At 34.2% G+C, this 72,089-nt stretch overlaps 5 protein-coding genes across 5 annotated transcripts; 1 reads left to right on the top strand and 4 right to left on the bottom strand.

Moving 5' to 3' along the window:
- The first annotated feature begins 22,966 nt into the window (after positions 1–22,966).
- On the top strand, positions 22,967–28,105 carry LOC130820521 (protein trichome berefringence-like 7). The gene is made up of 5 exons (XM_057685926.1): positions 22,967–23,180; positions 23,385–24,478; positions 25,518–25,676; positions 26,362–26,641; positions 27,171–28,105. The coding sequence occupies exons 2-4, from the start codon at positions 23,661–23,663 to the stop codon at positions 26,639–26,641; spliced, it is 1,257 nt and encodes a 418-aa protein (XP_057541909.1). The 5' UTR covers positions 22,967–23,180; positions 23,385–23,660; the 3' UTR covers positions 27,171–28,105.
- On the bottom strand, positions 26,683–30,258 carry LOC130821578 (glycine-rich protein 5-like). Its single transcript, XM_057687367.1, has 3 exons — positions 29,646–30,258; positions 28,455–28,558; positions 26,683–26,835 (listed from the first exon to the last, which is right to left on the bottom strand). Exons 1-3 carry the CDS (start codon positions 30,256–30,258, stop codon positions 26,683–26,685), a joined length of 870 nt encoding a protein of 289 aa, XP_057543350.1.
- Positions 30,259–30,903: 645 nt separating this feature from the next.
- LOC130820519 (chromatin assembly factor 1 subunit FAS2) lies at positions 30,904–46,395 on the bottom strand. The gene is made up of 13 exons (XM_057685925.1): positions 46,084–46,395; positions 45,755–45,879; positions 40,279–40,390; positions 33,972–33,998; positions 33,802–33,874; positions 32,963–33,066; positions 32,673–32,884; positions 32,498–32,594; positions 32,171–32,243; positions 31,922–32,010; positions 31,705–31,843; positions 31,504–31,604; positions 30,904–31,424 (listed from the first exon to the last, which is right to left on the bottom strand). The coding sequence occupies exons 2-13, from the start codon at positions 45,866–45,868 to the stop codon at positions 31,219–31,221; spliced, it is 1,347 nt and encodes a 448-aa protein (XP_057541908.1). The 5' UTR covers positions 45,869–45,879; positions 46,084–46,395; the 3' UTR covers positions 30,904–31,218.
- An 8,344-nt stretch (positions 46,396–54,739) lies between these two features.
- On the bottom strand, positions 54,740–59,390 carry LOC130820518 (uncharacterized). The gene is made up of 2 exons (XM_057685924.1): positions 57,024–59,390; positions 54,740–56,945 (listed from the first exon to the last, which is right to left on the bottom strand). The coding sequence occupies exon 1, from the start codon at positions 59,388–59,390 to the stop codon at positions 58,281–58,283; it is 1,110 nt and encodes a 369-aa protein (XP_057541907.1). The 3' UTR covers positions 54,740–56,945; positions 57,024–58,280.
- Positions 57,265–57,896, bottom strand: LOC130821577 (protein MAIN-LIKE 2-like). Its single transcript, XM_057687366.1, has 2 exons — positions 57,550–57,896; positions 57,265–57,448 (listed from the first exon to the last, which is right to left on the bottom strand). The coding sequence occupies exons 1-2, from the start codon at positions 57,894–57,896 to the stop codon at positions 57,265–57,267; spliced, it is 531 nt and encodes a 176-aa protein (XP_057543349.1).
- Positions 59,391–72,089: the final 12,699 nt, after the last annotated feature.

Below are 72,089 nucleotides of genomic sequence, written 5' to 3'. Positions count from 1 at the left end.
ATTTTCATAAAATCAAAATTTCACTCATAATTCTAAAAAGCAAGTTCATTAAAAACACTTTTATATCTTTTTACATAAACTTTTGTCAAACCGTCGTTAACTAAAGAAATATTTTGTACAAACTTGTTAATATAATATCACAAGAGTTACTTTTATTATAAAATCTCATACATTCAAAAAAACACTTTAATATTTAAGAACTCAAAAAAATTTCTCAAAAATATCTTTTTAATCGTTATTTTATTATCATAAAAATAGCTTGTGATAATTTTTTTTTTTTTTTTGCAAAGTAAATTTTATAAAATGTCAGAAAAAAGCCAAAACTTTTTCTCTTAGTCTCAAAACCATAGGCATGGCAACCCACCTAAGCTCAAAAGGATCAAAGCCTCTTATCGTATGCTAGGGGAGCGCAGTGTCACGTGTCGACTCTTTCCCTAGTCTTACGTGTGCCACTTGCTTACACTCCCGTCGTAAGACAAGTCAGGCAAACCCCAAAGGTGTATTGCTAAACGATGTAGTTGGTGTGTTTGTGTGGATTTGGCTAAGACTTTAAGAAGATGTGAAGTAGGAACACAAGAATTGGGAAATGTAAGTGAGGTTTATGTATTGCACAAGCAAGGCTTTACAAGTGAACTCTCAAGTTGTTGGGTACAAATGAATGCCTTGGGGTATTTATAGGCAACACCCCTTTCTACTTGTCCTACTTCTAGAACATTCTAACCTCCTCAAATGGAGGGATCTAGATTACATATTTCTAGAGAGTTCTACACAATTACAAGTGTTAAGGTACTCTAAAGTATGTACAAGAGTTGCCTAGAGAATTCTAGACACTAGATATTTACAAGGCTCCTTCAAGAGTTCTCTGGAACCTTCTAGAGTTCTCCGGAACCTTCTAGTGTTCTCCGGAACCTTTTTGATGATTCCGGAAGTCTCTATAACCTCCTTTTGATGTAAGACACCCGGATACCAAGTTTCGTGCTTCTGTCTTGTGTGGGGGCTACGAGCCATGCGTGACAGCAGGCCTCAAAATACTAAACTAGTGTTTTGCCTATACAAAGCACAACAAATGCCCAAGGCCAATGGCTATTACAATCAGTAGACAATACAAATCTAAGTGATAAGAATCCAATACAGCATTATAATGCATTGATAATTGCACCTACACAAACACACAGCATTATAGCTGAACCATCAACATCATAGTGATATCATCCTCAACATAACAATGGAAGATCACCAGCCCAACATCATCATAGCTAAACCAGAAACATCCCAGCATATCGGCAGGGGCCGCATTGACCAGCATCTCTTCATGCATTTTCACGGGCAGGCAACAAGACCAAACCCCACCTTCAGCGGCCTGCAACATCAGACACTTAGTACCCTCCAGTTGCATCGTAGTCTTCAACACCACAGCAGGTGCACACACTACTCGCCGAGTGACTTATGAGTATTTTAGGGCCTTTTTAAATCATACTAAATCCTTTAGTTAAAATAATTAACATAATCACTTAAAAAAATAGAAACCTTACACAATAATTTAGAAATTTACTATAATTTTAAGAATAAACTTTAATAGTATAACAATAACATTCTTAGTGGAATATAATCATACTTAATAAAATATGTTTATAAAATAACATACTACCTTATAAACTAATTTAAAGGCTGACATAAACATATTAACAAAAATTCTAACATAAAAATTCTTAAATATAATAACATTCCTAATGTAATACATAACTCATAAATATACTAACACTAGTTTATAACATAAATTATACTTAATATTACTAGAATATAATTTTCACCAACTTCCTCAACTTGTTCAAAGATTACAAAATTAACATACTAAAAATACTTTTACCATAAACATACTTAATATAATCTTAATCATAATTTCATTAAACTAACTTCCTACTTAAAAGATAGGGTAAGATGTTATACCATAATGTAAAATTCCACATAAAGAGTAGAGTAAGATGTTTTACCATACTAACACCAAGGATTAGTACCAAATATAATAAGTAAATATGATCCTAGCTCCAACCTAAGAACTACAAGCTCCAATGCTCAAAGCTACAAAATGATAATCTTCTAAGTACCCAAAATAATACCCAATATGCTCCCAATGATGATAATTTAAGCTAGAAAAGTGATGTATTATGCTACTTCCTCTTGATTTTTTTTCAACTAATAATAAGGTATTAAGTTATTAAGATTTTAATGAAGTAAAATTATAAGAAAGATTGTTAGAAAGATTTGATGATAGTGGTTTAAGTGATCTTATGACAAAAGGGGTATTTATAAAATTGTATGAAATAGAGTGTTACCAGTATAGAAGAAGGCTAACTTGTATAAATGATTAATAGTATGTAAGTGAATGTATAAGAGATTAGAGTGTGTAAGTGAATGTGTAAGAGATTGATGTGTAGAAGAAGGTTAACTTGTGTAAGGAAATAATGGTAGCTTGTGTAAGTGATGAACATCATGGGGTTAAACATAAAAGATTTTATTTCATTACATTTTTGTTCTAGTTTGTACAAGTGGATATGCTTTATAATAATGAGTAAATTTAATTAACGTTTGATTATGAAAATATGATAGTTTATTTGGAAAATTTTGCTTAAAACTATACTTAAAGTTAATAATAAAATATTGCTAATCTTTAGGTATAAAATAATTAAATCAAGGTTATAAGGTTAAAATAATAAGTTGTAAAGTCATTTTAAGGAAAGGAAATCAAAACATAACTTTTCAACAAAACCGAAAAAATAAAAATTTGCTTTTTGCAATATAAAATAATAAAATAATATTTTAGTATTTAAAAAAAATAATTTTAAGGAAATTAATATCTAAAATTTAATATTTTGAAGAAACTATAAAATTGGAATAAGGTTTGGGAAATAAAGATGATTTGATAATACATAAGCTATGAAAAGGTTAAGAAAATCTTTAAGTTTATCCTCGCATACAAAGTCTCTAGTTTAATTCTTTCATTTATCATAACTTTTTCACTTTCATTGTGAAAATAGACCTTCTAGTTTGGAAGGAGTAACGGTGGTTCCATCATGATACAGGTCGTTTACTAGAGCAGCAAAAAGAATGGCGCCCACTTCATCTGGCAAGGAAGTAGATTTGGGTCAGAACCGTAACTATGGCAGACCACAATATTGCTCCGGCTCAAGGCCTCTGAACTACTTTATTTGTCTTGGGTAGAGTGCTACACTAGATAAAGACTTATCTAGGCTTACGAAGCATTGTGCTTTACCCGATGAATATTCAATCGTGAAGCCAGGGAAGAAAGACAGTATTAAGCATATGCCAGAAGGGTGCATCAGATTTATCAGGACGTTATAGAAACGGGTTTGAGGTTTCCCCTTCTGTAACACCCCGATATTTTCCCGATTTTTTTTTCCCCGATATATTTAATAATTTACTAGTAATATTATATATATATATATATATATATATATATATATATATATATATATATATATATATATATATATATATATATATATATATATATATATATATATATATTTTATTTATTATTGGGCTTGGTCATGAGATTTGCAATCCTTTTTGGCAATTAGAATTATTTGGGCCCAAACTTTTCCTTAACCCATCTTTTATTTTCAAAAAAAAAAATAGGAGGGACTCTTGGTGGAGCTTGTAACTCCCTTAGGGTAATGAAGGATCAAGGCATTAATCCCATATAATTAACCCTTCTTAATTCCTTAATCATTTTCATTTTGACATCCTTTCATTTCTAAATTTTCCAAGGACAAAAAAAAACATATCCTTTCAAAATTCCTCCTAATCCACATTCCTAACTCCATTACACTTGGTCATTAGGTGTTTTCCTTTACAATTGAAGTCGATTCGTGACCGGGAATTGAATAGGACGCTTGAGAGTTGGTTATCTTGCTTAAGTAAGTTAAGTTGCAGGTCTGGGGAGTGAGGATTGTCCCTTGGAGAAATAAATCGTTAAGGATACAGAAGTCTTGATAAGAACTTCTAATAAAGTTTAAAAAAAATATTTGGTTTTATGAGGCGATTTCGTTCTCAAGTTGTAATAAGTAGATTTAATTTTTTCGTTCTTGTCCACTGCTAAGAATTTCTTATATCTAGTAGTTTATAATAACACTAATAGAACTCGATCCGCAAGCTTTTCCTTGATTTCAAATCCGCTTTATAACTGCCTTCTAACATCCTCGTTTGACTCGGACTATATTTACCTTTCTTTAAAAAGGTCGTCTTCTCTTTTCAAACGATCCGAGTTATTCCGAGATGTTACACCTTCACCCATTCGCCATTGAGGTGCTCAACTCGTACAACATAATAGTATCCGAGTTGTATCCCAATGGTTGTAGTTGTATTGTAGGTTTTGTTATTATTTGTATAGCTTTAGGTATAAAGTCGACTTTTACGGCATTTAGGAATATGTTTAGGCTTAAAAAGTGTATAGCCATACAAGGTTTAGGTTGGCTAACCTTGCAATATAGGAGGGGGTTTTTGCCAGTTGATGGTTGAAGGATACTATGAAGTGAGTCAAGAATGACTCTATTTTCCTATATCATGCCGATCCTTGGCCGATCAAGACATGTCACGATGAGCAGCTGAACTTTCAATTCAACTAGAACGTCCCCTAATGCAACTTAGACGAAATTTTGATTATAGAATATGTCACAGAACTTGTAAAGTATGGAGTCTTCAAACTGGTTAGTTCAAAGGAACTTTGCATTGACTTTGGACAATCTTTGGAATGAGTTCTTTTTGTCGACTTTAGGTCTTAATCTGAAATACTCTTAGGGTGAATCAGTGTCTTCTATTATTAATTTTATAGTAATCGGCTCCTTACCTTTTTTTTTTTTTTTTTTTGCAGTCGTCACCTTGACGAGTTAGAGAAGAGATACCCTAAGATCATGAATTCGTTAAATTTTGCTCAAAAGATGGTCGAATTTAGTAAAAGGAAGGCTCAATCTAATAAGACTCCTTTTCCTCAACTCCTAATGTAATTCTTGGATCTCTTAAGGTCGAATACAAAGTGGCTAAGAAGAGGGTCAATGAGCTTTATGGAAAATTGATCATAAAAAATGATCAAGTGATGAATCACACCCGAGAGAACAAGGGTCTTGGCCACCCCATGGACGGCATGCAGGAAAGGTGTTGATTCCTTAAAGAGGCACTGCTTGTTCGGGAGAAGTAGCTATCAATGATTACTATAATTTTGTTTTAAGACAGAGTTTCAAGTTTTGAAAACTTGTTTTTTTATACTTAGTGCTAAAATTGCATGAATCAAAGATTTGTTTTACTAATTGTTCTCATCATGGTTAAACCTTCTATACTTAAGGAAAATATGGTTTTGACTTTCATCAATGGGGAGAATGAAGACTCAACTCCTTTAAGTGCTGATATTCAAAACTCATATTAAATTAATCAATAAATTAAGTAATTACATTTAGTTGATTAATAAGTCCAATGTCATATTTAGTAATAAATTCTTTTAAATGATATTTTAATTGAAAAATGTTTAGTCTAAAATTGATTAAGTCTTTTGTCTTAAGGTTAAATAAATTAGACTAAGTATTATTCTAGATTGAACTATGGTTTTTAGTCTTGAATTATTTGCTAAATTAAGAAAATCAATTTACCTAGTTAAATAAAACTAATTTGTGTTAAATATAAACCTTGCTAAAAAATGTGGAACCGAGTTCCTAAGATTATGGATATGTTGTCAAGCGTCCTACATTATAGGAAAAGGTAGTTTGTAGAATGTTCTATAGTCTTTGTTATAAAACGTTTTTGAAGTCTGAAAAAATGAATCAATCTAAGTAGAGTCAAATTGAACTTAGAAGAATAATTGTAATATCACATGGTTGTTGCTATTAATAGAACTAACTTGTCAGGATTGTATAAGTATTTAAGAAGCTAAAAATAGCTAAAGGCGTTTTGGTCAAGAAGTCCAAAGGAGCGTATAACTAACTTGCAGTACAAGGCTTTAAAAATCAATCCCAAAATGACTGGAAGTAAGATAAATAAGGAGATGAAGCTTATTGTTCAAAACGGCTAGTTAAGGAGGCGTCCTATATATTGAAGATTCCTCAAAAATTTGAAAGAATACAATTACATACTCTATCTAATTTCTCTAAGTCTTAAAGTCTAAAAAGAGTTGTAATCTTATTCTTCATTAGTTTTCTAACTCTCACAATTATAATAGGTTTTAGAGTTTCAAAAGAGTTAGATTAGTTTTGTAATTTTAATTACGCCTCTTCTCTTCAAATATTCTAAAAGTATTTAGTTTGTTTGATTATTGGTGAGATTGGGTTTAGATCTTTTATTAAAGGAACTTGTAGATCGTTCTTCAAGGGGAAGAAACATGGTGAGAGAAGATAGAGAGATCTTCTTAGCGATCTAGGTTCTATTAATAAAAGAGGATGAATCCTAACGGTTGGAAAGGAACCCATAGGCAGGGAGTAGGCTAATGATAGCTAAACCTCGATAACAAATCTCTTGTCTTATCTATATTTTAATTTCGCATTTAATTTTTAAATTTGTTATTCAACCTAAGAACGATTTTTTCAGAAAAATGTTGGAAATGTTTCACATGCTCTTGAGCTAACAATAAAGGAAAAATTTTAAACGAGCATGCTCTCTATTTATTCCCATCCCTCTAGAGAGTAATCAATATCCTATCAACCTTCAATTGGTATCAGAGTTGAGTTTCACGGGTGAATATTAACAATAACATGATGGATTGGACTGGAGAAGATTTGTTTTCTCAAGGTCATTTGTGCTCTAAGCCTCCCTTGTTTTGTGGAATAAATTTTCACATTGGAAATATTGATGAATATGTTTGTAATATATCAAGACATTGATTTATGGGACATCATCACTAAAGGACCTAAGGTTCCTATGAAAATGGACTCGAATAAAATAATGTTCAAAAGTCAAAATTCGATCAATATTAACAAAGTGATTTGGAAGTCGTGTCCAAGAACTATATGATGTGCTCTAAATGGTACCGAGATCAATAGGGTTTTATCATGTACAAGTGCCAAGATAATGTAGGATAAATTGATCGTGACATATGAAGGAATTAGCCAAGTCAAAGGACACAAAGATCCAACATCCTAATGCTTCAATATGAAATGTTCAAGATGAAAAAGGATGAGAATATTTAAGAGATGTTTACTAGTTTTACATTAATTACTAATAGTTTGAACTCTTTTGGTACAACTTTTTCTAATGCAGAGAAGGTCCAAAAGGTCTTAAGACGTCTGCCAAGATCTTAATGGGGTCCAAAAGTCACCACCATAGAAGAAGCCCAAGATTTGAGAGTGCTATCACTTGATGATCTTCTTGGAAAACTCACTACTCATGAGCTTACCCTACATGATAATAAAGAAAGTGATGTCATACCATCCATGAGGAATCTTGCACCCAAGGCAAAGAAATGTGATGAATTCTCAAGTAAAAATGAAGTGATGATGAGGAAGATCCCTTTGCCCTAATTACCAGAGGTCTAGAAGGAAAATGAGAATCAGGAAAAGATTCAAAAGATACAAATCTAGAAATGACTACAAAGGTAAGTCCTCCTCTAATTCCAATTCTAAATCTAACAAACTTGCTTTTATTGAGTGTGGATCCACATAACATCTTGTAAAAGAATGTCCCAAAAATAAGAAGGAACATTACAAGAAGAACAAAAAGAAACAAGCATTGATTGCTAAATGGAATGACTCTCAGGGGTCAAGTGAATCGAAAAACAATGATGAACAAGCTCATTTGTTTTTATGGCTAATAGTGATAAAGAGGACGACGAAGAAGACAACTCTAAAAAGGTACTAGACTTTCTTAAATGTTGCTCTAAAGATGATTTAATTAAAACTCTTTTCGATATGTTTCAAATTGAAAAAATCATAAAAACGAAAAGAAAATATAGAAGATAGGATACGTCACTATGCTGAAGGTGTTGAAGACCTTATAAAGAAAAATGATATGTTTATGGCTGAAAGAATAAATTTTGAAGAGAGTATCAAGGTCTTAAAAGAACAGAATATCAATCAAATGAAACAACTCATTAAACTCCAGAATAAAAATTATGATCTTGAGGCTGAACTCAAGACTTTGAGATATGAGTCTGAGAAAAATCTACAATCTTGAGTAAGTTAAACGATTTCGAATTTAAGTTTGTTAAAAAGCTTACTCGATAAATTGCAATCAAATGATAAACATGCTATTGGTTATAACAATGCTAAAAATAACTATAAGAGTCACAACACCTTTGTTAAAAGTTCATCTAAATATAGATGTGCGCTTACTTGCTCTTATTGTTCCAAGCTAGGACATCTAAAGTTTGCATGTCCCTACAGACATAAGGACAATTATATTATAAAGGATACCTTTCATTATGAGCTACGTGAATAGGTAAAACAAATACGGGTTGCAAAAGGGACAAGACCACCTAACATGGTTCATCCCAAGTAAGTATGCACCCAAATTTGTAACTTAATCAGCTAAGTAAGGTTGAGAAAGGTTTTTTTTTTTTTTTTGCGTAAAACAAAAATAGACTTGGATAGTGGATGTTCGATGAATATAAGTGGTAAAGCCTCATTATTTCGGTTAGAATTGATCGTGGAAGAGAGTTTGATCAGTTAGGCATCAATTTCTTTTGTGAAAAATATGGTATAACTCATAACTTTTCAGCTTCTAGGGCATCACAACAAAATGGTGTGGTTGAAAGGAAATACCGCACTTTAGAAGAAATGGCTAGGACTATACTCATTGAAAATAGATTAGCCAAACACTATTGGGCCGAAGCAGTTAATACAATAAATTATGTACTTAATAAATGTCTCATTCGACATATTTTAAAGAAGACCCCCAATGAGCTATTTGAAGGAAGAAAACCAAACATAGCTTACGTTAGACCATTTAGATGTAAGTGCTTCTTTTATAATAATGATAAGGATAACTTAGGTAAGTTTGATATACAAAGTGATAAAGGTATCTTCCTAGGATAATCATTGAATAGCAAAGCTTATAGAGTGCTAAATAAGCGTACAAGTATGGCAGAAAAAAGCATACATATGGTGTTTGGTGAATCGAACAATGGAATATTAAGTGAAGGATTTAATGAGTTAAACCTTAACAAGCACTTTGGTGATGTAAGTGATATTGAATTAGATGCCAATGATCAAAATAAAGTGAGAAGAAGAATATACAGTAGCCAACACAAAGTATCAAAGAGGTTGAAGAAAAACTGGTTGAGCGCATTGAAGACTTCGAGCCTGATCTTGAGATCAATGCTCATGACTTGGAAAGACAACCTGAACATACTGGTTTTGACGCTCCAACTAAAGACTCCTCAATGAAAGTAAGAACCAGCTCTCTCAATGATTATAAACCATCCATACTAAGACGTCTGGAGAACATTATTAGTGATCCAAATAAAGGTACATATACTCGATCCTCTCATTCAAATTTATGTGCATTTTCTGCTTTTGTTTCTCTTGTAGAACTGAAGGATGTTAAAGAAGACATAAAGGAACCAGATTCGATCATTGCATTACTACAAATCGTCACTTTTGCCACTAATTATGCCACATGAATTCAAAATATGTGGCCAGTTTTGATCTATCCACGGGAAAAATAGGTTTCAAGACAATATCACAATCATACCCAAAACTTTTGCCACGGGTAAATATATATCGTGGCAAAGATGCACTTGTACCACAAATTATGCCACGGGTAAATATATATTGTGGCAAATAAACACTTGTGCCACGGGTAAATTAATATCATGGCAAAAAAGCCCTTGCGCCACAAATCATGCCACGGGAAATTTTTTGTGGCAAACAAAAACTTGTACCAAAAATTATGTCACGGGTAAATATTTATCGTGACAAAAAAATGTGTGCCACCAATTACGTCACGAGTAAACATTTATCGTGGCAAATAAAGACTTATAGGTCAGGGGTAAATAGCTATTGTGGGATTGTGTTATAAGTTATAACACCTGAATTTGAAATTTATCGCAAATTTTAATCTTGCCACGGAAATAGTATATTTTAAGAGAAAATTAAAGAAATAAAAAAAGTTTATTAATGATTTAAATTCAAAATCTTCATCCAACTTAATTAATTAGTTCTATATTTATTTGAAAATAAGTAATTATTTTCCCTTGTTTTTTAATTTAATATAAGAAGAAAATTCTTGAAACAATGATTCAATTCAATATATTTTAAACAAAGACATTTAAAAAAAATTTTGAAAATCTTTTTTCACTTACCAAATACTCAAACTAGACCTTAAACAATGATTTTAGCTAAGATTAAAGTATTTTCAACAAAAGAGAGTAAGGTTGTTTCTAACCTATTTCAAGACTTTTCCAATTTTTAATTTAGTGAATATCAAATCATATCATCCTCTTCAATTCAAGAAACACATGAAAAATGTTCTTTTCTTTCTCTAACTGTGCTGCACTACAAAAAAAGGAACAATTTCGACTAAAAGTTTCCGACTAATTCAAAATAGTCGGGAATTTTCGACTAACATTCCGACTGTCAAGCGTTAGTCAGAAATTGCTACTAAATCAATTTTTGGTCGGAATTTTAAATTGGAACAAAAACGAAAAATTTTAATTGAAAATTTCCGACTGAATTTTAGTCAGAAAAATTCCTACCATTTTTCGACTAAAATTCAGTCGGTAAAAATTTCTGTGATTACTCCATATGAACAAACATTATAGAACACTTGGCTTGTCAACTGTCGTTTCCTCCCTAATATTAGTTAGGGGATATTATGGAGTAATTTTTTGACATAAAAATAATACAACTACTAATATTAAAATAATACAACTACTAATACACAATTACAACTAATAATATGCTAATAATACACTAATATGAGTAATAATATATTAATTCTACATTAATTCGACTAATTATATACGAGTACAACTAATATTAGACTAATGATACACTACTACTACTAACATACTAATATTACACTAAGACGACTAATTACGACTACATCATAATAATAATAATAATAATAATTATTATTATTATTATTATTATTATTATTATTATTATTATTATTATTATTATTATTATTATTATTATTAAAGTGTAATGTTATAAGTATACTAACATTATTTAGATTATCACTAAATAATTAATGGCCTAGTAATTGGAGTGTGTATACCAACCTGGAAGTCTTGGGTTCAAATCATACTTAAGGCATTTGTGTGGAAGGAATATTATTAATTGTTAACATTAAATCCATACTACTAGTTGAATTTCTCTGTTTACGAGTCTAATTGTATAAATGATTTGTAGCCACGTGTTGTGCATGTGGTAACCGAATATAATTTACAATGAATCATTGTATGTAGCAGAAGACTATGATTAGCCACTAGCTAGTAAATGCATGTGGCAGAATAAAATAATTAGCCACGATCACTTGTGCCACGGTTGTCTCTAACTTAAATTCTTGTGGTTGGACATCACAGCCATGGGAAATTCTTACTTGTGCCACAATTTCTACTGTGGCACAAGTGATGATTTGTAGTAGTGTTGCTATGTAAAGTGAACTCAATGAGTTTGAAAGAAACAACGTTTGGGATCTAGTTGAAAGGCTAAAGGATTGTACCATCATCGGAACAAGATGGATCGTTTGAAACAAGCTAAATGAGGATGGAGAGATCATAAAGAACAAAGCAAGGCTAGTAGCTCAAGGATATAATAAAAAAGAAGGTATTGATTATGATATAACTTTTGCATCCGTAGCATGGTTAGAATCCATTCGAATCATACTTGCTTTTGCTTCCTATATGAATATAAAATTATACCAAATGGATGTTAAATGTGCATTTTTAAATGGCTACTTACAAGAGAAAGTCTATGTTAAACAACCAGGTTTTGAAAATTTGAATATGCCTAATCATGTATTTAAACTAAACAAAGCATTAAACGATAAGAAAAAAGCTCTAAAGGCTTGGTATGACAAATTTAGCTCACATTTACTTAAGGATAACTTTCAAAAAGGTAAAATTGATAATAAGTTCTTTATGAAAACAAAAGGGAAAGATCTTCTTATAGTTCAAATATATGTTGATGATATATTATTGGAGCTACTAATGATTCTTTATATAAGGTATTTTCTAAGATTATGTGAAAGGAATTCAAAATGAGCATGATAGGAGACTTAACATTCTTTCTTGGACTACAAATAAAGCAAAAGAAGAATGGCATATTTATTTGTCAAAGTAAGTATGTTAAAGATCTTATAAAGAAGTACAATATGGACCAATGAAAAAGTGCTTATACACCTATGAGTGCAACAGTTAGCTTAGATCAAGATCTAAATGGTAAAAGTGTTGATCAAATGTCTTATAGAGATATGATTGGTTCACTATTGTATTTAACAGCTAGTCTTGCGCATATAATATTTAGTTTTTGCTTATGTGCTCGTTTTCAAACTAACCCAAAAGAATCTCACTTAACGGCAGTTAAGAGAATCTTTAAATATTTACATGGGGTTAAAGACTTTGATCAATGGTACCCCAGTAGTGGCGATTTCGCTTCGATTGGTTTTTCAGATACAGATTTTGCGGGGTATAAGGTGAAAAAAAGAGTACTTCAGAATCGTGTCTATTTTTAGGATCATCTTTAATTTCATGGCATTCTAAAAGGAAAAATTCAGTAGCTTTGTCAACAGTCAAAGCTTAATATATAGTAGCCGGTGCATGTTGCTCTCAAATACTATGGATTGCACAACACCCTCGAGATCTTGGAATAAATCTCAATGGCATACTAATTAAGTGTGGTAATACTAGTGCGATTTGCATGACTAAGAATCTGGTGCAACATTCACGTATAAAGCACATTAAGGTGTGTCATTATTTCATACGTGATCATGTGGAAAAAGGTAATGTAACTCTATCTTCTATTCCTACGCAAAATCAGTTAACCGATATTTTTACGAAGCCTTAAGTCCATATCGTTTTGCATATATACGTATGGAACTTGGAAAGCTAAATGAAGTGCCATGATATAATGTGAGTATATTAAATATTATGCATGTGTTATAGGGGAGTAATTTAGGTAATTACTGTGTATTTGCATAAACACGTTATGTGAAAAATTTTTGTGTGATATTTACTTGTGTGTGAACGTATTTGAAATAACATTATAAAATCAATATTTTTCATATGTATATAATAGTGATATGTGGAAATGCATGTAGCATAAAAATATATGTTTAAGTATATTTAAGAATTGAAAAATTAATTTCAATTTCTTAATATATTTTGTTTACATATAAGAATTTGGGATTAAAAAATTATTAAGTATCTCTAATAAATTGTGAACACTTAGTGTTTTTAACTAAATACTTAGTCTTTAATAAAATTGGGTTCAAAATACAACATTACTATTTGGTTTATGAATCTTGTTCAAAACTAATTAACCTTAAATGACCCTTATGATTTTATTTCCATATACACTCCCTCACATCACTCAAAGAATAAAAAACCTTTCTAATTTCTGATTTCCCCTTCCCAATTGATAATGACAATTTCTAAGTGGTCAATCACCACTTTATTGCTTTCAAATCAAAGAGCACTATCTCTATTTAATCCTTGTGAATCGTTCTTCATACTTGCCCATTTCAAAAATCCCTTCTATACTTGCTTTCTCCTTCAAAAACTGAACTTTTCTGAAACTCTTAAAGAACTCAACCATGGCACCCAAAAGGAAAATCACTCAATCATCCAAGAAAGTCGAGAAAGGAAAATCATCTGCTAGGTCTCCAGAGCTTGAAACGTCCACACCTTCCATTCCATCTCTACTTAACACTCTTGAGTTGCCAAAACTTGGTTCGAAAATCATATTGCGTTTGGTAAGTGGATAGACATTTTTAAACACCGTTCACTCTTTTTTGTTGATATTCTTGATTATTCATTTTTCTTGTTCAAAGATTTCAAAGTTGTTTCCTATTTCATTCAAACTACTCCAAGAAAGTTGTTGGACCCAGGTTCAATAACTTATGCTATTCTTGTTAAGATCTTCTATTGCAATCTTTCTTTTACTACAATTGATGGGTTTTTGGCCTTGATAAGTTTTGTCAAGGGCTAAGAGATTATTATCTCTAAAACCCTAAGCAATAAACTCTTTAAATTTTCAAATGACGTTAATGATTCTAATCCTACTTATGTGGCCTTTGAAAATGCAAAGGATATGTTTGTTCTCTTCTCACATTCTGATTTCTCTCCTACTCGCCAATTGACCCACAATGGGTTAAATCTTATGGTAAGTTGCTACACACCCTCCATGTCAAAACAGTTTACTCTCACCACTCTTCTTGTGAGATAGTTTCAGATGTTCACTTGATCTTAATGGAAGGTTGCCACTTCAAAACCATTGATTATGCCTCCTTCATTATCTCAAATATGTGCTTCTCTAGTTCACCTTTTAGAAACATTGCCCTTTCCTACGACAACCTTTTAACATTTATCTTTGACCGTTGCAGTTTGCTTTCTGATTTGGATGAAGTAGACTACATAGGGCCTCAATCACTTTCCAATAATATTCTTTCCCCACTTGGAATCTTTACAATAAAAATGGGAAGTATGAATTATACTCAAACTAATCTGTTTCTGGAAAGAAAAAAAAAAAAAAAAAAAAAAAAAAAAAAAAAGATCAGGAAGAAAATTTCTCGTCTAGAGCCTCAAATCAAAGATCACACTACTCATTCCTACGTCGAGTCCCTTGACTCCGAGGTGAGTGACAGCAATCTATCTCTTCTTGAACTCCATGGCACGGTTTCCACCGTCACATTTGTGTTGAATTCCTTTATGAAAGAGATGAAGGGAATGGTATTAGAGGAAGTAGTGGAAGAGGAAGAGGTGGCAGAAGAGGCGGTTGTGGAAAAAGAGAAGGACCAGGACCAGGACCAGGAAAAAGAAGAAGAAGAGGAGGAGAAGAAAGAAGAAGAAAAGGTTGTTGCCCCTACGGTCCCAGTGTCTGAATCTGCTAAGGCTACCCCCAAAACTGACGCAGCCACACCATCCCCCAGCAAACCCAAAGCTTCCAAGAAGAGGAAGACTATGTCAAAGAAGTAGTTTTATGTTATTTGATAAACAATTTTAGTTTTCTGCAAATAATATTTTAGTTTTTGATATAAAAAATATCCTAATATTTTTATGACTCCTCATTTCTTTTTGATGAAAGTAAAAAAGGGGGAGAAATATTTCGGTTGTAATAAGTTTTACTTATGCTTTGTATGCACTATATAATGCTTAGCTTAATTAGGTTCATATTCATATGCCTATTTTATGTTCATACTTTACATTGCTTGCTTTACATTGACATGTTTTAGGCTTAGTTCATGTGATTAGTTCCTATGTTGTTCTTGATACTCATATACTTAGTTGTGCTTAATCATTCTAGCGATGTTCATGATGATTTGCATGTCATTGGTTTGATAACTTTGTATGAAATATGGTTGGTTACTTGATTAATAGTAAACTATGATTAATAAGTAAATTATTGCATGTGTTATTGGTCGACATACACATATTGAATGCTTTATCATGATCAATGATTATTACTATTCTGTTTTAAGACAGAGTTCGAAGTTTTGAAAAATTACTTTTTTATACTTAGTATTGAAATTGCGTGAATTAAAAATTTGTTTAAGTAATTTTTCTTATCATGGTTAAACCTTTTATACTTAGTAATATGAATTAGGAAACTATGGTTTTGACTTTCATCAAGGGGGAATTGAAGACTCAACTCCTTTAAGTGATGATATTCAAAACTCATATTAAATTAATCAATAAAATAAGTAAATTACATTTAGTTGATTATGAAGACTCAACTCTCTTAAATAATGATAAAGGGAATTTGAAGACTCAATTCTCTTAAATAATGATAATTCAAAACACATATTGATTAAACAAATAAATTAAGTAATTACATTTAGTTGTTTAAGTAAGTCTAAAATCATATTTGATATACATTTGATAAGTGGTATATATATTTAAGTTCGAAGATGTTGGAATATGCTTAAAGAACTTAAGTTTATCTTAAAGTTGATTTTATAAGTCTTGAAATACGTTTTAAAGTCTTGAAGATAATTACGTTTATAATTAGGTTAATTCGTAATTATATTAGAAATATTTTAATAGGTCAAGGTTCATTAAAATTAATTTTGATATTATTTGAAATTAAGTTTGAATATTTTATTACACGTTTTATCTTAAACGTTTAAATATTTTATATTTGAACTTGAATTTAAATATGTGCTTAAATTAATTTGATGATTAAATATAGTACAAGGTACACTTGTTTTGCTAATTTTAGTACACGGCTATAATTGTATTTAAATTAGTTGTTAAAGAGTTTTCTAGTAATAAGATGATATTTGAATTAACACTAAAAATAGAAAATGACTATTTGAATTAATACTAAAAATAGGAATTAATTTGAATGATTATTTAAACGTTGATAAATCTGGTTTGTGCTTAGTTTTCATTATCTTGTATGCGTACTAACGTGGCAGCATAGCATTGGATATTAAAGACAAATTACAACACACAATGACGAAATTATTTTAGCTGTCAGTACACGTTAGTTTGAAGTTAAGCTCAAGGTCTTGAAGACAGGCGCAGAATGACCAGGTCAACAGAAAATAACGAAAAGGAGCCTTTTTGTTTTCCAAGATGTGTTGAGGCGTAACACTATACATATGAGGCTTCATTTCAGAATTAAGGATACATCTCTATGCACCTCTTCTTACAACTTTCTCTCTTGACTTGAAATTTAGAAATTCTCTAAGTGTTTAAAGAGTTGTAATTCTTAGTTCATCTAACTCTTACATTTGTAATAGGCTTAAGAGTTTTAAAAAGAGTTAGATTAAGTTTAATACGCCTAACCAAGAATACTTTTCAAAGTGTTCAACTTGTGAATCTCTATTGTGAGATTTGGGATTTGCTTTTATTAAAAGGACTTGTAATACGGTTCTTCAAGGGGAAGAACGTGGTGTGAGGAGATAGTGAGATCTTCTTGTTTGTATTAAAGTCAGATTAATAAAAGGCGTTGAAATCCTACGGGTTGAAAGAGAACCCATAGGCGGGGAGTAGGTTGGTTAGAACCGAACCTCGTTAACATATCGTGTGTTATACTTTAAAGTTTATTTTCCGCACATACGTTATTGTTTACGAATTGACTCAAAACTGTTCCAGAAAACATTTTTGATAGACTCCTCAAACTCTTGAGACAAGTTTCCAAACAAAATTTTAAATAGCCCAAACTCTCTATTCACCCTCCTCTAGAGAGTATTCAACCTCCTATTAACTTTCAAATTAATAAGTCAAAAATCATATTGAATAGTAAATTGTTTTAAATGATGTTTTAATTAAAATATGTTTAGTCTAAAAATTACTTAAGTCTTGTGTTTTAAAGTTAAATAAATTAGACTAAGTATTATTCATGATTTGACTATACGGTTTTAGTTTTGCATCAAATTGAATTATTTGCAACATTAAGAAAATCAATTTACTTAGTTAACGAAACTATTTTGTGCTAGATATAGACCTTCCTAATCGAGTTCCTAAGACTAGGGATTTGTTGTCTAGCATCCCTACATTAAAGCACAAGGTAGTTTTTAGAATGTTCTAAAGTCTTTGTTATAAAACATGTATAAGTCTAAAAATGGAACAATCTAACTTGAGTCAAATTGAGTTAAATTGAACTTAAAAGAATAATTGTAATATCACTTGGTTGTTGCCATTATTAGAACTAACTTGACAGGCATAAGTCATAACGAAGCTAAAAATTGCTAAACGCGTTTTGGCCAAGAAGTCCAAAGGAGCGTATAAGTAACTTGTAGTCCAAGGCTTTGAAAGTCAATCCCAACGTAACCATAAGTGAGATAAATAAGTAGATGAAGCTTATTGTTCACAACGGCTACATGAGGGGGCGTCCTATATATTGAAGCTTCGTTAAAACTTTGAAGAATACAATTACATACTCCTATCAAATTTTTCTTAAAGTTTAAAAAGAGTTGTAATCATATTCTTCATTAGTTTTCTAATTCTCATAATTGTAATAGGTTTTAGAGTTTCAAGAAAGTTAGATTAGTTTTGTAATTTTAGTTACTCCTCTTGTCTAGAATACTTTTGTAAGTATTCGGTTTGTTTTCTCATTTGTGAGATTGGGTTTTGATCTTTTATCAAAGGAACTTATAGATTGTTCTTCGAGGGGAAGAACGTGGTGAGAGGAGATAGATAGATCTTCTTATAGTGATCTAGGTTCTAGTAATAAAAGAGGTTGAATAAGGGTTGGAAAGGAAACCATAGGCGGGGAGTAGGCTATTAATAGCTAAACCTTGATAACAAACCGTTTGTCTGGTCTACATTTTAACTCCGCATTTAAGTTTTAGATTTGTTATTCGACCTAAGAATAGTTTTCATCAAACTGTTTAAAATGACTCACAAGCACTTGAGCTAACAGTAAGCGCAAAATTTTAAACGGGCACACTCTATATATACCACATGCTCTAGAGAGTAATCAATCTCCTATCAACCTTCACTGAGCATTCTCAAATCTAGGTATGTGAAAGAGGGCGATTAAGAGGAATTTAGCGACTGCCTCTTTCACTTTGGCAAGATACATCTTCTTACTATCTTCTTTTTCTTCGTACTCACCATTAACTTGACCATTTATCGGCTTTGGTATTTAGTGGAATTTAGTGATACCAGCTTTGGAATCTCGGTAAGGTAATTCTTCAATTAAAGCTTCTTTAGCTTCTAAATCCCATTTAAAATTCACTTGTTTTAAAATTTGGAAAAATACGGAACATCTATCGGCGAACTTAGACACAAATCAACTTAGAGCTGCGATACAACCAGTCAGGCGTTGTACTTACTTGTTTTCTCTTGGTAACTTCATTGCTAGAACTGCTTGAATTTCATCCGAATTTGTCTCAATAACCCTATCATCAAATAGAAAGTCGAGGCATTTTCCCCCAATAACTATGAATACACATTTGTCGGGGTTGAGAAGCATCCCATTAGCCCTCAATGTTTTACAAGTTTCCTCCAAGTCCGCGTCATTATCTGTGACGTTTTTGTTTTTGGCGATCATATCATCGACATAAACTTCTAAATCCCGACTGATTTGATTCTTGAAAATTTTGTTAACAATCCTTTGATAAGTGGCCCCTGCATTCTTGAGGCCGAATGGCAAGACCATATAGCAATACATTCTTATCAGAGTGATAAAGGCTGTGTGGGGTTGATTTTCCGCAGATAGGGGTATTTAGTATCCTGCATTGGCATCCATAAAGCTTAACAGTGTGTGACCTACCGTGGAGTCGGCTAGCTTTTCAATCTTCGGCAAAGGGCAGTCGTCTTTGAGGTAGGCCTTATTCATATTGGTAAAATCTGCGCACATTCTCCATTTGCTCGAAGGCTTCTTTATTAAGACCACATTCACTAGCCTATCTGAGTACTAGCATTCTCGTATAAACCTGGCCTTCAGTAATTTTTCCACTTCATCTTTAGTCGCTTGCACTCTCTCGGCGCCTTGATGCCTCAACTTTTGTATGACCAACTTGAATCCTGGCTTTCTAAGTAATGAGAGGCTACCTCGGGTAGGATCCCCATCATTTCTTTCATAGTTTATGCGAAATACATCACGGTATCTCCTTATTACGGTTAATAATTCTTCCCTAACTTCCTTGGCAAGACTTCGTCCTATGTGTATCTTCTTGTCATCCTACCATACCATAACTTCTTCAAAACCCTGCTCCACAAGCTGGGGCTGTGTTGATATTCAAAATCCTTCATCTCTTATGTGGACGATCAATTTGGCTTGCTCTATTTTTCTTTTCTTGTTATCGGCTTTTCAGCTTCATATTCAGATCCCATCTTCAAAGCTTTAATTTGACATTCACGAGCTATTTTTTGATCCCCATACAAGAGTTCGACTTTACCATCATCCTTCTCGTACTGAATCACCAGTTGGTGTGTTAAGATCACAACCTTGCTTTTGTTGATGAGTGGAAGATCCATGATGATGTTGTTGGGGAACTTGATGTCGACCATGGTAAAGCTAACATGCAGGGTTCGGCCATTTCCTTTCACTCCAAATCAGATTGGCAGAATAATGGTTCCCGATGAGCTAACTCGGCTCCCTCCAAATCCAACCAAGCGTGTCTTGAGCTTTTCTAAGTGTTTCGGTCCATATTCCAGTTACTTTAAAAAATTTATTGTTATGAAATTAGCGGAACTTCCTGTGTCCACAAGGACCCTCCTTACACACATAAGGACGAACTTAAGAGTAAGGACAACGGGTTTTGAGTGAGGGTGTTGGATAAGCTAACCAAATTTATTAATGAATATCGTTTTTGGACTGTCTATTATCTGTTTCTTTGCGTTGCTCATGCAACTTAGCATGTGAATGATATTTCAACAAATCGGTTGGTAGAATGATATTCCAGATATCCTCCTAATATCATATGAATGATTCCCTCTGTTGCTTCAGATTGTTCATTGTTCCTGCTGGAGTGTCTTTCATTTCTTCTGCGATTGTCATCAGAGCGACCATGTGGTCTGTTTTCATCTCTTCTAAAAAAAACGATCCAATTTGCCCTTATTAACCAATTTGTCCAACACTTTCTTCGGTTCACGACATTGCGACAACGTGTGTTCGTCTTGTTTGTGTTATTCACACCATAAATCCATGTTCCTTCTATTTTTGATGTAGATACTCTAGGGAGTGTCTTTCATTATGGAGTAGAAATATCCTTGCGGCTTTTGTTAAATCACACGTCATTTCCTCCATTCTTAATTCATTCGACTCATAGGCCAACTAAGTCTACATTGGACTTCTCCCTACTGTAAGAGTCTGAGTTACGCCGGTTAAGAGTTTTTTTCCTGCGATTTTGAGACTGATTTATTCTTTTTCTTTATCAAATCAAGAGAGGTGCATATACTGGAAGCTTTTATGAACCGTTGTATAATATTCATGGCATCTGAATAAGTGGAGATGTCATGCTCAAGAAATTCCCAGTTCAATTTCGATGTTCTCAAGCCATTTATTAACGTAGGGACCGTGGTAGCATCTGTTGCCGCCGAGATCAATAGAACTTCTTCATGGAACCTTTGTATGTAAGACTTGAATAATTCTCCTTCTTTTTGTATTACGGACATCAGGTGGAGGTTGGACTTTCTTTGCCCTTTAGATGCCACAAAGTGATCCAAAGAAAAAGACTTTAGGGTAGTGACATTGTCAACATTGCCGAGTGGAAGGGCAATATACCAATTTACGACTAGTCCTAAAAAGTTTTGGGAAAAAACTTACACAACATTGCCTCACAAGTAGTGCTCACAGACATATAGGCCCTGTATGATGCAATATGTTCTGCGGGATCATTAGATCCGTAAAATGTTTTGATCGCGGGCACTTTCATCTTATTCCGGTTAGTAACAGATAATATTCGGGCTGACAAGGGTGTTTTAAATATTACTGGTGCCGAAAAGGGCCTCCTCTAGACGCTTCCTATTTGAGGGGGTTGTGGTTCGACTCTTCTTCTTCAACTTAGATTCTCTCCCTTTTCTCTCGGAGTTGAGCATAGTTCAAGCATCTTCCAATTCTTTTTGCTTTCTTCGGTTAATTATGTGCCTGGCATCGAGCTTTGAATTTTCAGGGGCCCAGCTAGGGTCTTAGTTCAACGGATGTTCGAGAATCCGGTTAGGATTCAAGGTGGAGATAACCCGCTGTCGGCGACTCCACATGGTCAGCTGCTAGGACACATGGTCATCGGTATGTCTTCGATTCTAAGTTGTTTCTTGACTATTAGCAATGTCTTCGACTTGTCTTCATACTGGCTGATTAACATTTGATTGTGGAACCTGCAGAAGAGTTGGCAAGGTCCAAATAGCTTGTTGGAGGGATTCCTGGCATCTGGCCATGATGGAAGTAGCAAAGGCATACAAGTCCTGCCTAGTGATAAAGTTGATAAACGAGTTTGGATACGAGGTGGGATCCTGGTCATGGACTGAATTAGCCGAATGTTGTTGTTCAGACTGCCTGGTGTTGGCTCGGGTGTTTCTTTTGGAGTTCATATGGCTTTTAGTTATGTTTCTAAATGTAAGGTGTAATTTTCCCCATAGATGGCGCCAAATGTTTCTGCTAAGAAACTTGTATCAAACTGATTTAAAAGGGGAAGGTCTTGATCAAGAGAATCTTGGTCCTTGTAATCCAAATTTGAGTAAATGGATTAAGTTAATGACTTGCAAAAAAATCGGAGTTACTTGTACGGAGGCTACTTTCCATAAAATCTTCTATGACGCTCAAGTTAGTTATCAAAATAAGAAATGATTATTGAATGCTAGAGTAGTTGAGAGGATTAGGGTTGGCATGCTTACCTTGACTTGATAATAAATGAGGGTATTTATAATGCAATAACTTCTCTGATTTAGGTCATTTAGAGGTATTTTGGTATTTTCACCTCTGAAGGTGGGCCTAAAAAAGCCCTAATAAGTTTTTCACGACTTTATATTTGTTAACTTGACCCATTATCCTAAGGATCCTTTGACCCCATCACAACTAATATTTCAAACTATGTCTATAAGTTTCATTCTAACTCCGCCCAAATCGCATTTATAATTGATTGAACTTAAAAATTTTAAATTATAGCCTCTTCATATATCATTTCTAACAAAACTCAAAACATATTAGTGTTATTTAGTTCAATTTTTTGGTACGAAGAGGCTTGCCCTATTCAATACTCCTATAAGAAACATAAATTAAAAACCTTTTATGGGATTTTTTTTTTGTGAGGAAAATTTGTTTGAATAACCCCATGAAAATAGAAAAAATTTTAATCATTGAAATAATCTTTTAAAATAATATCCTTATATAACCCATAAATTTTAATGGTATAGTATCTTTTTCTGGGTTGGCAACATCTAACAACTCCATTAGTTTAAGTAAAATATATACTCTGGTTGCCAGTCTCTGTCTCTAGAGCCTGCTTCCACCGATCTCTATGAAATCTTACTTATTTCCAATCCAAATCACTTACCCTCAAACATCAAATCTTTCCTTATTTCTGAATCATTTGATGCTCACAATCAGTTCCCAAGCTTATAACAAGTAAGCATTTCTTTAAATAACAATGCTTTTATGAACTATCATTCTATTATTTTGATTCTGTATTACTTTAATGGTGCTCTTTTGCTTATCTACATGAGTTCGTTGTTGGGTATAGTCTAACTTTTTCATTCTTGCTTTTTGAGTTTTTTTTGAGCTTCTTGAAATTCATATTTATGTACTGTTTTGATTGCTTTCTGTTCGCAGTTGTTCTTTACATCTATTTTGGTGGTTTGAAATTTGAACATTGAAGATTTTCATGCAATAGAAGTTTAATTGCTGATGCGATTTGAGTTTTGGTTAAATGGGTATGTGGAGTTTGATGTTTTAAAGTAGTAATTTGTGATTTGAATGGTGATGAAATGGTAGTAGGAATCTGGGTGGAGTTAGATAGTGATTTGAGATTGGAATGAAGAGCTTTTTGAACTCTTTGGTTTTGATAATGTGCTCTTCTGTTGAGTATTTTTGTGCCTTTTTTAGATCATGAAAATTTTGAGTAGGAACACATCTTCTAGTAAGAGTACTTCTAATGGGAAGAATGCTGCTCCCATTCGTAGTCCAAGGGTTATTCTCCATAGAAACATCTCGAATGGACTTCGTCGAGATAATCTGGCATCCAGGAATCTGCTTATTCTTATCTACATTGGACCCTTGATTATCTTTTGCTTAGGAATAACTTGTGGGTATCTCTATATTTTCCCTAATCTTGAGCAAGCATTTTATCAAGATGCGGCTTCCTCGAGAGTGTGTGATTTCTTTGATGGGAGTTGGGTATTGGATGATAGGTATCCTCTATACAACTCTTCTGAGTGTCCTTTTACTGAACAAGGTTTCAATTGCTTGGATAATGGGAGGAAGGATAAAAATTACCTTAAATGGAGATGGAAGCCTAAAAATTGCGATATTCCGATATTCAATGCTTCAAGGACATTGAAAAGGCTTCAAGGTAAAAGGATTGTGTTCGTAGGAGATTCTATGAGTAGGACACAATGGGAGTCTCTTGTATGCCTGCTTATGACCGGAGTGGAAGACAAGAGAAGTGTTTATGAAGTTAAGGGACGGAACATTACGAAAACCACAAGACACTTGGCTGTTCGCTTTCGTTCCTTGAACTTATCCGTGGAGTTCTACCGCTCAGTGTTCCTGGTCCAACCAGGTATGGTACCGAAGCATTCGCCAAAGAGAGTCAAGTCAACGCTCAAGCTAGACGTATTGGATGATATTAGTAAGGAATGGGTTGATTCTGATGCTTTAATATTTAATTCAGGACATTGGTGGATACCATCGAAATTATATGAAGCGTAAGTCCCCTGGTGTTTGTACAAGAATTTGAACTTTATTTCATTTTTCCTGCAAGATTATTTATTCCTTTTGCAAAAGATGTCATAAATTTTTCATGATAGGATGTGTTCTATACTCACTTAGAATATCATTGATCATCATTTTGTCATGCACCTGACCCTTGTAAATGTTACATCGACAATTTTTCTTTAAAATCAATAATCTAGGAGTTTTGATATATGCTATCTCATATATCTAGGCTCATAGAAAGTGATAGGTAGTAAGTTTACTGGAAAGATTAATTTCCTTTACATATTTAAGTGTATCAATTTGAATAAAAATTTATGGATCATTTACATTTTTATAGTGACAGACAACTGGCTTTGGGAAAGCAATCAATCCACTATTTTCTATTTCATTTCTTTGAAGGGTTTAGGTGGAATTGTGGATACAGTTTAGGTTGTGCAAGAAATTCTCTTTTTAGTTATCTGTAGGGTAGTTGCAGATCGAGTTGAGCTAAATATTTTCTTTGTCATAGCTAACTGGTGTAAAATAGCATAAGTACTACAGCGGTTGTGCCTCTGAGCCGTGACTCTGATGTATCAGAATTGTCAGCTCTGTGCTCCTCCATTAATGGTGTCTCATGTAATTGAAATGCATGACTTGGACACCATGAAAACACTGGGATTCAGGTTGGTATGGAGTATATCAATGACACTTTCATGACACTTCTTACTTGTTAGCCATAAGAGTAAGACATAACATTCTATGCCTCCCCTCACCGTTCAAAGATGCTACCAGAAAATGGTGGTTTGTATTATTGTGAAGTACATAATTACTGGAAACACATTAAAGAAACTGTTTTCATTCCTCATTCTAGGCGTGCCAAAATAACTCAAGTTGGCACACTTACAGTCAGATCGTAGTTTTTTTCTGTAATGGGTTTGTATTTGCTAACTTTTATTAGAAAATGCTGACTATTGAGTTTCGTTTGATGTGGTTTATATATTTTTTTTTCCTTTCGAAGTACTAAAATCGCCTATATTCTCTCTCTAACAGGGGTTGCTATTTTCAGTTAGGTGGTTCACTGAAGCTTGGGGAATCAATTACTTCTGCCTACAAAAAAGCTATGTCCACCTGGGCTTCTTGGGTGGAAGCTTTAGTGAATTCAAATAAAACGCATGTTTTCTTCCGTACTTTTGAACCATCTCACTGGAGGTAATCTGAACAAATCCCCAAGCATCTTTAATTACCTTATCACAATGCGCTACACTAATATCGTGTCTTCACATCGATGTATATATTTATTTTAAGGAAAATAATATTAATAATCCTAACTTTTGTCCATCATTTCAAAATAAACCCAACTATTTGTCAACTATGTTGTAGTAACATTATTTTAATAATCGAAATGATGCTTTTTACTAAGAAAAAATTGGGAGTAATTTGAAAAGCAAAACAAAGTATGCATTATTAAGAGAAGGTTACCCCAATAGTATGAATTATTTTGATTTAATCATTAATAAGGCTTATTTTAAGACAATGCACAAAAGTTCGGATTATTAATATCAACTTTTCCCTTTTTTTAATGGTGCTAAAAGTTAGAAATCTGTTGCTATTTGTTACTGTAAATTTTAGTATCTTTCTGACTCCATCTTTTACTATAATAGATTATCTTAAGTACTGCTTTTTCTGGTCTATCCTCACCATTCCTTAATCTTTGTCAGTCCCTCGTGTTGCAAATTCATGACAGATGTGTTTTCTTGCTGTTATAACTCAAAAGATTCACGGGCATGAATGCATTTACTTCATATCTGTATAGATTTTAAATTCTTCAAAATGACTTCACTCATGAAAGTATACTCGCGCAAATTGTTCCTAATTCCCTGCTTGTTTGCACCAGTAAACAGTCCAGGACACATTGCAAGGTGATTCAAGTTCCAGAATCAGATGATGATAATATTCAACAGAGCCCATTCTCAGATATTGTAACTGATATAGTAAAGAGGATGAACATTCCTGTCACTATGTTGCAGATCACTTCCATGTCGGCTTCTAGGGGTGATGCACATGTTGGTAACTGGAGTGACCATAAATCTTTTACCGACTGTAGCCACTGGTGTCTGCCTGGAGTACCTGACTTTTGGAATGAAATTTTACTACATTACCTTTTCTTGCACTAGGTAATTCCTAACAATTATATTAGAATAATGTCATTGTTGCATTAATCTTCATTATATTGCATCTTACATGTGGCTTCTTTAGCCCCTTTTCTTACAACAACGCCAAACCTTAATATCAAAAGATTGGGGTCGTTGTCATGAACCAATAGATCGATGGTCTTCATGATTTCTTCTTCTCCATTCATTTCAATTTTCTACCATCTCAAATTGTAAGTCTAAATCCAATGCATATTGTTTTCCAACCCTACAGGCCTTTCTCATACTCTTTTAAGTCCCCTGAATTCCTTCTTTCTATCTTCCTTACCGTTTCAATAACACCCGATCTTCGCACATTACGCACCCATGTTAAACGTTTTTTCTTTTTTCTTCTCCTCAATATTTGCGATTCTTAAGCATTTTCTTCCATATTCGTTTCAATAAATGACATTCAGTTTACTCGTGTTACGGATTCATTGAGATGAGGCAGTTCAAGTTGAATTTCTTTGAGCTTTGCTCCTTCGATAAAGATTACTTGTCCTCTTTTTGATAGGGCTGGTATAACTTGAAGAAGTGACGACAATTGTATCGGTATGAAATTCAAGTTTTTTTCTTCTGTTGTGCGATTTGTGTGCATGATGAGTAGCATTGAGTTTAAGAGATTCGTCAATGTATTCTTTCGTCCACATTGAATCATCTGTTGTATGTAGAGAATTGTGAAAATTATTTGTTCATCTGCAAAGAATGTGAAAGTTCCAAAATTATTTGATTTTTGCTCTTCAGAATACATTTCTGCACTAAAAAAATGCTTGCATTGATCAACATTTTTGAAGGTCAAGGAAACGAGAAAATGAAATTCAATATTTCTGAATGTTTGAGATACAAATTTAAAACAATTGTATGTCTAGTAAATGTGTTAAAGTGAAAGGCTTAAGGATGTGTTTTGATGAAGAACAAGTCAAGAACACAAGAAAAACCGAGCAACAATAGTTAAGAACAAGAAGTAAAATTAACCGCATTCCTTTAGTCCTCTCTTTTCAAAGAGTACGTGTATGGATTGTTTGTTACCTTTCTTTATCCAAATGTTGTTTTCGAGCGGAAGGGATAATGATGATTTTGTTTCATAATTTACTGTAAAAAATATTATTTATTTAATTAATCATAACTCTAAGAACGTTTGTTAGATGTTGCCTGAAACTTTTAGTAACTAATTTTAAACAGGAAAAGAAATATAATTCTCCAACATTTGACAATTACTGTCCAATGTTTTAGCAAAATATTTGACTAAGAATAGTTTACAATAGATTATACATGCCAAAATTGGAAATTTGACATTTCAAAAATCTTAGCAATACCTTTTACCAACTAATTTTCACACTTAAACCCTATTTATTAGGGATGCAGGCGGGGTGGGTCTAATAGGAGACCCGCCCCATTGAGGCGGGGATGGGTCCCGGTTTGATAGGTCATGGGGTGGGTACGGGCATAAAATTCATACCCACCGCGGGGATGGGGATGGGGATGGGGATGGGTTTTAGGTGAAACCCGCCCCATCCCCGCCACGCCCCGCCCCAGTAAACAAATTTTTTAAAAAATTTATTTTCAAATTTCTGGAATTCTTTAAAGTATTTTCAAATTTTTTTAAAACTTTTTAAAAATCCCGGTTTATATTGTTTAAAAAAAAAATTCTGAAAACCCTAAATTTCAAAATCCTTTATTTTTTTGATTTTGTTTTATGCCCTGTTTATATCTGGGTAATTTGTGGGATTATATTCAATATGCTAAACAAAAGGATCAATTTTCGCATAAAATTGAAAAGGTAAGTAAAAAAACTTACAAAAATGGCAGAATAAGAAACTTGAGAGATGAATTTGGGAATTCCAAAGCCACGAGGGGCAGAACCAGCAATGTCATAAGCAAGAGTGAAAGGTGAAAGAACAACTTTAATGGGGAATTCAAAAATAATTGAAAATAAATATGTGACACAGATGGGTATTAAGCGGGTATTTGACGGGTGGTGAGGCGGGTAAAATGGGTATTAGACGGGGATGGATACCCAAATGGGGATGGGGATGGGAATGGTATTAGGTACAAACCCATCGGGGCGGAGACGGGAAAAAAAATTATACCCGCCGCGGGGATGGGGATTGATTTACCAGATGCAGATGGGGATGGGAATGGTAACGCCAATACCCGCCCCGCCCCGCCCCGCCCTGTTTACATCCCTACTATTTATTCATGTTGTTACAATAATATTTAATAAAAATAAATATAATAAGACAAAATAGTCAGTCCAATAAAACTAAGTTTAATCAAACAAAAGTTAAGTAATACAAAAGAAAATGATAACAATGAGCAAAAGTAACTTTCAAAATAAAAATAACTTAATATTATTCCTTTTTTTTAAAAGTAACTTTATATTATTAATAAAGATGGGTTAATTGTATTAAATTATAAAAACAAAACAAGATCACAATATAGATAATTATAATTATGTATTGTTGACATGCTTATAAAATTCTAAAAAAAATCAAAAATTTTGTGTTAAAATGAGTGATCTTGGTTGTGAGTGACCTTTTAGTTTTAAGCTATTTAGTTATCAATGATAAAAGTGGTTTCTTATCTAAAGGTGTAAAATCTCACAAAGAATCAATTCAAAAAGATTCCCTACGTTCAATTAGGAATTTGTTTGGTTTTTTAGGGTTAATTTAAGCAATAAATAACATAATAGTACTTAGTATACTCATAATGAAAGAAAGACATATTAAGTGTTTTGAAATGCAAACATGACAACTCTCAAAACCTTGAATTGGAAGGCAAATCTCTCAAAACTTAGAAGTTCATTCAACCTCAAACTCAAAGCAACTCAAACACCCACCAAGTATATATATGTCAAATGTGAATGTATGTATGCAAACAACCCATCAACTACTCAATTCTGAATCTCCCTAACTAAAACTTCTACAGTCAATTTCCATGGCCCAATCTCAAAATGTTAATTTTCCATTTTTCCCTTTTCCTCCACCACATTCTTTTCCGCTCCCGCCAAATCTTCCACCTCCATTTAATCCCTTTTTCCCACCAAAGCCAATCACACCTCCATCACCTACAAAACCCTTGAACCCTCCTCCAACACCAATACCAAAACCACCTCCATCACCTGCAAAGCCCTCAACTCCTCCTCCATCACCGATACCTAAACCGTCTCCTTCACCAACAAAGCCCTTGAATCCCCCTCCAACACCGAAACCTAAACCTCCTCCTTCACCAACGAAGCCATCAAATCCCCCCCCAACACCGAAACCTAAACCACCTCCTTCCCCGACAAAGCCCTCAAATCCTCCTCCAACACCGAAACCTAAACCACCTCCTTCTCCGTCCAAGCCCTCAAACCCTCCTCCATCACCAAAACCCAAACCACCTCCATCACCAGTAAAACCTTCAACGCCTCCTCCAAGACCACCCCCACACCCATTGCCTCCACCAACACCAGCAATAAAACCACCACCTCCACATGCCCCAACTCCACCATTGCCACCACCTCCTACTCCTGGGCACCATGCTACCATCATTATTGTTTTCGTGTCCCTTGGAGGGCTTTTCTTTTTGGCATTCCTTGCTGCAGCATTGTTCTGCTTCATGAAGAAGAGACGAAAGAGAGTGATCAAGAAGACCGATGACATAACCTTTGATGAACGGATGCGCATACATGAAACTGCTGTGCCCGGTCCACATGGTGAGCAAGCTGTCCTTGTAACCTTAGAAGAGGACATTCACGCTCATGAAACTAAAACAAAGGATGAAATAGTGGGAGGAACTTCTCATTCATGGACTGCACATCATCCCCAGTCGCATGAACTAGCCGCACCAAATTTCGGCTCCCATCACTCACCAAATTGAGAGAAAGAACTCATAAATGAGATAAAGTACGAGCATGCACTATTTTAAGTAGCATGCTAAGTGTTTCCTAATTCAAATGTACAAAAAAAATGTAACCTTCATTATTTTTCTGTTTTCATTCAAATTGACAATAAAGTTCAGAACTCTTTCATTTAATAAAACAACTTTTTATGCACAAGAAATTTCACATAATTCCAGTTCCCCAAGTTGTGAATGATAATCCAGTGGAATATAACTATTTTTGATATTAATTTTCTAGAGCTGATAATCTTTGCATATGCAATGTTGTAGTAGTCTATGCATTTTTGTAAAGTCCTAATTTCAGCACTTCAAGATCAATTCTGGGATTGATACTGTCTACTGTACAAATGATAAAATTAGCCAAATGGAAGATAAATCAATAGACAAAAACCAACTCGTCTCCAAATCCTAAATTCCTCTAATATAACTCAAATCATATTCATGGAACTCTTAATGGTTTTGAGTATTGGACATCAAAATCAAACATATATTAGCCGTATTTCATGGTACACTTGCAATGGTGACAGACCCCAAGCCCTAAAAGACTGTTTACTACACTATACATAATTTCCTTGCAGACCTATTATACAAAATGAAGAAGAAACTTCAAGCCTCAGGGCCTTGCATCGGAAGCAAACAGACAATTTTCAGCTTCAACTTTACAGAGATAATTTAGAAAGTTAAGGATCGATAGCTATGGGAGTAATACGCCTCTTGGCCAGCTTGGTAGGGGCAGGAGTGTTTGTTGCTACTGGCTCTGTTTGCTTGTCAGTTTGATTATTCTCTATAACGACATCAGTGTCTTTTGCCACTGATTGGATCACTATCTCCTCTGGCTTTTGTAGACTAGGCGTTTCACCAACATTACTAGTGTTGTTCTTTCCATCTAAGCAAGTCCGATACAATATAAGTACCAAATCAAAATGTAGTAGAAGTGATCGGATTCTAAAAAATCAAGGGCAAACCTGAAGAGGGGATAGGTGATCCCAGTTTGTCACTCTGAAATTCAACCAATGTGCAGTATCCATCTTGGGATGATAAGGCTAAATACTTTCCATCAGGTGACCTATCGAAAGTAAAATGTCAAGTTTGCAACAAATACGAAAAGCATACGAAGAAACACAAACCAAAGACAAACCCACAAAAAAGGGGGAAAAAAGGTATACCATGCAATATCTGTTATGGCTGCATAATGAAGACCAGCCAAAATTGCCAAAGGGGCAACACTTTCTGTGTCGTAAATGTACAGAGAATTCAGAGTTGCAACAGCAAAAATGAGCCGATATGGGAGCTTGAAGAAGCCATCTGTCAATGATAGAGGTAAATCTTATAGTGAGCTTGTGAAAATAATCTCGAATGCATCCAACTAACGAAAAATATTACCCGAGTTTGATCCACGGAGGGAAAATATCAAAGGGCAAAAATGCACAGCTACCACAGGTTTGTTGGCACCGGGAAGCTGTAATGCAGGTCTGGATGACATTAAAGATACCTAAGTTAAACCCATAGAAAAGAGAGATGAACCTTTAATTTGAACAAAAAGTTAGCAAGATGCATGGAATTTTAATACAAGATGTAACAAAAAAGGTCAAATAACTCCCTACTTGAAGTCAAAAGATTTCAATGACATACCTTGAAAGGTCTTTCCTGGAAAATATGTAAGCCGTGTTAATTGATTCAGTTTCATGAGAACATTTGTATAAACCTGCAGAGAAATCAGTTGGATAGTTAATAATGAAACACCACATTAAGAAACTCAGGCAATATATCCTTACAAACTTTAGATTCCTCCATCCTCATAAGGGGTTCCCATCAAAATCTAATCCACATAAACAATGCAAAAAAGACCATACTCCCTCCAAAACAATATGGATTAAAAAAAGATTTCAAAAAATGGAAATGAGAAGCAGCAAGCATTGAACATTTCTTCAACTGAATGAAACCAAAGTAGATCCATACCAGCAGGTACCAGCAAAAATGAACCATCAGGTGACCAGGCTAATCTTCGGAAAAATGACGGCAATGTCTCATCATGAAAGAGATGATTCTTCAAACACTGCATGCCAACTTTGATAATGTTAGGTAATCAGTAACAAAATATGTGACAATTAGTGTGAAAAAAGCATTCAATAACCTTGTTGTCACTAGCAGATTGTTGTTCTGCCTTTATGATCACATGCTGACAAACATAATTCAGCTTCTCTCCTCCCTTTACTTTCTGGGGCTTGTTAACATAAATTCTACAAGTTCTGTCTGAACTAAGTGATGCAACATACTGGGACAATGGATCCCACGCCACTCCCTGAACATAGTGGAGATGTGCCTCGAAAATCTGAAGGACAGAGCCTATTTGACAAAGACTTACGGTTTTGAACAAGAATATAACTACATAAGATACAAATCTATTTCATTATCTAGGGGTACCTTTGTCAGCATCCCATATAATGCACGTATTATCAACCGATCCAGAGATGATATAAGCCCCATTTTTAGACCATTGCAGATCCAGTACATCTTTTGTATGATATCTGGAAATAAATATAGAACCAACAAAAATGAAAGCTTAGAAAGTTAAAAGTTAGTGATGAACAATGTGAAAGCATTTTTACATAACTTTCCTAGACCTGCTTTGTGCTAGAGCAAGATGAAGTCATTTAATTTCAAAAGTAACTCATAAGCAGGTTTCCGACTTAGTCCACTTATTACACAAACAGATTAATGGATAAGGTAAGCAGCAATTTGACTAGACTAGCAAGCTGTCTTCACTCTTGATAAATAGGTTGTCAGGCTCAATCGTTCTAGTTCTTCAACACATAATTTTCAAGTTCCACCAACCACCCACCCCAAAAAAACGAATCCAGTCCCCAAACAGTACATAGGTAAAGAGAAAAAGAATAGTTTATATCCTCCCCCCCCCCCCCCCCAAAACAAACCACAAGGTACCAGGGCAGTAGTCGTGAAGGTGGATGTTCATAAACTTATCTTGTTACCCCTAATTGTCAGAAACAAAATATCTTATTCAATGAACAATGATAAAATCAGGTTTACATGTGTTTTTCCAATCCATTATAAGTTCAATGTAGTTCAGTTATAATTGAAGTAAAATTCCCCATTTGCATGATTGCATCATAGACCCAAGAATTTTCAGCACCATTCTACAAACCATTTTCTAAAATGCCAAACATCCTGCAAGCAAATAGAACTAACAAAACAAGATTTGGTGTAGATTATCAAGTAACAGTTGAATCAGAAGGTAATCTTACAACAAAGTTTTGAAGACTTTCCATACTTGATCGCCATCTGTTAGGTGAGCCTTCCATAATATAAGGTTTCCTCCTACAGTCACAAAACTCAGGTAAGTAATATGTTAGCAATCAAAAAGACAAACTGAAGTTTAAATAAACTTTAAATTTTACTAAAATTATTGTCATACCATCTGCACCCGAAGCAAGAAGCTCTCCTGCACACGTACAACCATGGACATGAATTAGCATAACTATAAAAAATTGGATGACTCAAGACTGTAAGAAAGGTCATTCATTAGTTGATCCATACACAAGCACAAAAGTCCATGTTAGTTCAATGAACCAAAAACAGGGTTGATGACCAGAATTAGAATATTAAGACAAGAAGATATGTCACCCTCGTTTCAAGCTATCATAAACCAATATTTCTACAAATCAAATGACATCATGGATCGATCAGAAGCTAAAGTAACTTCATTTATACAAAACCCTCAAAGTATGAAACCTGAATCCTTGATGAAGGAAACCTATATCCTCAAAATTGTGTTGGTCTCAAACTTTCCACCAAATTGCCAAAAAACATCTTCCGCACTTTACCGAGCCAAGCCTTTTTTCAACCATTTCCATGCAAACAAGATCCTCTTTTGTAGAGCATTGCCAAGTACAGATTCACCAAGGATAATAGAAGCTCTAAAAAGAACGAGCCCAATTATAGAAAAGTAAAAACTGATTAAACAACCTCTTCTAGTCTTCTTGCTCTAGACATAAAAAAATTCTTCCAGAAATTATCCCTAGCCAAGATATTCTCTTTGAAATTTGCTTAAGAGAATTAATTATTTATAAAAGGAGTTTGTTTTTCAACATCGGTACAAAGGAAGACCAGGGACAAAATGCTGATAAAAATATTATTTAAGCTCTACAAGTTTACGAAACCACCTTGTTATGAGCACGTGTACAATAAAGATATGTGTATACAAGTAAATATGAATGAGTACATATCCATGTAGCACAAGAAAACATTGCAACTATCCACATTCACACAGACATGAAACTAGGATCTGTAATCACGGCATAACCACTTCAGCTTTACTAATGTTTGATCTTCATTCACCTAAATATTGCAATTAATTTATGCACGAAGACCTGAAAACACATACATTTTAAAATAGATTGAAAGACAGCAAGAAAGTATGAATTTTGGAACAGACTAGCACTTATTTTTACTTTCACACCGCTCCTACAAATTAGGCGGGCCTCTTGTCATGTGCATATCAAGTCCATAACAAAGCAATACAAAATATGTTTAGCAAAACACTATTCAAGATCCACCCAGCCTCCTGACTTTTCCCCCAAAATGAAGTAGTAAGTCGGCTATAAAAGAATGCATCCATAGATCAAATATTTAAAATTTTAAGTAATACAAAGATTCGAACATTAGAGAGTGAACATCAATATCGAGAAGCCTTATGGATATTTAGCTTTACAATTCGGTGTGTGGCATATATATATTACGTCGCCCCAATGTTAAGTGATTGTTTCCGATTAATCTTTGGTAGCAAACATCATGTGCAACTTCCCATAAATTAGAAGTGACATGATCTAATGAGTCAAGTTATTATAGTTCATTATAATCCAAAACCAAAGAACCATAAATCTTTGGCTGCAACAAAAGATTAGGGAATCCATACTGGTATCAGAGCCAGGTTCATCATTTGATCAGGAAACTCTGAGAGCAATATCCTGGTATTTTTAGAGATGTCGACAATGAATGAACGAATGGAAGAAGGGTACTCTACTCAAAGGCCACCTATGTTCGATGGAAAATTCTATACATATTGGAAGAATAGGATGGAGATCTTCATCAAAGCCGAAAATTATCAAGTTTGGAGAGTTATCGAAATTGGAGACTTTGAGGTAACTACTACAAACTCCAATAACGAAATTATTCCCAAACCTATAACCGAATATGAAAATGAAGATTTTCAGAAAATGGAGATGAATGCTCTTGCCATCAAGTTACTTCACTGTGGTCTTGGACCAAACGAGCATAACCGCATTATGGGTTGTAAATCTGCCAAACAGATTTGGGACCTGCTGGAAGTTACCCACGAGGGGACAAGTGAAGTGAAGCGTTCCAAGATTGACTTGTTGATGTCAAAATATGAACGGTTCGTAATGGAACCTAGAGAAAGCATCCAAGAGATGTTCACAAAATTTACAAACATCACAAATGAACTTGTCTCTCTTGGAAGACTCATTCCCACCAATGAACAAGTAAGGAAAATTCTAAGGAGTCTCCCTCAAGATGAACGCTGAAGAGCCAAAGTCACAGCCATCCAGGAATCAAAAGATTTCACAAAGTTCAATCTGGAAGAGTTGGTTGGTTCCCTTATGACTCACGAATTACATCTGGGAACAGCAGACAATTCCCGAAGCAAGAGATTGGCTCTGACAGTAGGTGATCAAGAAGAGTCAGAATGTGATGAAGAGGAGGCTGTCATGTTGGTACGAAAATTCAAGTTCTTCGGGAACAGCAGATACATTAACCAAAGAAATAACAAAGAAAGAAAAACTGTCAATACCAAATCCAACCTTGAATGCCACAAATGTGGAAGTACTGATCACTTCATCAAAGATTGCCCTATGTGGAAAAACGAAAAGGCAAGGGATACAGGAAGACTACCAAACAAAACCGATTTTCGCAAACCCATGATAGCTGCATCGGGAGAATCCAAGAGTGATGCTGAGACCGAAAACCCCGAAGAAGAAGAAACAGCTAATTTATGTCTCATGGACTCACATGAAAGCAAGAATGAGAAGTCCAAAGGAAAAGAGGTAAAGTCTTTTAATTCATTTCCTAACCATCTGTTTAAATTAAATAGGTATAAATTAGTTGAGTTGCTTATAGAGACACAAGATAAATTGTAAGAATGTAATGATAAATGTCCCCAACTTGAAAAAGACCTTAAGATTAGTAAAGATCATGTTTCTTGCCTTTAGATCCGATGTCCAAAATAGATTTTTTAAGTTGTTATATCAAAATGTCATTTTAAAAGAAACAATGGAAAGAGAAAAAAAGAAGAATATTATTCTTAATGTTGAATTGACCCAATATAAATTACTAGGCTTGAACAAGGGATTAAATGACGCATCTATTAATGATTTATGTTTTGATTTTCAAAAATTGAAAATCAACTTAGAATCCAATCACACCGACAATGATAAATTAGAACTTCAATTAAACTCGAAAAGGGAAAATCAAAAATGTTCCCAAATGGATTCTAAATGCTAAAACTAGAAATACAGAAGGCCTAGATTACCATAAGAATAATAAAAAGAAAAAGTTCTATGTCGATCTCCCAAGTAGCAAAGTCAAACTAGACATCTAAAAATCCAGTGTGCCAAAAGCGAACAGCATACTGTCTCCAATAGAGACTGTCGATCGTATTTGGATTAAGAAAGTTGATTCATGTCAAATCGACAAGGAACCCAAAAAAGAATGGGTTCCTAATTCTAACAATTAATTTTTCATGCAGGTTCTAGTGAGGGGGAACAGTAGGAGAACAGCTGATTCAATCACTGATCAGCTTACTCAGATGGAAGCCCGTCTAGGAGCCAAGCTCAATACAGTGGAAGTCCAGACCAAATTCATAGACGAAGAAGAGCATGATTCTTGAGTCCTCTCCTCTTTACTCTTGCTGACCAATCAATCAATCAATCAATTAAACAATTTATTTTCGTTTCAATGTACCAAAATGGGTACAATGTCTGTATCTTAATACTCTTTTAAATATGGCTGCTTACTTTCTTTTGGTTTGTGACTTTAATACATTGCATAATTAGACTGCATAAATTAGTATTTACTTTTTACCACTGCTACTGCCTGCTTATCCTTTTAATTGTTATTCTCATATGTTTAGCGCTATGGTATGAAAGCTCCTTTCCTTTTTGAATGATGTTAAAAGGGGAATATTTGGCACAAACTTAAAGGTATGCTTGATCTATGACTTATTTCAATATTCTTATTTGTTTTACCTAAAGATAGTGAGTATGCTCTAATGATGTTCTGATAGTGAAGCTCCGATATTGGTTAAGCTCTGATTATTAGCTCTGATTATTCAATATTCTTATTTGTTTTACCTAAGGATAGTGAGTATGCTCTAATGATGTTCTGATAGTGAAGCTCTAATATTGGTCAAGCTCTGATTATCAGCTCTGATTATTCAAATTGGTTAATTGAATTAGTTAGTTGAAGCTCTGATTATTCTGGTTGCTAATTTGAAAAATGAAAAGCTCTGATATAACATGCTATGTTCTGTACATGCTGAGCTCTGATTACTCTGGAACTGGAACTTGTTGAAGTAAGGAAGTATAGATTTGCTTTAATGCTTTAATTTGATAATATTATACTTAGGCTTTATACTTTAATATATTTACATTTGACTTGAAATATATGTTTTGATGAAATCCTTGATTATATGCTCTGATATGTTTACATTTTAATGAATACTACATGTTTTGAATATTTACTTTGGTACTCAGTATTACTATTACTCTGGTGCTCAGTATTAATGTGATCATATTCTAATTATGCTCAGATTAAGTATCTTAGTAAGCTATGTTATTTTATTTTAGATTTATTTAAAGACTTAAGCAATAAACTTCTTCTAATGCTCTAATCGTGCTTATGTTATTTTTAAATAATTCTAAATATTAGAGTAATCTATTCTGATATATGTGCTTGGTAAATTATATTGTAACGAGTTGATTTACTAAGTTATATAGAGTAGCTTTGATCTCTAGCATGCTCTATGATATTGGTTTTACACTATTTTATTTAAGTTTGTTTAAAAGTTTGTTATCATCAAAAAGGTGGAATTTGTTGGCACTCTTAGGGTTTGATGATGATTGCACTTTATATAAACAAATGTATTTTTAGAGATTGTATGTAAGTCGATATCCGGTCTTGTTAAGGATCGTTGATAGTGCCTATGACTTAGTCTATGAACATGTACTTGTCAAAAGAATCCAAACAAGTTAGATAAGGTATATCGCTTAGGATGTCAAATGTAGACAGGAGGTCTACTGTTCCCAAGTTTGATGATCTAATGTTACTGGAAAAAGGAAACAGTGCATTGTTCCTAGACTGGAGTCTGGAGAAGATACGTCTGCTGGAAAATTCTGATTAAGTTATTTTTTGATTTTTTAGTTGATGTATTAGTTAAAATTAATTTGTTGCATTATTTATTAATTAAGTTAATTGGCAAAATATTTTATAATCACCTAAAAATATAACCGTGTGATTTTCTAAAAACGGAATATTTCTTTCCTTCTTTTTCTCCTTTTAAAAATAGGTTTTTTGGATCTAAATTAAGTAAGTAACTAACATACCTATTATTAGAAAAGGGGAACCGTAGCTAACTTACCTATTATTAGAAAAGGGGAACCGTAGCTAACTTACCTTTTATTAGAAAAGGGGAACCGTAGCTTTTTGCTTAAGCATCAAGCTTCCACTTATTTCTCCCTTATTTATGTGAAAAGGTACAAGTGTTAACCGTGGGTTTTGACCTTGTAATTCAAGATCCATATTATTCTCCTTTATTTTAGGGATAAGGGAATAATGGGTAGTTACTTCTTTTTATTAGCTAAATTAACTCTATAAATAGAGAACTTGTTTGATCCTCAAAAATTGCCTTCGTAGGAGCCATAAAATCCATACGTGAGATTGATAAAACTAACAAAAATATTTCGTTCAAAAATTGCCAATTAACTTACAATATTTTCTTGTGCAACTCTTTAATTTTATCTTTAGAAAATTTATCCTTGTAAAGGGTTTTTGAGACAATTGTTGTAACTAGACTTGGGTAAATCTAGGGGAGAATTAAAAAGCTTCTAGTGAAGCTAGAGAAGAGAATAGCTTTGAGTAAAGCTAAGAGAAAAGCTTCTAGTGAAGCTAGAGAAGAGAATAGCTTTGAGTAAAGCTAAGAAAGAAGCTTCGAGTGAAGCAAGAGAAAGAGAAACAGAAAGAGAAGTTGGCCTACTTGGAGAAGCTTCGAGTGAAGCAAGTTGTTTTATGTAATTGTAACGAATTGCCTAAAACATATTGGAGAGTTTTGAAATCCCGAGGGGTCGTGGTTTTTCCTTCTATTTAGGCCTAGAAGGTTTCCACGTAAAATTGTGTTGTCTCTTTTACTTTTTCGCACTAAGTTTAAATTTTAATTCTTCAATCTAATTCCGCAAAAACAGGGCTAAAATACTTTAACTTATTAAAACAACAATCACCCCCACCTCTTGTTGTCGTTCCCATCTCTAACATTGTCTACATGTACATTTTCAAACAAAAACAAACATCAAAAGCAAACTAAAATAGAGGTTAGCTGCATTATCTAATTATATTACTTCAGATGTTGTTGCAGTGTCTAAATATTTAGCAAGTAAAAAATACAAAATAAAGAATAAAAGGTGCATGGCTTGAGTCAGTGAGAAACTCCTCACCTAAAGGAGAGAATCGAAGAACATTCACTGCTGAACTATGATATGAAAGACTAGTTTTATAGGAAGCTGCGGGAATTTTATTTTGTGCTACTCTTGAGTCCACTTGCCAGAGCTGAAATGATCAAATATGTCCAGGTGGTAATAAGAACACTGAGATACAGGTCAATGAAACAGATATTGAAAGATTGAACACAAAAAAATGAATAGGACCATCATGAATCTTACAGTTCTAAAAAAAATGCAACATGTTTGCAAATAAGTAAAGCTCGTCCATAACAAACACGCTTTGAGTGTTGCTTAAGCAAAAGTATAATTTCTACAACAAGTATAGCTATTTTATTGTAACGGTTATTAATTTTCTTCAAACAATATTAATCTATAATTTGTATGGCTAGCATAGTTGTTTATATGCATCTGTGTCAAATGTTCTTCTATTAACAATTAATTATTTACCTCATCCTGCAAAGAAAAACCCTCCCTTTAAGTTCATTTTTTAATGATATTCCACATGGAAACATTCAACTTTGGCTATAAGCAAGAGGTAGCAAATTTTTTTCTTATCTACGACATTGGACTAAAGTTGTACAAAATTGAGTCATAACATTATTCAAAAAATTCCATTAAAAATTCAGTTTAGCAGAAAAAGACCCAAAAATACCCTTATTTTTTGTTTTATCAAAACCAAAATAAAAGACAAAGTTAAAAATTCCATCGCAAACTTCACCATAAACATCGCTTTAATTTTGTCCTGGCCTCTTTCACCTTTAGATATCATTTCTATTCATTTCGACTCTCGTGTTTTTTATTACACCCATTTCGATAGTTGTTTTATAGCCTGATACTTGTATGCGAAACCCAAACGCAACCCACATTTGATTTGTTTTGAATAAAGAAAAGTGATGGATCGAATACTATTGTGATAAGGACATAAAGTATTGCTGTTCATTGATTATTGTACATTATTCGTTATTCATTGTTCTTGCTTACACCCATTTCACTAAGTTTGTAACAATGGAGGTTAAGAAATGTGCAAAGATAAGAATTCTTTATATAATTCTAATCTTTATAAATGTGCAAAATAAGAATTCTTTCTATAATGGTGATTTTTAGATATGAAATAATGTGAAAGAGGTCAGAACGTGAAAAGTAAAGGACGATGGATGATGAAGATCAAATGGAGTTTTGAGTTTGCTTCTATCTTAATATTGAAAACAAAAAAGTAAGGTATTTCAGTCTTTTTCAACCACCTAACAGAATTAAAAAGGATAATGCACATAGTAGCATTCAACTTTGGCGTAACGCAAGCGATACCATTTTTTTAATCACATCGTAGCATTGACGTTGTAAAAAATCAAGTCATGTAGCATTAATGAATTCCGTGAAAAACTTCATTACATGGTTGAAAAAGACTGAAATACCCTTACTATTTATTTTTAAATATCAAAATAAAAGAAAAACGACAAAAATTCGATCGCAAACTTCATCACCAATGGCACTTTGATTTTGCATACAAACCAATTTGTTCATGGTGTCTCCCATGTCTTTACTGCAATTTTGGTAAAATTGTTCTATCGACTAATACTCTTCAGTAAAAATTCAAACCCGAATTTGAATTCTTTTCAAGTTTAGAAAAGTGTTCAATAGAATACTAGTGCAAAAAAAGGTATACTTTCTTGAGTATTGTGGTTCATTGTTTGATGTTCTTGATTACACCTATTTTGTTAAGTTTGAAAAAATGGAGGTTAAGAAATGTGCAATTGGAATTCTACTATGTGAATTTGATTTTTAGAAATGTGCAAAATAAGAATTTTTTCTGTAATGGTGATTTTTAGACATGAAATAAAGTGAAAGATATTAAAACGCAAAATGTAAATGAAGATGATGTTGACGAAGATTGTGAATATGAAGACGAAATGGAGTTTTGGAACAAAAAGTATGGGTATTTTTTAGTATTTTCAACTACTTAACGGAATTTCTAACGAAATTCATCGGATAATGCAATGTGACTTAATTTTATACACTTTCAATGCTATGTTGTAGACAAGAAAAAGTATGCAACCACTCGCGTGTAGCGAAAGTTAAATGCTACCATGTGGAGAATCTAGTTGATTTATTATGTTAATTTAAGAAGTTAAAACTTAAACCAAAGTCACAAATTGTATACACCTAATGAATTGATGTATGATCAGTGTAGCCAGGATGGTTGCCCTAGCCTGCGAACCTCGATCCAGATCGCTCGACCTGAATGGCGGGTCATTTGCCATCTGGATTGCTTGGGTTCACGATCTGGAACGTGATATCAGGAGAAAAAAAAAGGAAAAAAAAGAAAGAAAACTTATCATTAATGGTGTAGTTGGGAGCTTGACATCAATGGAAGATAGAAGCAATTGCAATAGGCCAGTAGCTATCAGCCGCCAACATGTTGCTTTTGTCCCTTTCCTTGCTTTATTCTCTTTATTAGGGTTTTTATTTTTGTTTTTATATAGTACTTACATTTTAAGTGATAAGTAGTACTATTAGGTTTTGGGCTTTGGGATGCTAAGCTTTAAAGCCCAATTCTAACCACACACATTTATAACCACATATTTTAAAAAATTTGAAAAACAAGACACGTCATCCAATTCTAGTATTTTTTTTTCTTTTTCCTTTTTCTATTTCTTTTCTTTTATTTAATCCCTTGTTTCTATAACTATTTATTTTAATTTAAATCAATCGATCCCAAATCGTACTTCGACCCAATACAAATCGTTCAGCAACCCCTTAAATCTCGAACCAAAATTTTTTCGATCCCAACTCGAAATGATTAAATTAGCGAATTGCGATCCCAATCCCGTTCCGCGACCCGAATCGTACCTCGATCCTGGTAACAATGTGTATGATCTCATCATGTATGTGTGGTTTGGGCTACTATTCTTTCTGAGTTCATGTTATTCAATAGGAAGTCTTTTACGAACCTCATTAGACTGATATCCAACATGAATATAGAAAAATTATCCATTAAAAACCCAAAACATTGTGCATAATATACTTTTAAGTGTTGCCCTTTGCCAAAACATCAAATATTATGAAATAACTAATCAACAACATTGCATTACCCCAATGTCATAAACAACAACCACAATGTTGGTCATAAAATCATCAAATTTTACTAATCATAATTTTTCTAGCTATCTCATGGTTACAAAAATCATGTATATCCCACTCCTAGTCGATAAAAACAAATATATATACTCTCGTATTTTTCACTATAACCCATCTTAATACTCTCTTTTCACTTATTGGTAGAATATTGCAATATGGAAGTCAAATTGAAGTTAAAATATTAGAATTTTGATATATGTTTTAAAATATTTTTTTATTTGAACAATTCGAAATTAAAGTTAGAAATTGTAAAAGTTTTGGGTGCCATAAGTCCCCAAGGCTCATGGTTTGGCATTAGGGCATCACTAAAAAATGTTTCGAACTAAAGTTAGTCGTAAAAGGTGGATTAAAAGATGAGATGAAAAAACAATTTTGGCTTTGACAATCGAGACGGGAAAGAAAAGGCTTGTCGTCTTACCCTAATGGCCACACCATAACCAACTCGACTTTGGGTGCTAAAAGTTGTTTGAGTTTGTTGAGTTTGTTATTTCCTTCCACTATTTTTGTGACTTGATTATATGTACGTGATTTGAGTTAATAATGACTCAAATCAGCTTAGTTAGGGTAAGCTAGTATTTTCAAATAGCTTATCTCTCTAACTGTAATTCAAATCCCTAAACACTTTCTTCTTCTTTGAACCACTAACCACAATTGTAAATCATCTTGAAAGCTTCACGAAAACTTATCTTTCATCATTAAAACATCTTCACTAGGTGTGAACGTAGTAGAGTGAACCACGTTAATTTTGTTGCATTGTTTTTTTTGTTAATTGATATTGCATAATTGTAAGTTCATGATTAAAAATTTCTAGTTTTGCATTTTCCCCAATTCAATTTAGGACTCTAATCATTGATGGTAGAGTAAATAAGATGTTCTAAATCATTAAATCATCTTGCAATCAACAAAAGTTGTATGAACATGTAGAGTTCACCTTTTGTTTGTTTAGAAAAAAATATCAAGGGATATTTTTCGTTGATAACAAACTATGTCGTGGTGTTTTTAATCACCAATGGCTTTGATGTTTTTTTGTTTTCAATCAAAGGTTTTCACTTTTTGAAACAAAATGGCCACCATTGACATTGGTCCAAGGGTGTCTCTCACTAGACATGGTTTAAGAAATCGAATGTACATAAATTTACCTTCTTTAAACTAATGGTGGACCTAACTTAGGACATGACAGTCTGCGGCCCTATCATTATTCAACAAAAAATATTTTTTCTATTGTAAAATCTATAAATAAATCAAAAAAGTTTATTAGTAGAACCATTGTGGTTATTGGGCCCTTTCAAAAAAAATTATGCTTGCAAAGAATAAGGTTGTTTCTCATTGACCTTTGATAACAAACATATCTGCAACTTCTACTTAAGTGTATAATTGGGTCTTGTCTCAGTTGGAGAGCAAGTACCACTATCCAAAAAAAAAAAAATTGGGTTTAATTCTCACCTAATCTTCTTCCTTCCCTCATTCTACTCTGTAATCAAAATGAAGTGTATATGACACATCATATCATACTACTATAGTCACTACAATAAATTACAAACTTTTCCTCTATGATGAATTAATTAATAAACTACATGAATTGCCTATGTTATCAATTAGATCAAGGACCAAACAGAATTTAATTATAGTAGTAAGGGATGTTGCACCTTAATGAAAATAATATCACTTAACCAAATTTCTGGGACGTAATAGTATAAATTATCAAGGCCTATTAAGGAAATGTTATTCTTGGATTCACATAAAATCAAGGTACGTATTCAAAACTTAAGAAATGAAACAAAGAATCCAAAACTTGTCGTGAATCACACAGCGGTTAGTGCAAATGCAAAAACTTTTATGATAATAGGCAAAATTTATTAGATTAATGTCAAAGAACCAACCCAATCAAAAGTTTAAGCTGATGATACTAAAAATATTCGACATGAACCGAAGAGTGCATGAGATTCAAACACTTTTGTCACATTGGCTTCCAATACCGTATCGTGAAGCAACTCAAATAAAGTTTAAGCTAATGGTTGAATTCTCAAGACATGACATACACTCCATTAATTAATTAATAGTGATTCTGAATTAAGCAGATTTTGAACCGGAAACCTTAAACCTATCTGATTTCAAAATTGAGATATTAATACCTTATTTATCTAAATTGGACGATTAAAGAAAATCAACTAACAATAATACTGCAGTTCATCACACAAATACTCAAATTAATCATACATAAGTACAATCGCAAAACCAGGAAATTGAGCAATAATTGATATTGTGAATAAGAAATTAAAAATAATGGACATTCAATCAAAAATAAAGGAAGAAAAGCGAGAAAAACAAGGTTAACCTTGATGTCAAAATCAGCGCCGCCGGTGGCGAGAAGTCCAGAATGAGGATGAAAATCTACGGTTAGAACTGGTTTTGTATCGTGCCAATTGATTTGAACAGTTCCTCCTTTCATTTTTATATTTTCTGATGATTTGTTAAAAGTGAAAAAAATTAGTAAGAATGGCAACTTCAAGTAAAAAAACTTAGGGTCCTGAGAAATAATTGGAGGTTATTAACGGGGAGGAGGATCGGGAAGGTGTTTGGCGCCTTCTCTGTTTTTGGCGAGAAATATATTTAGGGCATTCAATTGAGAAGAAACCCTAATATTTGGGGATCTCAAAATAATACCTGAAATTGGAGATTTGGAGTCAATGGAAAGTGGTGGTCTGGTGGTGGTCAATCACGGAGGACGGCGCAACAGCAATTATGGCAGTTAGCAGCGGTCATGAACCGTCATGGTACTTTTAGGGTTTCAATATTTTACAGTTTGCTTTTTGCAACTGAGAGTATGAGACTCGGGGACAAATGCCCCTATTTAGTTCCTCCAATTTAGTGAAGATTAATGAGGAATTTTGATTTGTTTTGCCAATATTCTAATTTTTTGTAATTTTTGAGTTGAAATCCATATATAAATTTATCTATCTATATCTATAATCTATAATCTATCTATAGAAATTATTAAAGAACAAATAGTTTTGACACGTGTTAAACTGTGGGAAAAAAATTTCCCGCCCATTCTTCAAGTTAATGTGGTAGAAAAAAAATTGATATTTAAAATTTGTTTCATAATATAGTAAATATGCAACCACACATTTCTTATTTCCATAATCAAAGCGTATGTCTATAGAACTCTTAATTAACTATTCATTTCTTATTCAAGCAATGTAATTGTTTTCTATAAAAAAAATCTACCAAATTTTGAAAAATGCAAAATAAATATCTTATTTCTATAAATCATTTAATAATTAAATATAATAATTTTTATTAGTTAATAAACTCATAATATTTGCAGAAAACATCTTACATTCTTTGACACAACAATAGAAATAATTATTATTACAATAACATCAAAATCTTTACATAAAAGCATTTCCAGCCTTTGAATAACTTTAATATATAAATAAACCAATGACACTATATGAACTCAACTACATAATAATCTAAGACGTTGAAATCATTACAAATTCAATATCTAACAAAATAATTAGCTAATTTATAATGTTCTTTCAGATAATATCTTTCCCTTATAAAATACTGGTCTCATTAAATGCTTAGATTCAACATATCATAGACGTATATCTTTTTATTAATCTATTTTCTTATTTATAGAAAAAGATCCATAAAAAATCTATATTAAGAAATTAATCATTGAAAGGTTCAGATATGTTGTTATTTAAAGTATGTGCTATGGATGCTTTCTTAGATGCATTTTTAAATTTATCAGACCAAAGTAGTATTTGTTTATTTTATTTGTTATAGTCCTCATATTAAAAAAAAGGAAAAGGAAAAGAAAAAACGAGGACAAAATTTTATTTTTATCATCATTTTTATTTTTATTTTCGAAAATCCCAGCATAATTATAAGTCGAAAAATTGCAAGCACATATATTCATGAAATTAAGTTAGTCAACAAAAGATAATTAAAAGTAGCAGTCGGACCATCGCCAACTTTCATATCAAGTAAACTGACATTCTTTCCTCATTCCTTGAACCTACCCACTAACCTTTCATTCCTCAATTTTGTTCAAACTTCCAAATAAGAAAGTGAACAAATTAAAACCCAATTAATGATGCCCATAAAATTGTACACCCCTATAAAGCAATCCACTCTGACCACTACTTCACGTCACCATCAATCAGTCACACCCCATAACTCACAATCACTCCTTCATTACAACTCCCTCAACCGTCACTCATTATCTCTCTCCATTATCAAGCCTTCTTCATCTCCCTCCTTCACCATCACCATGAAAACCCCTAAAGCTCCATCAACGATAATACCCAACAATAAATCTACCAAAAAGACTCTAAAACCCAGTAAACCCAAACTACTCAAAGTAATTCATCCTTCACCACTGATAACAGCACTGCCATCATCCTCATTTTCCCCTAAACCATCTGATCAACCCACCTCTTTAAACATGCATGCTAGCTCAAAACTACCTCATTCTACTTCAAAAGGAGGAGGTTCATAGTCAAGACAATGCCTAACTTGTAGATCTCTCCAATGTGGAAGCTTTCCAAAAGATTGATTCTTTTTTCAATAGTCGGTCTTCACCCCCTTTCACTTGCCCTGTTTTACCGAATACAGTTTCAACTCTCTTAACCTGTTCGTAAACCTCATAACTGGTCAATGGTTGACAAGCTACACGGTCCTCAACCTCCCTGTTGAACATCTTTTTCTTCTTACGATATTAGTGATCTCGTGGAAGGAACTTTCGATGGTGCATGAATACATGTTTGCACTTAGGAATCCGCGTGGATGCCATATCATCGATATATAGTGGGCATGCTTTCTTTCCTTTGTTCTTATCCCCGGATAAGGTACCATATGCTGGAAATTTATTAACGATGCATAAAAGCATTGCACGTGATGTGAACTTCTCATTTGCATGTGCATCAAATACGAAAACCCCTCATCCCACATCTTTCACAAATCCTCAACAAAATGTACAAGATATACACCTATGTCATTCCCAAGTTGTTTAGGACCTAATTTTAGAAGCGAAAGCATAATGTACTTACGCTTCATACACAACCAAGGAGGAAAATTATAGATTACTAATAGTACCGGCCAAGTACTATGTTAAGAACTAAGATTGCCGAATGGGTTCTTTATCCGTACACAGTTCGAGCCTTAAATTACGATCTTCATCTTCAAATGTCTGATGCAACTTATCAATAGTCTTCCACTCCGGAGAATCAGCTGGACGTGCGAACAAGTGACCTTTCTTCAACCTATCTGCATGCCACCTCAAATTTAACGCATCTTTCTTTATAGATACAAGCGTTGGAATCTAGGTATTATTAGAAGATACCATGATACCTTAGCCGGGGGCCCTTTAGCATCCCGAGCTCCTTTACGCTTGTAACGCGATAATCAACACCTCGAACACTCTTCTAAGTCTTCATTTTCATTCCGATACAATACACAATCATTCGGACACGCATGAATCTTCTGGTACTCTAAGACGACAAGACACATGAGCTTTTTGGCATGATATGTCGACTTTGAAATTTTATTTCCATCAGGAAGCATCTCACCTAACGCTTCTAATAACATTGTAAAACTAGTATCACTCCAATTGAACTTTGACTTAAATTTGAAAATTGTCTATACATTTATTAGTTTGGTAAACTTTGTACATCTAGGGTACAAAGGCTTTTGAGAAGCCGCTGTCAACAAGTTAAAAACGCGAGGACGTTTTTCGAATTCATCCTTGACCCCATCCATCATATCATCAACACTATCTACACTACAAGAAAACTTGTTTTTAGCAACAAGTTTTAGCAACGACTATATTTTTTTCGTTGCGAAAAATACAAGTTGTTGCAAAATCCGTTGTTGTTGCTAAATAATCGTTGCCATAAAAAAAATAAACTTCCCCACCCTTTAAAATAATTTTCCGGTATAATCCAATTTTTTGCAACAAACAATTTAGTTGTTAAAATTAAATAAATAATTTGTAACTGTATATATTGTTGCAAAAAATATTTAAATATACAGATACAATAAAGTCGTTGCAAAAACCTTATACTAATAATTTTTTTTTTCATCTTCCTCTAAAATCAGAACCCCAATCCCTCACAATCCCCATTTCCCTCCCTCGCATTTTTAGAAAACCCCATTCCCTCACAAACCCGATTCCCTCACAAACCCTATTCCCGCACACCGGAGCTTAGCGATTGCCGCCTATACACCGGAGCTTCTGCCGCCTGCACGCCGGAGTTCCAGCCGCCTTCAGAACACCGGTGCTACCGCCTTCTGCACATACGCCTTTCAAATAACCCACGACAGGTTGTTTGTTTTTTTTGCCTTTTTGTTTCTTTGTAATTTTTGTTCTTATTTCTTGTTGCTTTCAATTTATGGGTTGTTCTTTGAATTTCTTAAGCTTTGTTGTAATTATCAGATTAATGTATGTGTATTTCGTCAGTTTGAAATGTTGGGTTGTGCGAATTTTAACCCTCTTGGCAGTGAAGGAACAAGAATTCGTGTTTTTCTTCGGCTTTGTTCTAATTATCAGATTTATGTATGCGTATTTCATGATTTTGAAATGTTGGGTTGTATTTCATGACATAGATTAACCTTTTTCTTGTTCTTTTTCTTGTTCTTTGAATTTCTAGGTTGTTTTTATCCTTTCAATTTTTGGGTTATAGATTAAACCCACAACTGGTAATCTTTGTGAAATTTATGTGATTGATTTTGTGAAATTTATGCAATTTAGAGCATTTTGAGAGCAATTTGATTGGAAAAACTGTTAGGGTTTATGTTTAGGTTCTGTGTTTAACTCAAATGAGATTTTATTTGTTTAGGGCCTTTCACGGGCCTGTCGTCATCGTTAAGGTCTTCGAAGATAACGTTTTAGTCTTCGAAAAAGTTGATGGGAAGATGTTTCCAGTTTTTAATTTATCGTATTGCTGCTCTTTCTAAAATATTGCTGATTTTTACTTTCCACTCTGTTGTTGCAATCAACCAATGCAGGCTAAACGTTTTAGTTCGACGCCTGATGTGGACAACAGTCCAAAGTCTTTGTTAGCCTTCAATGGTAATTATAGTGTTCATGGCCTATACGATTTTCTGCTAAATTACAAGTACATGAAGTTGCAACTGTTTTGATAGAAGTTGACGTTTCTTCCAGTTTGTCACTTTAGTTAGCTTGCTTTTACAGATCATTGTTGACTACATTGAGCAGTATGGATGTACCTGTGCTGTGTGCTCCCATACCTTTCCTTAATGCTGCAATTTCTTCCCCACAGGTGAACTACATTTTATTTGTAACTTCACTGATTTATCTTTTTTATCAATGTTGCAAAATTTGTTGTAGCACCAGGGAATGTCCTCTCTTCTAGTATTCAGGATATATATGTGACACTGTTTTTCATTCAAATTAGTTTAATATTTTTGCTGAAATTGACAGTTTTTCTAAATGCGATACTGGAACTAGTTTCTTCTCTTCATTTTAACAATAAGGTTTGTAACAGCAAGTGAGTAGTCAGTTTATGTTCCAAAAAATGTTTGCTAAATTCGTAGCATCCGTACAAGTGAAGGAAATGGAAACAAATGTCATTAATGTGAAGTTATAATTAGTCCTTTTAGGAGCTGTTTGGTATGAGAAGTGTAAATGAAATGTAAAGAGAATCCTTATAGAGGGGTAATGGCATTGTTAAGTATTATTGTTATTAATTGTTTGGTATAAAGAGGGGTAAGGGTGTGGTAATGGTGATAGAGGAGATGAGGATGAGTTCACTTGTTTATTTATTACCTCCCATGTCAATGTTGTAACAATGTAAAAGAATATGTGATGAATTGGGTCAAAGTGTCCAAGGGCATTATCGATATTTCACTATTAATTAGTCTTTGTATGTTAGTTAGAATATTGTTATTTTTAGTTGTTTGTTAGGGCTTAGGCTACATATAGAGCCAGCCTTGTAATGTTTAGTTAGTTTTTTGGATAATAAGAACAAGGCACAGTCCTTGAGAGTCAAGAGCAGACTCGAATTGCTCACATCTTGTGTTCACTGATCAGTTTTGGTAACGGGTCGGGGCTGATCTGTTACAGAATCACTTATGGCAAGCAAAGTAATCGAAACATTACCCACACATTAAAAAATCAAATTAGGGAATGGATTCTCCTATTATTTCATTTCCGACCCTTCAAAAACAGCTACTAAACATTCCCTTAGTCTGTTGCAAACTGTGTCTCCAAATCATTTCAGTTATCCGGTTGGTGTATTACTTAACCATGAGAAATCTGGTTTTGCAAGTGAGGTGCAAGGAAATCAGAAAAGTTGAGGCCTTGCAGTCAAAAGGACTGTTTACAAAAGTTGGGGAGTCAGTCGAGAATTCAAAGAGTGATACCTGCTACAGCATTGAAGTAAATGACATGTAATTGCCGCCCTGGATAATTTGCTCCATGTGCTCGGCGCTGAGCTCTACTAGGAGCAGTTTTGAGGCAAGGTGTGTGCTTTTCTCTCCTTTTCTAATTTAGAGCTACAAATGTTGAAATTTGCAAATGAAGTATACTTGAAATGTGTTGAATGACTTGTCTGGATTGATGCAGCTTTGTAACAGACCCTAACTCCATGGGATTGAATGCTGCTCTTGAAGCAACGGTCAGTCAAAATTTCATTACTGACAAAACTTGCGGAGATTCAGAAGGAGATGCACATCCTTTAAAGATTAGAATTCATGAAGATTTTGATGATATTTGACTTTTGGAATAAGATGAATTCTAGTCTAATTATATGATGAAATGGTTTATAATGTTTGCTGTTGGTATAGCATGTATGAACGCGTATATTTAATGGTATATATGGATTAGTACAAATTATATCGTATTGGTATTTTTATTTATTAATATAGGTCTTTTGTCATATAAATGGTGGTTTAAAAATAAAAGGAAATTGCAATTGTACGGCTTTTTTTAGAAGATAACAAAGTCGTTGCGAAAAATGTGTATATTTTTTGCAACGGTAATAGTTGTTGCTAAAAACATTGATAACAAATTTTACTTAATTGTTTTCCCTACCGTAAAGTCGTTGCAAAAGATTGACTATCATGTATTGCAATTACTTGAATTGTTGTGAAAAACATATATTTAACAACGAAAATAGTTGTAGCTAAAAATGCAGAAAATTTGGCAACGAGCTTTTTTGTTGCTAAAAACGTTGGAAGGAATTGCAACGATACTTCTTTTGCTACAATAGAACTCGTTGCAAAAAACAGATACCTTTTGCAACCACCATAGTCGTTGCTAAAAGCTTTAGCTGCGGCTGTACCCGCAACAATGGAATTCATTGCAAAAATCATTTTTCGCAACGAAATCAGGTTTTTAGCAACGACTTTTTCTGTTGCTAAAAATAACTTTTCTTGTAGTGCTACATCCTCATCGACATTCTCTTCATCTGTCTCATATCCATCAACACGATCTACATCCTCAACAACACTTTTTTCTTTGTAAACTCCCTCCTCACCATGCCAAACCCAAACACAAATCAAAATAATTAACAAACTAATAATAACATCAACTTGAAAAAAAAATGTAAAACTTAAAAACAACTACATACATGAGTAGTAAATTATTCACATTCAAATGTACAACTACATACATAAGTTAATTATTCACATTCAAATATATAATTACATACATAAGTAAATTATTCACTTTCAATCTACCCTAAAAAAGCTAATTAAATAAAATTATTCACATTCAAATATATACCAACATACATAAGGTTTCAAATGTTGAAGGATGAAGTCGTAAAGAAGAACGAAAATCTGAAGCAGAGAAGAACGAAAATGGTGAAGAATGAAGCAGCAACTTGCAAATGAAGAAGAAGAAGAAGAAGAAAAGAATGAAATAGTGGGTTTCAATTAGAGAACGAAGGTCTCGTGGGTGGGAATGAACAATAAGGCAGAATTGAAAACAAGTATACTATACTACTCTTAGGGGTGCGATTTTTTGAAAAAAAAAATAAAATAGACTATATGTCGTGGTTTCATGAAAACCGCAGTCTATAGTCTAATTTATATTTTTAAAAAATATAAATTAGACTATATGCTGTAGTTTTCAATGAACCGTAACATATAGTATATTTTAAATTTTTTGAATATAAATTAGACTATATGTTGCAGTTCTCTAAAAACCGCAGCACATAGTCTAATTTTAATTCCCTAGTTTTTTCACTCCATTTTATATTGTTTTTGATAAGAACCGCAACATATTACACGCAACAAATGAGATTTTTTCCACTAGTGATTGAAGCAAACCTTGACAAAAGAATAATAAACGCAGTTTTGCATGTGAATTTGCTACTGGATGTCTATTCAAGTGCCTTGTATATAAGTGTTTAAAGCAAACATAGTATTCATTTGGGATATAACAAAATCAATCAAAATGTTGTTCAAAAAGCCATGTGTGTACTGTATCAAAGAACACTATAAGAAATTTTATGTTGCACTCTGAAAATGGTACAAATAAAATATGTGAGAGATTAGAATATAGTTACCAAGTCAATATAACAAGCAAAAACTCGGATGTCATTTAATTGCCTATGTATAGGAACCAGAAAACGTATGTAATTTGCTGCACAAATCAACAGTTATTGTGATAGTATAAAATAGTGTAAGCAGAAATTAACTGGGAATTGTGAGATCATATTTTTTCCCTTAAATGAAGATGACTTGATTCAACAAGAGAGAAGCGTAGGGCAATGACAATCCCCACTAACATGCATAGGATTGGACAATCAACTATCATGGATTAAATAACATTCTCTTTTAATCTTATCGTTTGTGATTTTGATTAATTCAACCTTTAATAAGAACAATTAACAACCAACTCTGAACTTTCGTGATTTTGAATGGCGATAAAAGAGTTTAACTTGCTTTGCACTTAACACTATACACTTTTCTACCTTAACTTTCGTATTTCGGAACAATAAAAAGCTAAAATACTTTAACATATGTGGATTACAACATATTCAATCAATTCCAGACAACTATAATCAACAAATTCCTCGATAAACTAATTCATATGCATATTTTTCATACCAAGCCCTAGAAAGAGAACTACTCACTAATTGCATAGAAACAATCAAAACCTATATAATAACAATAAACATAACTAAGATATTGATGAACAATAATACCTTGATGAATGTGATTCCAATGGAGATTGATGAAAAACAAACCAATAAACTTGCAATAAAGAAATGTAATTGGGAATTCTTGGGTTTAACAAAAAAATATTAGATTAAATTAAGAACTAAACAAGATTAAAGGATGATTAAAGAAGGATAAGTAAAGCATAAAAGAGTAATTAGAATTCTAAACAAATTCTAAGATAACTCCATAAAAAACTAGAAAAAGCAGTATATATATGATAGGTTTTTAAAGTCGAAGGATATGAAGAGCAGGCGCAGTCTATTTTGGTCGAAGCCAAATACAATTTGCTCAAAATTGAGAAATTTCGCATGAAGTTCCATACAGCTTCGCACGAAGCTTTAATTAGAAAGTATCAGAAGATCCTCTCAATTGTGCTTCGACCGAAGCCATGCCCAATTCGCCCGAAGCTTTATCAAACTAGAACTTGTGCTCAACTTAGCTTCAACCGAAACTACAACAATCTCGCCCGAAGCTAGTAATTTTCGCCCGAAACTTCATCAGATCCGACAAAAACTTGTGTTAGAGAAGCACATGAGCTTTCTTCAACTTAGCTTCGACTGTAGCTCTAATAATCTTGCCCAAAGCATGTGCCAGATCAATACAGAAATTCTTAATGACTTGAAATCTCATCGTCTGACCCTCGAACTTTCCTTAACTTTGACGAAAGCCTTCATGAGCTATTCAATGGTGTCCAAACATGCAATGATGTATTTATGAACCTCGGCGGACATGTTTGAGAACCAGAATGGCTAGAAACATGCTTGAATCAACTCGAATATATCATTAAGGCATGAAAAGGTGTACAAAAGAAAAAAAAAACTCAACTCAGCAAATCTCGACCACATTCAACCATAAAATGCTAAACAAAGCTCTCGATAAACCCCAAAGAAGAAGTAATAAGTGTAAAATACTAAACTTATCATCCAAACTAAAACACGACATAATTCAAGTTAACAGAAAGAAAAATAAATAGCAGTATTGCATTACGATTCCGCTGCATACGGGCACTTTGGAAATGAATGGAAAATGGTTGGAATTAAACCAATAAATACGAAATTTCAATTTTTCTTTTGCCTAAAGTTATGACCAAGTTTTACGATTAACGAGGTATGGAAGCAACATGCAAAGGACATGATGGACTAGTAAGGAAGAAGAAATAGCTGGTTCCCTTTTTATGGAGTAATAATAGTAACAGAGAAGTTGACAAACGAGAATGTGAAAAAAAAAAGCAAACTGAGATAGGTTGCTAACATATGCTTTTGCAAAAGATTTAATACTTTCCTTTTTCATTAAAATCAATAATATTATAAGTCTTAAGAGTTTTTTATATTAAAAAGAAAAGAAAGTTTTCCCATAATATTGCTAAAAAAAAAAAATAATTCCCACTTTGCATTATGTGAGAAAGTATTTTCCACAACATCGTCCATGTGGAAATTTGGTTTTTTTTTTTCAGACAAAACCGCCAGTTGAGATGGCGGTTTGCCTTATTTAATAAATCGCCACATGAAGTAGCGGTTTGATCAAGGCAAACCGCCATTTCATTTGGCGATTTTGTCCCTGGTAAACCGCCACTTCATGTGGCAGTTTGCTTGTGGCCTGCAGCTTTTTTTTTTCTTTCATTTCCCCTAAATAGTTACCGCAACCTGCATTAAACTAGTTCAATACCATCTATTCCATAATAATCAATTACGAACCAGCTTGATTTGAAAAAATTAATTATAAAAATAATGCGAAGATATATTACAATTATGGAAAGTCATACAAGAAGTTCAAATCAAATAAGAATATACAAAGTTTGTTAAACTACAATCCCCGGCCCCTTTTGTTTTGCGCACCGGTGGATGATGATGGTGTGAACTCGTCAACCTCCGCAATGACATTAAGAGCATGAGCTCGCCGTTGACTAGCACACTGATATGTGATGATCCTTTGCGGAGGCGATGGATGTGGAGGAGGAGTGGTTATGGAAGCTGAGGATGGAATGGCGACATAGTACCGGAGGTCGATGGCAATCTGGAAGACCGGCCTCGAGTAGATGAACGCTGGCGACCTCTTGTGGACCGAGAACTGGATTCTCCGGAAGAGCTACCTCGGTGGGCTGAACTCCATGGAGATGGAGTGTGGAATGTGTCATCTACCTCGCCAATGATGGGTGGGGTCGGTATGAGATACTCATAACCCGTCTGACTCAATGCATCGGTCAATGACGTGTTAATGGATGCTAGGGTCTGAGAACATAGCCGATACCCCACATCAACTGGCGATGTAGCAGCCCCTTGAATCGTGTCATTGCATTGTATGAGCACCGATCGGATGCGTTCAGCCTGTATGTTATCATTATATTGTTGAAAGAGTCAAATAAAAGTATTACTATATGTTATGAGTGTTGAAAGAAGACGTACCAGTAACGTAGATGTCGGATGGTAATGTGATCCTGGCTGCGCAAATGTGGTGTTCGTTAGTCGTAATATGGAGATACGCTTGTACCAACTCATGTACATACCAGAGCTATGACCTGTGAAGTTACCTCCTCGAACCAATGTAGATGCTCGGTTATTCCACGCATCTACATGCGATCTATGTCGTACGACGTAGTTCATGTCCCCAGTCCTCCGATCGATCACATGTAGTTGAGGTTGGGTGTCACAGGCATCCGGAATAACTTGCTCCAAACCGAATTGACGCATGACACGATCCGGGAGATTTAGCTTGACAATGCTGTGAACCTAACACCGGTTCAAAATCCTCCGCGTCATATGTTGCCCATCGGGTCGAATCGTCCGAATTTTGGGTCTCCCTATATGAATATGCTCCCATGACCATATCTCTAACAACATCAAGCAGCCACCAATGTCCTTAGCACCCTTACGAGATGCTCGACATAAGTTACGATACAGATACGCTAGGGTAGCACTTCCCCAACTGTACTCATCTACCCGCTCCAAGTCTTCCAGTAGAGGGAGATAGATCAACTGCACGGAGTCACCGCTTTCGTTTTGAAACAAGATGCATCCAAACAGGTACAAGATGTACGCTCGCGCATGTCTATCAACCGTAACATCATCCTCTAGCGCGCTAAAATGCACTCGAAGCCAAGTCAGCTTCAATGACAATCCAATGATGATATTCGGCTGTGTGGGGTCTTGAGTGTTTTCAGGCCAAACCCCTAGTAGATCATGAACTAATGTTGGCCAATTTCTCTCTCCATGACCTATCACTGCTTGTCTTTCAATGGGCAGACCCATTATAACTGCCACATCTTGCAACGTAATCATTGCCTCTCCAACTGTGAGGTGGAAGGTATGAGTCTCTGGCCTCCACCTCTCCACCAATGCAGTGATAAGAGCTCGATCGAGCTCTAAGCCCCCGCGCAACAACCTGTGAATGTATCTGAAACCAGCTAATTCGACTACCTCTAATACCCTGTCATCCACCTCCCAATGTAACGTACTCACCTGGTAGTGCTGACGAGTAACCAATTAGGCAGTGGAGCCTTCCCACGCAGCTACGCTCCTGTGTATCGCCTGAAGCGTAAGCACTGATGGATCAACTGGGCACGACATCGCTGTTACATACTTAAGTGTTATAAAAATCACATAAATAGTATCAGAGTCAACATGATATTACAAAATATTAAAAAAAACATACTTTGTTGATCTTCAAGGGCATGTTTTCTTATTATGACCACTAAATCCACAAAAGCTACACGTGTTACGAGGATGCATCAACGATGCATTCATTTCGTACCGTATATGAGTTGATCGGGGATGATGCTTTCCACGCTTCGTTGAGGGATCTGGAACAACTGTAGGGACGCTCCAAGGATCGCGGGTGAACATGTCTGGAATAGACATGAAAGTCTTCTTATATGTCGATGCGTATTTTGTAGTGTGAAATGAAGGGTCCACAAAAGCATCATACGATATATTACGAGCTCGACATACTGCAAGAACATGTGAGCACGGTAACTTGAAGATGGTTGGTTTCTGACAGGAGCATGATGTAGCTGTGAGGTCAACCATGTAGGATTTTCTACCTTTTCCTGCTATCCTGTTGCCACAACCAGTGGTGACCTCAAATATCCCACGCACTGTGTCATATATCTTAACATCATGAAAGCGTGCTTTTTTAGCATTCTTATCAATCGTATCAGTTGGTTTCTTGGCATACACATGTCCATTGTCTAATTTGTTTCTCCCTAAATCCCTCCTTATGGCAAAGTATTCGTTAACCCGGAAGAATGTCATCCTAACCAATGAAGTGATTAGGAGTGACCTGGCCCCCTTTATTACGTCATTGAACTTTTCAGACATGTTTGTAGTTCTTACTCCATATTGATGCCCACCGTCATGAATCAAAGTCCATTGGCGCTCATGAATAGAACCATTCACTAAGTTTTTATACGCGTCCTCGTTAAACTCTTTAAGGCGATTCATGTAGAAATTATATTTCCAAATCTTTGTCTGTTCAGAAGCTTTTGCAAATAAGTTTTTGACTGCTATGTTCTTGAACTTCTTATGCACGTTCGAAGCTAGAAGACGTTTACAAAACCGATGGAATGTAAATGGCTCTTCCCAACCTTTTCGAACTCTATTCATTGCATGTAAAATTCCCTTGTGATGATCAGATATAACACATAAGTCGTCCCTCTTAGTGACATAATGCCTTATACAATCCAAGAACCAACTCCATGTGTTGCTCTCTCCCTCCACAACAGCAAAGGCAAGTGGGAACAACTGAGAATTTGCATCTATCGCCATAGCAATCATAAGTGTGCCTCTATACTTTTCGTACAAATGTGTACCATCTACAGAAATAAGGGACGACAGTGGGGAAAACCCTTAATGGATGGTCCGAAAGCCAAAAAATTCGCTTAAACATCACTCTGGTAGGATCCATTATCGGTTGGACTTTCCATTGCACCACTGTTTCTGGATTAGATTGCATTAACGCCTGCAGGTACCTTGGAAGCTCCTCAAAGGACTTATCCCAATCCCCAAATACTTTTGTTATAGCCTTATTTTTTGCCAACCAAGCTCTCTTATATGTTATAACAAATTCGTATTTATTTTTTACAAAATTAACGATTGACTTCACCTTAAACGCTAGATCAACTCTGATCATATCCACGATAAGATCAGCAACAAATTCAGAAGTAAGGAGGGGATGGTCGTCACTGTAATGTACTGAGCAATCTTGATTATGACCCTTATATCGCACAATCTTAAATGATCTCGTTGCGGTCATAACAGCTCGCATCCTCCATTCACAACCTATATTCTCCATATTAGTGCATTGGATAACGTACTTTGAAGGCTCCGACTCGATTACACAGAAATTTCTATTGTTAGAAATCGCTCATGCTTTAACATTCTTCTTAAAGTGGTTTAAGGAGCTAAACTCTTGCCCTATCCTAAAGTCTCCATTTTCATTCATGGAGTTGTCATCATTCCAGGTCATCCATGCATCAATCAATCTTTGATCAACATCATCAATTTTAAGCCAGTCTTGAGATGGAGCACCATCTCTAATCGCTGCATCTAGAGCTTCTCTTCTTTCATCATCCTCCTCTGAATTAGAATCAATATGATCATCCTCCTGATCTAAAGAATCAACCTCGTTTGCATTACGCCTACCCAAGTGACTCGTGGAGAAAGTGTTCATTACACCACCACCAATGCCACGTGAATGAGTTAGAGAGGTAAGCTCATCCAAGTGCTCATTAACATAATTTGGGTTACTTAACATTTTTCTGAATGTATCATGGCGTACACTAGGACCTGATTCTGGATGTTCCATGTTAGTCATGACTTCCCTCGCATTATCCAAATTTGCAACCAATTCAACATAAACCTCCATTGCCGTTCCAAGGGCTTGTGATGCCGCATAAGCAAGAGCACTTATGCTTTCATCATTCTTGATCGGGACTAACACATTTTTCCCAGTCACCGGATATTTCATCAACATTTTTAACATAAAAGAGTTGCGATCACAACCAATTACATCACAGATTTTGCTATGAAACACCTCAAAATTGAAATAAATTAGGGTTTATACTAATACCTTAAATAATGATAAAAATGAACAAGTAAAGAAGGAGAAGATGAGAATGTAGTTGATTAATTTAGTTGAATGAGAGAAATTGTGAATATGAAGTAAAAGAGGATTGAAGAAAAATTTTTTTTTAAAGAAGAACTGGCAGCAACTACAAAGGCAAGCAAATGGAATGAAGTGAAGAAATTAGAACAGAAGCTGGGGTTTTGTACAGCTATAAAACCGCCACTTAAAGTGGCGGTTTGCTTCATATTAATTTTTTTTTTAAATGAAATTCATCTAAACCGCCATTTCATCTAGCGGTTTAGTTCAGATTCCTACACAAAACCGCCATTTCATGTGGCGGTTATTTAAAAAAAAAAATTTAAACCTATCCTACGTGGACAGTATTGTGGGAAATACTTTCTCATAATACCTAAAGTGGGAATTATTTTTTTTTGGGCAATATTATGGGAAAACATTCAAAAGAAAAAGATATTATCTAGTGTAGCTTTTGTGGATTTAGTGATCTTAATAAGAAAACATGCCCTCGAAGATCAACAAAGTATGTTTTTTTTAATATTTTGTAATATCATGTTGAGTCTGATAATATTTATGTGATTTTTATAACACTTAAGTATGTAACAGCGATGATGGCGATGTCGTGCCCAGTTGATCCATCAGTGCTTACGCTTCAGGCGATACACAGGAGCGTAGCTGCGTGGGAAGGCTCCACTGCCTAATTGGTTACTCGTCAGCACTACCAGGTGAGTACGTTACATTAGGAGGTGGATGACAGGGTATTAGAGGTAGTCGAATTAGCTGGTTTCAGATACATTCACAGGTTGTTACGCGGGGGCTTAGAGCTCGATCGAGCTCTTATCACTGCATTGGTGGAGAGGTGGAGGCCAGAGACTCATACCTTCCACCTCACAGTTGGAGAGGCAATGATTACGTTGCAAGATGTGGCAGTTATAATGGGTCTGCCCATTGAAAGACAAGCAGTGATAGGTCATGGAGAAGAAAATTGGCCAAACATTAGTTCATGAGCTACTAGGGGTTTGGCCTGAAAACCCTCAAGACATCACACAGCCGAAGATCATCATTGGATCGTCATTGAAGCTGACTTGGCTCCGAGAGCATTTTAGAGCGCTAGAGGATTACGTGGATGATGTTACAGTTGATAGACATGCGCGAGCGAACATCTTGTACCTGTTTGGATGCATCTTGTTTCCAAACAAGAGCGGTGACTCCGTGCAGTTGATCTATCTCCCTCTACTGGGAGACTTGGAGCAAGTAGATGAGTACAGTTGGGGAAGTGCTACCCTTGCGTATCTGTATAGTAACTTATGTCGAGCATCTCGTAAGGGTGCTAAGGACATTGGTGGCTGCTTGATGTTGTTACAGATATGGTCATGGAGCATATTCATATAGGGAGGCCCAAAATTCGGACGATTCGACCCGATGAGCAACATGATCAGGAAGATGACGCGGAGGATTTTGAACCGGTGTTAGGTTCACAGCATTATCGCAGGATGGATACTTTAACAGTAAGGTAGCAACACTCAATTCACTATTCAAATTCATGATTTCACTATTTTATGATACATGAAAATGTTAAAACAATGTTCATTCGTTTGCAGTTGGCTTCGCGTATATCTTTCGAGGTCCCACTCCCCACATACTCTCGTCTACTACAGAGACGCACTTGATCGACAACGGGACGAGCAGGTTATTAACATTTACTATTTGTATTAGTTATAAATAAATTGTATATATTACTGAGCATATTGATTTCTATTACAGATGACATGGCAGCCTTACACAGCGGCTAAGATGGACACTCTGCCACACATATGTACATCGGGCCACGAGATTTTGAGATCGCATTGTCCACTTATTTGCTTTGACATTGTCGAGCTACATCTCCCGGACCGTGTCATGCGTCAATTCGGTTTGGAGCATGTTATTCCGGATGCCTGTGACACCCAACCTCAACTACATGCGATCGATCGGAGGACTGGGGACAAGAACTACGTCTTATGACATAGATCGCATGTAGATGCGTGAAATGACCGAACATCTACCTTAATTCGATGAGATAACTTCACAGGTCATAGCTCTGGTATGTACATGAGTTGGTACAGACGTATCTCCATATTACGCCTAACGAACACCACATTTGCGCAGCCAGGTTCACATTACCATCCGACATCTACGTTACTGGTACATCTTCTTTCAACACTCATAACATATAGTAATACTTTTATGTGACTCTTTTAACAATATAATGATAACATACAGGCTGAGCGCATCGGATCGGTGCTAATACAATGCAATGACACGATTCAAGGGGCCGCTACATCGCCAGTTGATGTGGGATATCGGCTATGTTCTCAGACCCTAGGCTCCATTAACGAGTCATTGACCGATGCATTGAGTCAGGCGGGTTATGAGTACCTCATACCGACTCCACCCATCATTGGCGAGGTAGATGACACATTCCACGCTCCTTCTCCACGGAGTTCAACCCACCGAGGTAGCTCTTCCGGAGGATCCAGTTCTCGGTCCACAAGAGGTCGCCGGTGTTCATCTACTCGAGGTCGGTCTTCCAGATCGCCATCGACCTCTGGTGCTATGTCGCCATTCCATCCTCCAGCTTCCATAACCACTCCTCCTCCACATCCATCACCTCCGCAAAGGATCATCACATATCAACGTGCTAGTCAACGACGAGCTCGTACTCTTAATGTCATTGCGGAGGTTGACGAGTTCACACCATCATCATCCACCGGTGCGCAAAACAAAAGGGGCTAGGGATTGTAGTTTAACAAACTTTGTATATTCTTATTTGATTTGAACTTCTTGTATGACTTTCCATAATTGTAATATATCTTCGCATTATTTTCATAATTAATTTTTTCAAATTAAGTTGGTTCGTAATTGATTATTATGGAATAGATGGTATTGAACTAGTTTAATACAGGTTGCGCTAACTATTTAGGGGAAATGAAAGAAAAAAAAATTGCAGGCCACAAGCAAACCGCTACATGAAGTGGCGGTTCACCAGGGACCAAACCGCCACATGAAATGGCGGTTTGCCTTGACTAAACTGCTACTTCATGTGGCAGTTTATTAAATAAGGCAAACCGCAATCTCATGTGGCGGTTTTGTCTGAAAAAAAAAAACAAATTTTCACGTAGACGATATTGTGGGAAATACTTTCCCACATAATGCAAAGTGGGAATTATTTTTTTTTAGCAATATTATGGGAAAACTTTCTTTAACATAAGGATAATATGAGAGAGAAAATAGCATAATTGAGGATAGAACATATAATTAATTATGGAGAAGTATCACCCGCACTAATTAAAACCTGCACAAAATAAAAACCTGACTCAATATAAGATTCACATAAATGCAATTCAACTACTAATCTTGAACTTTCTCAACAAAATTTTTATTTCATCTTCAACATTCACTATTACATAATGCTTAAACTGACCTTATCGATTGGAAAGTGGAAAATAAACTTATAAGAAGCTCATAAAAACAAAATTGAAACAATTACTCAAAATAACATCATAAACTAGAAATGAATAGACAACTCATAATTTGGTCATAAGAATGAATTCAAAGCATACTCATGTCATAACAGGAATTCTCTCAAGTCAAAATAGAAAATCAAATTATATGCTCAAAAACATATCATAAAGTGTAAATTACTTAGGTGCAGAGCCGTCTTGAAAATTTTGGGGCCCTGTGCAGCTTTGATTTTGCGTCTTATTCATATTAAATATATTTATTTTATTAATTAACTTAAGATATTTCTTTTCATTATTAATTTTTTCATATAATGGAGAAAGAGGGGCCCTATGCGATCGATTACCTCGTACATCGTCAAAGACCTCTCTGCTTCAGAGAAGAGAAAGAAAAGAACTATTCGACTAAAATTCTTTAAAAACGAACTAGAAATTAATTTAGGGAAGAGCAATAGAGGTGAGCAGTGCTAAAAGATGAACAAAGAAGATAGAACAGAAAATCGAAAAAAAGGGATATAGTGAGAGATCTAAGAAGAGAAGAAAAGAGGTATGCGAAATTAGTGTTAGTGTTAGGGTTAAGAGGTTTATATATTGTGAATTCATGATTTATCATTTATGATGAATCTACAAGAAGTAGCAGAAGGGGGGGGGGGGGGGGGGGGGTAACAATTTATTAGGTAATAAATGGGAGGGGTGAAAAGAATGGTTAGGAAAAAGATAGATTGATATTAGGATGGAGTAATTAGAAGTGGATAATTAGGTAGTTGTAAAGTTAACAATGGTACTATGGTAGTTAGTAAGGATGCAAGTAGTAAAGGATCGTCAAAAAAGAAAATGGTATAAGTACCACAATTGTAAATCATCTTGAAAGCTTCACGAAAACTTATCTTTCATCATTAAAACATCTTCACTAGGTGTGAACGTAGTAGAGTGAACCACGTTAATTTTTTTGTATTGTTTATTTTGTTAATTAATATTGCATAATTGTAAGTTCATGATTAAAAATTTCTAGTTTTGCATTTTTCCCAATTCAATTTAGGACTCTAATCATTGATGGTAGAGTAAATAAGATGTTCTAAATCATTAAATCATCTTGCAATCAACAGAAGTTGTACGAACATGTAGAGTTCACCTTTTGTTTGTTCAGAAAAAAATATCAAGGGATAATTTTCGTTGATAACAAACTATGTCGTGGTGTTTTTAATCACCAATGGCTTTGATGGTTTTTTTGTTTTCAATCAAAGGTTTTCACTTTTTGAAACAAAATGGCCACCATTGACATTGGTCCAAGTGTCTCTCACTAGACATGGTTTAAGAAATCGAATGTACATAAATTTACCTTCTTTAAACTAATGGTGGACCTAACTTAGGACATGATAGTCTACGGCCCTATCATTATTCAACAAAAAATATTTTTTCTATTGTAAAATCTATAAATAAATCAAAAAAGTTTATTAGTAGAATCATTGTGGTTATTGGGCCCTTTCAAAAAAATTTACGCTTGCCTTTATTTAAAAGAACAAGGTTGTTTCTCATTGACCTTTGATAACAAACATATCTACTTAAGTGTATAATTGGGTCTTGTCTCAGTTGAAGAGCAAGTACCACTATCCAAAAAAAAATTGGGTTTAATTCTCGCCTAATCTTCTTCCTTCCCTCATTCTACTCTAAAATCAAAATGAAGTGTATATGACACATCATATCATACTACTATAGTCATTACAATAAATTACAAACTTTTCCTCTATTGATGATGAAATAGTTAATAAACTACATGAATTGCCTAAGTTGTCAATTAGATCAAGGACCAAACAGAATGTAATTATAGTAGTAAGGGATGTTGCACCTTAATGAAAATAATATCACTTAACCAAATTTCTGGGACGGAATAGTATAAATTATCAAGACCTTATTAAGGAAATGTTATTCTTGGATTCACATAAAATCAAGGTACGCATTCAAAACTTAAGAAATGAAACAAAGAATCCAAAACTTAATCCAAAACTTGTCGTGAATCACACTGTGGTTAGTGCAAATGCAAAAACTTTTATGATAATAGGAAAAATTTATTAGATTAATGTCAAAGAATCAACCCAACCAAAAGTTTAAGCTGATGGTACTAAAAATATTCGACATGAACCGAAGAGTGCATGAGATTCATACTCTTTTGTCACATTGGCTTCCAATACCGTATCGTGAAGCAACTCAAACAAAGTTTAAACTAATGGTTGAATTCTCGAGACATGACATACACTCCATGAATTAATTAATATTGTGATTCTGAATTAAGCAGATTTTGAACTTTTACTCATGAAATCAGGACTAAAGAATTTTTTAGAAACTCCACTTACGGAAACCTTAAACCTATCTGATTTCAAAATAGAGATATTAATACCTTATTTATCTAAATTGGACGATTAAATAAAATCAACTAACAATAATACTGCAGTTCATCACACGAATACTCAAATTAATCATACATAAGTACAATCGCAAAACCAGGAAATTGAGCAATAATTGATATTGTGAATAAGAAATTAAAAATAATGGACATTCAATCAAAAATAAAGGAAGAAAAGCGAGAAAAACAAGGTTAACCTTGATGTCAAAATCAGCGCCGCCGGTGGCGAGAAGTCCAGAATGAGGATGAAAATCTACGGTTAGAACTGGTTTTGTATCGTGCCAATTGATTTGAACAGTTCCTCCTTTCATTTTTATATTTTCTGATGATTTGTTAAAAGTGAAAAAAATTAGTAAGAATGGCAACTTCAAGTAAAAAAACTTAGGGTCCTGAGAAATAATTGGAGGTTATTAACGGGGAGGAGGATCGGGAAGGTGTTTGGCTCCTTCTCTGTTTTTGGCGAGAAATATATTTAGGGCAGTCAATTGAGAAGAAACCCTAATATTTGGGGATCTCAAAATAATACCTGAAATTGGAGATTTGGAGTCAATGGAAAGTGGTGGTCTGGTGGTGGTCAATCACGGAGGACGGCGCAACAGCAATTATGGCAGTTAGCAGCGGTCATGAACCGTCATGGTACTTTTAGGGTTTCAATATTTTACAGTTTGCTTTTTGCAACTGAGAGTATGAGACTCGGGGACAAATGCCCCTATTTAGTTCCTCCAATTTAGTGAAGATTAATGAGGAATTTTGATTTGTTTTGCCAATATTCTAATTTTGTAATTTTTGAGTTGAAATCTATGCATAAATCTACCTATCTATATCTATAATCTATAATCTATAATCTACTCCCTCCGTTCCTTTTTGATCTTCCATATTACTATAACGGGTAGTTTCAAAAGTTCTTCCACTTTAGAATATTTTCTATTTTTAGAAAGTTTTTATCTCACTTTTACCCCTTAAAATCCCTCTTTTCTTTTAATGTACCCATTTTCTTTTATTTATAATTATTTTCTCTCTCATACTTTCAATACAATCATTACTTCACACTACTATTTAATTAAAATAATACCCACTACAACCTCATACTTTCTATACAATCATTACTTCCCACTATTATATAATTAAAATAATACCCACTACCACCAAAGATTCTCTTTTTCTTAATCTTTGTGAAATACCCAAATAGGAAGAACAAATAGAAACGGAGGGAGTATAAAGCTACTAAAGAACAAACAATTTTGTCACGTGTTAAACTGTGAGCAAAAAAATTTCTCGCACAATCTTCAAGTTAATGTGGTAGAAAAATATTGAAATTTAAAATTTGTTTCTTAATATAGTACATATGCAACCACACATTTCTTATTTCTATAATCAAAGCGGATGTCTATACAACTCTTAATTAACTATTCATTTCTTATTCAAGCAATGTAATAGATTTCTATAAAAAATCTACCAATTTTTGAAAAACACAACGTAAATATCTAATTTCTATAAATCATTTAATAATTAAATACAATATTTTTTTATTAGTTAATAAACTCATAATATTTGCAGAATACATCTTACATTCTTTGAGAAAACAATAGAAATAATTATTATTACAATAACATCAAAATCTTTACATAAAAGATTTTCCAGCCTTTGAATAACTTTAATATATAAATAAACCAATGACACTAAATAAACTCAACTACATAATAATCTAAGACGTTGAAATAATTACAAATTCAATATCTAACAAAATAATTAGCTAATTTCTAATGTTCTTTCACATAATATCTTTCCATTATAAAATACTGGTCTCATTGAATGCTTAGATCAACATGTCATAGACGTATATCTTTTTATTAATCTATTTTCTTATTTATAGAAAAAGATCCATAAATCTATAAAAACTACTAAAGAACAAAAAGTTTTGACACGTGTTAAACTGTGGGCAAAAAAATTTTCCGCCCATTCTTAAAGTTAATGTGGTAGAAAAAAAATTGATATTTAAAATTTGTTTCTTAATGTAACATTTGGGAAATTAATATTTTAAGACGAGTGAGTTTAAGAGAATTGTAAGTACGAAAATGACCTCAACCAAATTTCTAATTTTCTTGTTCTTTTCAGAAACAAACACACAACACCTCCTTCTTCATCCTTCCTTCCCTGCGTTCTCTCCTATCTTCTGGTACACACAGCAACAAACATCATCTTCTTCCCCAAACGTTCGAACAAACAGCAGCAATCACAAGTGAATCAATCTTTCTTCCTTTTCTTGTCGACTTTTGCTCTAAAATTAGGGATGAAATTTTCGTTCTTCTGATATGCGAATTTAGGGAAAAAACTAAACTATCACCATCTTCAACCTTGAGTTCTCACAAGATCCATTGCAAGCTCTCCTCTCATACTGCCATTTTTGGATAAACTTAGACACTCCATGAATGTTCTTTTCTCCTTGATTGATTATTGGTGTAAACAAAATTAAGGTTTGAATCTCTCAATCTCTATGTGTTGTTTTACTCCATTCTTCTCTCATTCTTTTGATTTTCCTCTCAAGAATCGAACCTTAGCCCATCTTTGATTAGATTTTTTTTAAGTAAGATCAACATTTTTTTTTTGTGTTTATTTTCCTCCATTAAAGGAGAATTCATAAAGAAGCGATCGATTTTTTCCTTCCAAGTCCTTCGAAATTCTGCCGATTTGGGGAAGGATTGGGTGAGTTTTTGGTCCTGTTGATTAAACATCAAATTCAAGCCAAAAACAAGCATTGAATCTGTTCTTTCTCGTTTCTTGTTATTGCTAACGTCAAGTCCTTCTTGATCTCTTTCTTTTGCTTTTCCTTAATAATCATGCTCTTATTCTATACTTTCCCTTGTATAATCTTTCATTTATGTATTCAACCCTAAATGTTATTGAATCTTGGAATGTGTATGAGTTAGTAGATGAGTCATTGAATTGGAAACTCATGAAAAATGTGTTATTAGTGAGTTATGTGATGATTGATATGTGATTATAAGAGATTGTGATTGAGGAATTTTGGGGAAGAATTCAAAAATCAAATGTAATTTGGGTTTTGTGATGTATAAATGGTAGATTGTGGAATATTGAAACAATTTGTTAAAACTATTAATTAGTATGAAATTTACGAAGATTAGAATATCGATAGGATGATTGGATGTAGAAAGATTATGGAAACTTGACGTTATTGAATATTAGGAGATTCTTGCGAAATTACTAATAGTGGACAAATCTTGTTGTTGTTATTAATCGAATAGTTGGATAAATGTAAGTGTTGGGTATAACCCTTGATCATATACGATTGGTTGTTCTTGAGAGTATCTAGGGTTTGTGTGGAAATTATTAGTTGAATGGATAACTTAGCTGTGTTCTTCTTTTGGATAGCTTGTTATTCTTGATTGGTTTCTTGGTTTTGACTCTAGATGAACATAGAAGTGTTTGAATTGAAAATGCAAAGGGGATTGTGGAGACGTACAATCTTTACAAGAATATAAGCTAGTTTTAAATGAGGTTATATATTTTCTTATGATTTTGGGGCTAGAGTTAGAACTTGCACAATCTTTGATATTAGAAATATTAGAATAGAAGATGGAACTAAGATGCGGTCTTAGGAGGAGATACAATGAGTTATATGAACCTAGTTTGTAGTATCGAACGCTTTGTTGTGATGTTATGTTTGTTATGCTTCAGGAGGCGACGTCATCGAGGAACCTTTCTAGTTGATAACTGCAAATCGATCACGGCTCTTTGAAGCGTCATCGTTGGTGAGTAGTAGCAGTCCCTTAAAAGGTTTGGCCAGACTACTTTTCGTGTAAAATAGTTTTATCAAAGTTCTTTTGAAAATTGAAAATTGATTGAGACAAATGTTGTTGTGACTGCTTATGTTGATATTATAATATGGTCAATGGATCGGGCTTGCGAGCTGGTCATTGACGGAGTTGAGGAACTTTGTTCCCCGCTCCCTGTTTTGAAGCGAATTGTCATTGAGATATTGACTAGCTTCACCCGAGAGCGACATAGCCTTACAGCTGTAGGGCACCTCTCAAACTAGACTCCCTGTGCGCACATAGATCTAGGAAACTGATGTTGCTTTTAAACCCTTATTTGGAAACTATTGTGTTTGTTGTTTTGGATTGTTACTTTTCATTCAGTTTAATCTAACCTTTTGTTGTTTCCAATTTTTAGCTTGTTTGCAGATCGGAACCGGTCGGGAAGGATGGGTTAGCGGAGGTGATTAGAGGTTCAAAGGATGTATATTGAGCTGAGCACGTAGGAATTTGTAGATTTGTATTAGGATTTTGGATAAATGTATAGATTTGGTTGTGTTGGTTATATTGGACTTGCAGAGAATTGTATAATTATCTAGAGTTTTAGTTAGATGTTAGTTTTGAGATTTAGCTGAGTAAGTCACGTTAAAGAGCTTGTGACCCCTTTGCTCAAGTTTTGAAAGTGTGATTTCAATTTCTTGGGAAATGTACCTCATGATGACCTTGTTTACTCAGTTAACGGTAAGTCGGGTTATTACACTTAATATAGTAAATATGCAACCACACATTTCTTATTTCCATAATCAAAGCGCATGTCTATACAACTCTTAATTAACTATTCACTTCTTATTCAAGCAATGTAATAGTTTTCTACAAAAAAATCTACCAATTTTTGAAAAACACAAAATAAATATCTTATTTCTATAAATCATTTAATAAATAAATACAATATTTTTTATTAGTTAATAAACTCATAATATTTGCAGAAAACATCTTACATGCTTTGAGATAATTGTAACAGTCCGGTTTAAGTGACCCGGAAATCCATATGAAAATACAAATTCCGGTTCACCTTTTTGGACTTCAGAGAAGACTTTTCTCTAGGACCGTCAACGTTCCGTCGATAAAGAAATATAGATAAAACAAAAATAGTACTAGCGTGAAAAATAATAAGTCAGCGGAAGTTCTAACGTACAACTTGAGAGCCTAAAGGCCTCTAAACCAACTAATTGAAGTAGCGGAAGCGAAAAGAAAAACTACTCTATCTCCTGGTACATAAATACAGAGTTTCATTCTACTCATAATCTAATACAAAAGATAATAGCATAGTCTTGATGATCACAGGTTCTAAGTCAAGACCTCACTCCAGATCCCACCTACAATCAGCCTACTAGTCGTCGAAAGACAACAAACAGTAGGTTTCAAAGAAACAATTCAATACACGTCAGAGACTTCATACAAATATCAACCAGGTTGAAAAACAAGCAATGTGTTCATCCTAGCATGCATAGGCTCTAATACATTCATAATTCCGATAATTCCAACTTGTAACGTTGCCCGTCCTGTTCGGGTCGTTCAAGTATAAAACCAATCCATTTGGTGGAATACACTTGAGAGAGCTAATCCCAAGGCAACCACCGATCTAAGACGTTGCCCGTCCTGTTCGGGTCGCCAAAGGCTAAAGTATGCAGACCCCCATGGTGACCGTAATGATCCAAA

This window comes from Amaranthus tricolor, chromosome 8, assembly GCF_026212465.1.
Source record: "Amaranthus tricolor cultivar Red isolate AtriRed21 chromosome 8, ASM2621246v1, whole genome shotgun sequence".
Classification (NCBI taxonomy): domain Eukaryota; kingdom Viridiplantae; phylum Streptophyta; class Magnoliopsida; order Caryophyllales; family Amaranthaceae; genus Amaranthus; species Amaranthus tricolor.
The sequence above is the reverse complement of the archived record's forward strand: the minus strand, read 5'-3'. Positions and strand labels throughout refer to the sequence as shown.

Excerpts from the sequence above, each read along its gene's own strand:
- LOC130820519 (XM_057685925.1), bottom strand. The coding sequence starts at position 45,868 with ATGAAAGGAGGAACTGTTCAAATCAATTGGCACGATACAAAACCAGTT. Across the intron at positions 33,999-40,278 it reads TCTTCGATTCTCTCCTTTAG|GAGAGCTTCTTGCTTCGGGT; the intron begins GTGAGGAGTTTC and ends GTACGTGTGCAG. Across the intron at positions 33,067-33,801 it reads AAAGTCTTCAAAACTTTGTT|ATATCATACAAAAGATGTAC; the intron begins GTAAGATTACCT and ends ATTTATTTCCAG.
- LOC130821578 (XM_057687367.1), bottom strand. The coding sequence starts at position 30,258 with ATGAAGCAGAACAATGCTGCAGCAAGGAATGCCAAAAAGAAAAGCCCT. Across the intron at positions 28,559-29,645 it reads TGGCGGGAGCGGAAAAGAAT|TTGTTCTTTCACCTTTCACT; the intron begins GTGGTGGAGGAA and ends TCCCCATTAAAG. Across the intron at positions 26,836-28,454 it reads TTTCTTATTCTGCCATTTTT|AAAATTGAAATGAATGGAGA; the intron begins GTAAGTTTTTTT and ends TTGAGATGGTAG.
- LOC130821577 (XM_057687366.1), bottom strand. The coding sequence starts at position 57,896 with ATGATTACGTTGCAAGATGTGGCAGTTATAATGGGTCTGCCCATTGAA. Across the intron at positions 57,449-57,549 it reads GACTTGGAGCGGGTAGATGA|AGATATGGTCATGGGAGCAT; the intron begins GTACAGTTGGGG and ends TGATGTTGTTAG.
- LOC130820521 (XM_057685926.1), top strand. The coding sequence starts at position 23,661 with ATGAAAATTTTGAGTAGGAACACATCTTCTAGTAAGAGTACTTCTAAT. Across the intron at positions 24,479-25,517 it reads CCATCGAAATTATATGAAGC|GGGTTGCTATTTTCAGTTAG; the intron begins GTAAGTCCCCTG and ends TCTCTCTAACAG. Across the intron at positions 25,677-26,361 it reads TTTGAACCATCTCACTGGAG|TAAACAGTCCAGGACACATT; the intron begins GTAATCTGAACA and ends TGTTTGCACCAG.
- LOC130820518 (XM_057685924.1), bottom strand. The coding sequence starts at position 59,390 with ATGATTGCTATGGCGATAGATGCAAATTCTCAGTTGTTCCCACTTGCC.